Raw genomic sequence first — 71,743 nt, forward strand, 5'->3', positions numbered from 1 at the left:
GCCATTGCTTTGTAGGATGCAACCACTAGGAGAAGCTGGGAGGGCACACAGCCTCTCTACCATCTTTCTGACTTCCTGTGAATCTATAATTATGATAAAACTAAAAAGATAAAAAAGGACAGTAGCGAGTTAGTACAGTACTGAACAGCGAGATCTTCATCATAAACTGCATCATTGGGGAAATGCAGGATGAGATTGAGGAGGGAGTTTCTGCCACGCAGGGAGGTCAGCAGGAGGAGGATGGTGTGGAAGCTGACTGGGTCCAAGAAGGGGGACCAGTGTCCCCTCAGTTCCTCCACCTTCACCAGTCCTGGGAGCAACAAGACGTTGCAAACACCGGGCAGGCTGAGAAAGCACCTGGAAGCCTGCGTGCCTCTTAGAAAAACCCTGTGTTCCATCCAGTGCCAGAACCCATGCCCTGCTCGGAGATGCATCTGAAAATCTGAGTGTTGGGCCTGAGGGTGAATCACAGAGTCCCACACACCTTTGGCAAAACAGCCAGAACCCCCTGAGTCCAGAGCAGGTGTGGAAAGACTGTGTAGATAAGTGGGCCAGAAGCAGCCAGCATCAGGCTGAGACGCCCTCTACACCACAGCCACAGCAGTGACTAGGGACATGAGCAGTAGACACCAGCTCCCCAAAGCCAAGAGACTGGAGGCCCACCCCAGATCAGCAGGTGCCAGGCTGCAGTGCCCAGAGCCAGCTGATGCAATCACCCTCAGGAGAAGCTGCAGGCATCCCAGGGCAACTTACACCTCTCCTGGCCAAGGGGAGAGAAGCAGGGAGGGGCAGCCCATGAGGCTGATAGAATGGTCATGGTCATCCAAGAGGAGACAGTTACAAAGCAACTCTGTCTCATTACAAGTATTAATATTAAGTGCTTTCTGCTGCAAACAAAGTTGCCCTAGTGTTGGGAGGAAAGCTGGGACAGATGTGGGATAGATCTGGGGTCTCTGCCCACAGGACCAGCCTCCACATCCACCAAATGCCCCCGCTGGTGATGCTGGGGTTCAGCCGGCTGCCTAGACCCTGAAGGCAATGGGTCACTCGACAGCTCTTAAGATTTCACAGGCACTTCAAACACAGCCAAAGCCAGGGTCCAGGTGGTTCCCTTGTACTTGTTCTTGTACTTGTTCTGCTCCAAGGTTCCTGACCTCCTGCTCATGATCTGTGCAAGCCAGAAGTTGGGGGCCATCCTTGACATCTTATCTGTTTTCCCCTTACACTCACTCCATCAAAAAGCCTGGCCACTCCTCCTCACAAAACACATCATGGAACAATCCATTTCCCTTGAACTCGCTGATCCCACTCTGATCTACCTCCTGCTAGGATTTTAAGCCTTCTAACTGGAATCTGCATAACCACAGTAAGTTCTCCCTCCTTAAAAAAATGCACAATCATTCCTTGATAGAATCTGAGCATCCAGAGCTCAGTTTCCCATATTGTCTCCAAACTGTCTTACATAATTCATTTGAATCTAGTTCTGAACAAGGTCCACATATAATACAAAGTTGTTATATCTCTTGCCCAGAAAAGTCTCTCCTCACTTGATTTAAAATGCAATGACATAGTGCAGAAACCAGCTCAGTGTCCCACATGCTGCCTCATCTCCTTGCTTCCTCGTGGTGTCCTCTAGATTGTCCTTCTATCCCCTGGATTTTCTGCAAGTGAAAGTTAGCTCTAGGACCACATTGTCCAATACTGTAGCCACTAGCCAAAAAGAGCTATTTAAATTAATTAAAATAAAATGAAATGTAAAATTCAGTTTTAATTTTAATAAAATCCAGTTGTATTAGCCTCCATTAAAGTGCTCAGTAGTCACACATGGCTTGGGCTGCCTTACCACACAATATGGATACAAACATTTTAGAATCATGGAAGTTCTATTGCACACTGCTGCTGTAGAGTTTGGATTAGATTCAAATTTGACTTTCTTGGCAAGAGTCTTCCATTGGTGTTATTGTGTGCTTCATATCACACCTACCAGGAGGTGTGCAGTGTCCAGCCATCCCACTAAGATGGGGATGGTGGACTCAGTGATGACAACCCGATTCCTGCATCATCCATCATAAATCTCTGTTTGCCTTTTAGCTAACAGTTTTAATCATTGATGATCATTATCTGAATCAATCATTTCATCAGAATTTGGAAAATGGTGATTTTTAAAAATCCTTTCATTTCTTCCGTATTTATTACGGACCACAATCTTCCTATAAGAAAAATTTTAGAGAGAGATTTTTAAATTCAAAGCCAATTGCTACTTACCTGCTTACATCCTTCAATAGCTTCCCCAAAATTGTAGGACAGGGCCCATACTTCTTTTTTTTTTTTTTTTTTTTTTTTTTGAGGTGGAGTCTTACTCTGTCGCCCAGGCTAGAGTGCAGTGGCGTGATCTCGGCTCACTGCAACCTCTGCCTCCCTGGTTCAAGTGATTCTCATGTGTCAGCCTCTCGAGTAGCTGGGATTACAGGAGTGCACCAACACACCTGGCTAATTTTTGTATTTTTAGTAGAGGTGGGTTTGTGCCATGTTAGCCAGGCTGGTCTCGAACTCTTGACCTCAGGTGATCTGCCCACCTCATCCTCCCAAAGAGCTAGGATTATAGGCATGAGCCATCGTGCCCAGTGGGCCCATACTTCTAAGGCCCGGTATAACCTGGCTCTGCCTAGCTCTGTAGCCTATAATACATGGCCTTGTCCTCCCTGCTCTAGCACCCGGGGTCCTTCCAGTCTCCGAATCATATGATGCTCCTCCTGGCTCTGTAAAACCTGCTATCTCTGCCTGGAATGTACTTTCTGGTTCCCTTCCTCTCAACCTGGTTAACTCCTACCCAGTCTTCCAGGCTAAAGTCAGAGGTCCCCTCTTTGAAAAAACCTTCTATGCTGCACAGACCAATATGCTTCCCTATAATGCTTCCTTTGAGCACCCTCTTCCTCCTCCACAGCCCTCAGTGTAACATGCAATTAAATATTCTTTGTGTGTTATACTTAATGTCTGTTCTTCCCTCACTAGGCTCAGGTCCCTCTTGGCACTAACCGTGCCTATCTGGTTCATCATGGTGTCCCCAGCACCAATGGCCTGGCACATAGGGGTCCTCTGTTCCTTGTTAAGGGAATTTAGTGAGTGAGCTGGAGATTGGTAAGTGGGAGCAGGGAAAGCTGTGAAAGGAACCTGTGCTTATGAAAACGGCCAGGGCAGCATCCTACACATACACCCCGAGGGACTTCATACATACATACATACACCTGAGAGGGACTTCCCAGGGCAAATGTCCACACTGCTCAGAGCCTGAATAGGACTCTCACTGGGTCACAGAACATGCAAACCACGCCCTCAGTACAGTAGACTGAGGGGGACATGATCACTGTCCTCCAAGGCCACTTTACCTGGAAGGGCTGTGGGTCACAGCTGTACTGGGGAGGGAACTGGAGAGCTGTGAACCCAGACTGGTGCAGCAGAAAGAAGTATAAATATTTATATGAGTGCACTATGTATAGTTCAATGCTAACAGAATTGCAAATCTCAGAGAAATGGAATATTGTAAATAAATTAACCAAAATCGATTCAAGAAGTGAAGGCCTTTGAGCAGACCACAAACATGAGCAAAGCTAAGTCATATCTGAAAAAGCTCTGGGCCCAAATGGTTTTATGGGTTTTTTCCAACGTTCAAATAATGAGTATGTACTAGCCACACCATATAAACCAATGCCATGTTAACTTCCAGGGGTGGCTAGGGCTCTCAAAGTGTGGTTGGTTCTCAAACAAGCAATCTTGGCATCACCAGGGAACTTGCTAGAAATGCAAGCTCTCAGTCTCACCACAGACTTAGAGAATCAGATACTTGGGGGCTGGGCCCAGCCCTCTGTGCTGTAACAAGCCCTCTGATCTAAATAATGTAAAGTCTGAGAACTCCTGAGGCTAACAGAACATCTCTAATCTAGTGGTTTGGATTTCTCATCTCTCCTTACCCAGATATGGCTAATTCTAATTCTGCCTCACACAGCTGTGTGTCCAGATCTTTGTATTTTTATATTAGGCAAGTTATTATTAATCAAAGAATTTTCAGTCCATTTATCTGCAATTTCTCAATTTCATGTTTTGAAAAATAGGGTCCTTACCAAATGACTTATTTTTTAAATTATCAACTAATAGATCCTCATTATTAAAACCAGAAAATGCATATAAGTATAAATAAAAAATTATGATAGCCCATGATTCTATCTCCCAAAGATAATCCATGTCATCATTTTGGTATGCACACTTCCAGACCTTTTCCTTATGCATAGATAACATTTCTTTCCATCACAATAAAATCAATAAGCTTGTATAAACTCCATGGTAACTTGCCTTTTTCATTTCATAATATATCATGGACAATTTTCCTTGTTAATCAATAAACTTTTATTACATTTTTCTCAAAGTCCTTACTGTGTAATTTTCTAAACTAACCTCCTATTGTTAGGATATTTCACATTGATTAAATGAGTTCATACTGGGAAAGTACTGAGGACAGTGCCTGGCATCTGGTAATTGCTATATAAATAATTGGCTTCAAAATGTGTTAGTAAAAAAGCAACAAAAATATAGAAGAAAATGGCAAATCCACATGCTTCACGGGAGATTTTTTAACACACACTTTTGGGAAAACTCCAAATCAAGCACACAAAAAATAGGGAAAGCTATGAGGACTGGACTAGCACAATCAAAAAGCTGAAGGTAGATAGGTGGAGATGGACCCAGGAGAACCTGTCCATGCTTTTGTGTCAGGTGCGTGCGGCACCACAGCAGTGAGAACCTCCACACCCTTCACCCAGGTGTCCACTGTCATGCTGCATTCTCTCCCAGGGTCCTCTCCTGACCAGGGCTCATGGCTAACCCAAGAAACCCTTCAGAGGCTGCTGTCTGCCCTCCCCACATCCTGGCCCTCAGGCTGCAGCAAAGCTCTGCTGCTCTGAAACTCAAACCTGCCTTTTTTTTTTTTTTTTTTTTTTTTTTTGAGACAGAATCTTGCTCTGTCACCCAGGCTGGAGTGTCAAGGCACAATCTTGGCTCACTGCAAGCTCCGCCTCCCAGGTTCACGCCATTCTCCTGCCTCAGCCTCCCGAGTAGCTGGGACTACAGGCGCCCACCACCACGCCCGGCTAAGTTTTTTGTATTTTTAGTAGAGATGGGGTTTCACCATGTTAGCCAGGATGGTCTGGATCTCCTGACCTCGTGATCCGCCGGCCTCGGCCTCCCAAAGTGCTGGGATTACAGGTGTGAGCCACTGCGCCCGGCCAAACCTACTCTTTTAACTAAACCTCCACCATGGCTGCAGTTACTTGGGCCCCCAGGTCCCTGGAGCATGGGACCACCTGACTCAGCCCCGTATCCCCCCTGGCCCCAGCTGCAGCCACAGTGGTCTGTGGGCTCCTGGGAGGGGTCTGCTCCCTCCTCGGGAGGCTTGGTAGCTGGGCTGCCATCTGCCTTTGAGGTCCCTGCCCCACTCCACCTGGCAGGGCTGACTCCCACTCCCTTCAGACCCTCCTCCTGGAGTCATTGTCCCCTGACTTCAGAGAAGTAGGTCAATTACATGCTCTGCCCCTCTCCTGGCCAGTGGGCAACACTTGCGGTGAGTACCTTTGTTGCTGGGATTAAACAGATGGCTGGATTGACCCCACCAGCTTCTCGCCTAAGACAGCCCCGGAGAGGTGGACCTTTGACAGGGAACCTGATCCCCTCGTCTTCCTGAGCCACACCAGGGGCCTGGCCCCACCCCCTCACACGACAGTGTTTGGCTCCACCCCCTCACATAAGGGCACCAAGTGTGGGGCCTCAGAACTGCTTCTTGCTCTGGAGCTGGGAGGAGGAGGCTGGTGCATCAGGGCTGGGGCACAGCGCCCAGCTGACCTTGGACTGCGGTGCTGCCGGGACACCCAAGACTGCAGGCTGCCCTCAGGAGCACTTCAGCACTAAAGAGCCTGCTGGGAGAGTCGGGCATGTGTGTTCGAGATCTCAGGAGAGAGAGCAGCTTTTGTCGGTGGGGGTGAGTCTTCTTTCCTTTTTCTCGGACGGGACATCCTGCCTCCCGGACAAAAGCTGACCTTGTTCATCTACCTCCTTCTTCAGCATCTGGGGTGCCCTAATCAGCCCTTCCTGTCCCAGCACCCGCATGCTCCCTCCCCTCCTGTTGGCTCTCTGTCTTACAAACAAGCCCAGTTCTCATTACAAACACACACACACACACACACACACACACGCACACACCCCTCTTCCCCACCCTTCCCAGCTGCCAGCCTACCTACCCCTTGTCTCCCCCAGAGCCATGTTTCAGAAGAGCATAATTCAGGCTTCCACAATGAGACTCCCCTACCAGGGAGGGAGGCTGGAAGACAAGGGTCAGCTGGTTTGCAGCCTGGGCCTCCACCTATCCCGATCCTGCCTACTGACACCAGCTCCCAAGTGTTTGCCCCTCCTTCACCTAGGATTGCCTTCTGGGGCCTCCCTCCCACCCACAGCTTCCTGTTCCAGATCCATCATACACAATTGAGGGAGAGAAGCAACTTGCAGGGTTGAGGGTGAATTGCCTCTTTTAAGTTTTCATCATTGCCAAATTGACCTCTGAAGAGATTATGTGAATTTTTGCTCCCACCAGGAAGAATTCAGCCAGTTTTCCCATTCAGTACTATCAACCTTTTCCATCTTGGCCAACCTCAGTGAAAACTGAGTGTCCTTTCTTTTTGTTTGGTTCTCATTGGTGTCAATTTCATACATACAATGTAGAATCAAGTAGTATCACAGAACTGATGTGAAAAGGAGATGCCTCCAACCACCCTCCCAACTCTTTCCAGCTAGTTATTTGGGTATCTACTTCCATATCTGCAAATAACATGCTAGCACACAGCTTTTAGTCCTAGGCATTATAGAATTTAGCTCATTGTGGAGTTTAGCTCCTTTACACCACCTCTATATGCTCAGACACACCAGGGATACTACCAATTCCATCCTCCCGAAGCACCCTTCCTAGGAACCTTCTGACCTGCTCCATCCCAGACCAGCCTGGCTCACAGCTGTCACCAGGGCCCCTCACCTCCCTCCTGCATTGAGTCCCTTGCTTTCCTTTATCTGGGTTTACCCCCTCATTTTGATGCTGTATGTCCTATAGTAGTTTTCCCAGAGAGGAAGAGTACATAGGAGATAAACTTGTGATCTTGCCTATTTTAAAATGTATTGATTCTAGCCTCACCCTTAATTTATATTTTGCCTGGGTTCAGAATTCTAAGTTGGAAAGTAACTTTCCTTTAGAATTTTGAAAGCATTATTCCATTTTCTTTCAGCTTCTCAGACAGATGTTGAAGTTCAAAATCATTCCAATTGTGATACCTTTGTATTTGTTTTATTTGAGGAATGTAAGATTTTCTTTGTACCTAGTGTTCTCATATTTCACAATAGTGTACATTGTGTGGGTCTATTTTCATTAATCTACTACACCCTGGGTGGGCTCCATTCACTCTAGAAACATCCTTCAGGTCTGGGAACTTTTCTTGAATCATGTCTTTGATAAACTCCCCTCCATTTTCAGTTTTATTTCTGTAACCCCTGTTATTCAGATGTTAGACATCTAGTGACCCTTTACTTATTTTTCTCCCACTTTTCACTTTTGTAATTTTGTTCTACTTTCTGGGGTATTTCCTCAACTTCATTTTCCAACCCTTGTGTGTTTCTTTTTAGCTATTCTATTGTTCAAAGTGCTTTTTCCCCCATGGTATTCTGTCTTTATTTTAAGGATATAGTCTTACTTTTTTGAGGATACTAATTAGCTTTGAGAATTTTTCCTCTCTACGTGTTCTTTGTCCTCCAAGTTTTACTTTTTAGTTTTATTTTGTTCCCTGTCTTTGAGATAGCAGAGCTATCTGATCTAATAATGGCTCTACATTTGGTCCAGTTTTGTGCTGGTCGTCTCTAACTTGCATGCTGCAGGCTTTCTGAAGAAGTCCAGAGATGCACAGTTTTTGGCTCATCTGCATAAGTGAGGCACTGAAGGGCTAGTCGAGAGTCCTGAACCTGTGATGTGGCTGCAAGATTTGGCTGGGTCTTGTGTTTGGGGAAATGCCAAAGTTACTACCTTTAGATCTTTCCATTGACTGATTGACTGAGACAGCATCTCACTCTGTCACCCAGGCTGGAGTGCAATGGTATGATCATAACTCACTGTGGTCTCCCCCTCCTGGGCTCAAGCAATTCTCCTGCTTTAGCCTCCCTAGTAACTGAGACTACAGATGTGCGCCATCATGCCCAGCTAATTTTTGTATTTTTTGTAGAGACGGGGTGTCACCATGTTGCCCAGTCTGGTCTCAAACTCCTGGGCTCAAGCAATTCTGCCCGCCTTGGCCTCCCAAAGTGCTGGGATTACTTTTAAATCTTAGGTCAAATTTTCCTAAGAAGGCCCTTTTATTTTCCTGCCTGAAGGGAATTGGGCTGGCATGCTGGGAGCTGAGAGGAAGAGAGCTGGGGTCTCAGCAGAACATAAAGATCTTCTCCCACCCCTGCCTCAGTTTTCAGTCCAGAGAAAATTTTAGTCTCTTCTGCTGGAAGAAGGAAGGGGAGGGCACATGGCCATGTTTGGGGGAGGTGTGTCTCCCAGCTGGCAACTTGTCGGATAGTCCTTGAAAGTCTAATTGGTCTTCTGCTTTTAGTCTCGTCTTCATCCCACTTCATATCATCTCCAATCCCACTGCCTGATCCAGGAATTCTACATCTCCTCAGTGGCTCTGCGGTGGAGAACAAGTGGCTTCTCAGCGTCCCCGCTGCTGGCTGAGGTTTCCGTTCCTCAGCGTCCTCCTTCTGCTCAGTCAGTTCCTGCATGGCCATCTGCTTTCTCACCACCCAAATCTCCTTCCTGTTTTCTCTCACATTATAGCTGTTCTTGTGGGCTAATGGCTTGTTCAATTTCCCTTACTGTTATGGTGGGGCTGGGGAGGGGCCCTCATGAGTACATACATGTTGCCTGCCATCTTTACCTAGAAGTTCAGCCCAGTCTTTCAATTTGAATAAGTTTGAACATCTTTTCTCATGTTTATTGACGTCTCATCTCCTGACCCATCTTATGTGGTTTTTTTATTGCCATCATTTGGTCATTTCTCAGTGGAGTTGCTCATCGTCTTGCTACTCAATACCGGTAGTTTTTTTTCCCCCATAACTGAACATAATTTCTAACTGCCCCCATTTTGTTTATTGGGAATTATTTTCTGAGGAAATCTGAACGTATTCAGAGGTTCCCCATCCTCTGTGCAGTGAGGATTTCCACCTCGAACAGAAGGCTGCATCTGTGTGAAAGTGGGTGTGAGGCTCACCAATGGGAAGCATTATGTGGGTTCATCTGCTATGGTGGGGCTGCACCCCTGCTCTCCCTCTCCAGTCTCTGTGGCTTCTGGCATCCAGGTAAGCATCTGAACACCTGCATTTACACCTGGATCCTGTCCACACGCTAAGCTCACACCAGTCACTGCACATCAGGGCCTCCTCAGCTACTTGGGAGGGCAGCTGACTGCTCCTTCCCCTGGAGTGAGGGGATGGCCGCCTGTACCCCTCCCACATCTGTCTTCACAGTCACTGCTCTGGGCAGCAAGGGGGCAGAAATGAGCCCAGCTCCTCTCTTCCCTCAAGCCTGTCCTTCTGGCCTGCCCCTCAGAATGTGTCCTGGAAGGAAGGGGACAGGCCAGAGCACCCCGTTTCTTTATTCCTTCAGGCTTTTTCTTGCTTTAGCCTTAGACTCTGTCTACTCTTAGGAAGCAGACATTTTGGAAAGTGTATCAGTCATCTACTGCAAAATCACACTGCGTAACAACAAGACACCCTTAGAGCATACTGTAAATGCCTATCAGCGTGTACACCTGCAGTTTCTGACCAGGACCAGTCGTAAGTGTGGTCTGGCTCTCAGCTGGGGTCAGGCAGGTGTCAGCAGGCAGCTGCAGGCCATTTGGGCCAGTGCGCCTCAGCAGTAGCAAGATTAGAATCACCTGGAGAAGTTGCCCAGCACTTTGAAGCTCACCCATCTAGGGCTCGCTCACATCTGCAGGTCAAGTGCTGTGGGCTGCCCCGGAGGCCTGGGGTGCCTCAGCTCTGTGCATATGTTTCTCCTACTCTGGCAAGCTGACCTGCCATGTTCTCATGGCAGTCGCAGAGGCACTCATTACTAACGCACCCTTCACCCAGAGCCTGAGTGGGTCATGTGACATGGGGGCGGCTTACATCGAGGGGAAGGATCCAGGCCTCTAATGCAATCAGCTGCCTTAGGAGGTGTTGAGGGACACAGACTCAGATGTGGCCAGTTTCACCCAGACTGTCTTCCCCTAAACCCACGCCTTCCTAGTGCCTTGGTGCATCCGTGTGTCCATCTCACCTGGCACTGTTCTGAGCTGTTTCTTCTCTTTGCCTCCAACACCTGGTCAGGAAGGGTGCTCTAAGTGTTCCCAAAGCTTACCTGCTCCCCTCCCTCCCACTGCTTCCCTGGGTTCTAAGTGCCATCACCTCTTTCCTGACTCCTGTCCGGCCCCTGACTTTGCTGGTCTCTGCCCCCACCCCACTGCAGCCAGAGTGCACTTTGGAAACAGACCTGCCCACTCACTGACATTCTGAGGCAGGTCTCGTGGGGGCCACCCTGCCTGGGAGGAAGGTCAAGTCTCCCTCCATGGGGGTTCCTTCTCACACTCCAAGAGGAGCCCCTTGCCATCAGCTTTCCTTGTTTGTGACTCCAGCAAGGAGGATACAGCTGTTTTGGGATTTTTCTTCCTTTTCTTCCTAACACCACCTCAGTCCCCCACAGAGCTTAGCCATCAGTCCTCTGGGGTGCTTGTGTGCCACATCGAGGTGGGGGCTGGGGACTCATGGGGATGGGAGGGAATGACTCTTAATTTGACCCAAGACATTGCCTCAAAAAAAGACTGCATGCCCCCCAGCCCTCTCTACCACCATGAACTACAGAGGGTGCTGTCTTGACCCTCCTGGACACTCTGGGATGGCCTCACCCCTTCCTGAACCTTTTCTTTTCTGTTTTAACCACTGTCTGCTCCATGGTGGGGGAGCCAGGAGAGCAAGCCCAACATGTGTCACCAGGCTTGGGGAGAGCAGATCCCTTCAACAATGGGACAGCCACCTCCTGGGAACTAGCCACACAGAAAAATCTCTCCCATGTCTCCCAGCCCTGGGAGGAAATCCACATACTCACAGCTGCCTCGGCCTCCAGGCTGGATGTGGGCTCTGCCCGGGGCCTCTGTGCCTGTGTGGGAAACAAATTTCTAACTGACCCGGCCCGCTGGCTGGGCATGCAGACAGCTGTGTCATCCATTCCTGCATGGGTTCCCCCGACAAGCTTACCCAGCCCTGTGGGCTTACCCATGGGTGCACTATGGCAGGTATCTCTGGATGGAGTATCCTACTCCAGCTGCCTTGGTGCCTTCGGTATGGCTGTATTGAAGGGGCACCTCCAGCTTTGATCCCCTCATGGGAAGTCAGTACCTGGCTGTCTTGGCCCCCAGCCTATTTCCTCTCCCACCAACTGCAGGATTCCCACTCACCTACTTCTCAGCTCCTCCCATTCTGGGCAGGGCCATCTCCAGCTACTGTCCCCAGGTGGGATGCCAGACTCCAGCCAGGGCTGCAGTTAGCAGGGGAGCATCCAGAGGAGCTCCGGACTTGAAGACCTGCAAAGCCCCTCCTTCAGAATGGGCCTCCAGGTTCAGTATTTGGGCGCCTTTGCCCGCTGCAGCTCAGAGCTCTGCCCCCTGCCCCTTCCCCATTAAGGATTCTCAGTCGAACCCTGTCTGCCCCCGCTCCTCCTCCTGGTCACCCTGCAGGGCCCACCACTGCTTCTTCGAGTGCCAATTAGCCCTCCAGACCCACCCAACAATCAGAGACAAGTCTGGTGGAGCCCAGCCACCTGTGGACTTTTAGTTTTTGGAAGCGTCTCAGATGTAAGTTCACTGTCCTTAGTACAGAACAGATGCTCATGAGTCCATGCAGGGCTGATCTATTTGGTATTTTTCTACCTTTTTTTTCTTCTTGCCCTCTAACCCTGATACCAGCACCTTTTCTCCTCCCTAGCCCTTTTTCTGGGCCATCACTCTAGTAGATTTGCGATTAAGTCCCCAAATATGCATGCATACAACCTTGTGAAATGAGCTGTGCATGCGTATGTTTTTAAATTACATAAATGATGTGCCATAAAAACTGTTTCTTTGCTCTTTATCGGCAGGCACGATATTTAAGATCATTGCACTGTGCTGTATGCACATTTTGTTTGTGGTTCCAACTGCTCTCAAGGACATCATTCCCCCCGCCTGCTGATGTTGGCTGCCTTCGATTCCCTGCTATAAATATTCCATGGAGAGCCCCAGGGAAAATCCCCAACACCACCTCTTAGGGCTTGTGTGAACATTTTTCTGAGTCATGGGAAGATGGTGCTTGATTTTATTTGGGACGACCAGCAGATCCCTCTCCAGAACAGCTTCTTCCGCTTCCCACATGAGCAGTGCCTGAGCTGCGCCCGCAGACTGTGGCCTCTTGCTGGAAGCCCACTCTGACTGCCTCCGTGTGGATAGGCACAAAGTGGCAAGCTATTGTTTTGGTTTGACTTCCTGTCAGCCCTTTGGCCTCCTCTGTACATTATATAGAATATCTTTCAGTCATTTTCAGGATTGTAAATTCTGGATACGCATTTTCATTCTTAGGCCGTGCAAATGTCTCCTCCATGTCTGTCAACAAATATGACCTTTGCCAGGGGTTCTCAAAGTGCCCCCAAACCCAGCGTCAGCATCACCTGGGAACTTGTGCAAAATGCACATTCTCCAGTCCCACCCTAGATTCTGATTCACAAATTCCAGATATTGGGTTGACAGCCTGTTTTGAGTCCACCAGATGATTCCGATGCACTCTCAAGTTTGAGGACCACTGGTTGCTGCTATTTCTCAATTTTAAAAAATTGTATGTATGCATATAAGTTTTATCTTTGTATTTTAATTCTACGTTATAATATATGATATATAATACAGGTAACTATTAATATATTTATTTAAAAATATATGTGACTTTGTAGTAAGTCCTCCTTTTTTCCCCCTTATTTTCCTTCCTTCCTTCTTGCTTTGCTTTAGAAGGCCCAAACACAACCATGAAAGTCCTTGGTGTCTTCCAGGTTGCACGGATCCCCTCTATTTTTAAATACCCTTACAGTTCTCCCTGGATGTCACCTGGGAGTCCATCCTTATAGATAATGTTACATAGGGACCTGAACTTATTTTTTTCCAGGTCACTGCGAGGTCCAGTGCTATTAAATAAAGCATCTTCCCTATTGATTTGAGGGCTCATCTGTGTATGTGCCAGGCGTTTGTGTGCCCAGGGGTCTGTTCCTGAGCTCTCCAGGCTGTGCCCCGGTCTGTCCCTTCATTCACTCTACTTCTGTTTGTTGCATTTCAATACATGTTGGTATCTGCTAGGCCAACTCCTCCTAGCCACTCTAACCCATTTTTGCTCTACTTTTTCAGACTTGACAGTGATTTATAGTTCTTTTCTTCTATATTAATTTTGAAGTGAATTTATCTAATTCCTTCAAAGGAATCCAAGTAGATTGATTAGGATAAAAACGTATAGATTAAGTTAGAACAAATTGACATCTACCTTGTTAGCTTGCTCTATTCATGAGCATGTTATATTCATTCACTTAAGATCTTCGTGGTGTTTGTTTTCCTTTAAAGCATTTATTTATAGACATTTATATGTTTTCATTTTTAATTAAAAATGTTCAATTGCAATTTATAAGTTCTCAGTTTATTCTGTCGGGTCTTATGAGATAATTATCATACATGAAATAATTCATTCAATAAATGCGCATAGAGCATACGAGGTATGCCAGGCATTGTCACAGGTGCTGGAGATAGAGTAGTCCAGAAAAGCAAGTCCTTACTCATGAAGCCTTCCATCTATCTGAGAAGAGGCGGCAAACAAATAAATAGCGGCTGGTGGTAAGTCCTGTGAAAGAAAGTTAGAGTAAGGAGGACACAGAGTGATGGTGGGTGGGCTCGGGGAAATGCTCACCAAAAAAAGTGACTTGAGCAGAAGCTAGGAGGAAGGGGTGGAGCAGAGGAGAGGGAGGAATACCCTTGCCTTATTCCAGGAACAGCAGGGAGGCCAGTGTGGTTAGAACACAGGCAGGAAGGGTTGGAAACAATGTCAGTCACGGGAGTTGTCTGAGGGTTTGCACAGAGGAGTGAGGAGATCCACCTCAGGCTGATGCTGTGAGACCAGACGGAAGGTAGAGGAGGCAGCACGGAAATGGAGACCAGTCGGAAGGCTGAGAGTCTAGGCGAGGTGAGGATGTTTCTTCCCGGTGGTGGCTGTGAGGGAGGTACAGTGTGGCTGAATTCTGGATATATTCTGATGGTAGAAATGAAACATGCTGCTGTGTCAGGTGTAGGGCTTGCCAGAGAGAGGAGTGAAATGACTCAAGAGCATTCGATCTGAGCTCCTTGAAGCACAGAGCTCCACTTATGGAGATAAGAATGGCTCGTGGGGAAACAGAAGGACCTGGAGCTCTGTTTGGGGCACGTTGATTCTGTGATGCCTTCTCCAGCAAAACAGGGTTGTTGTGTAGGCAACTGGATGTGAGTCTGGAGTTGGGAGGGCTGGGCTGGGTTGATGTGCACGTTTGAGAGTTGTCAGCACAGATGGCTTTCAGGTGTCAGAAGTAGATGAGATTCCTTTGGGTGTATGTGCAGGGCAGGGAGGAAGAGGGACAAAGACTGAGGCTTGGGACCCTCCAACATTTGAGAAGATCGGGAGAAAAAAGTATGGTGAGTGGGATGGGAAACAGGAGAGTGAACGAATTGCAAAAACAGCATTCCTAGCTGTGCCAACTACTGCCAGCAGAGTGATTCAGACCAGGGCTGGCTTCAGGTTGGAGATGGCAGAGGTCATTAGTGACTTTAATGAGAATATTTTTGGTGGATGATGAGAACTTGAGTTCAAAAAAGCATGAGTCGTATTAGATGTTAACACTGGAGTAAGCTGAGTGAGGGATAACAGAAATTCTCTGCACAATTTTTACAATTCTTCTGTAAATCTAAAGGTAGCTCAAAATCAAACTTCTAAAAAATAAGTCACATGAAAAAATAGTAATAATAATTAGAAGAATGGGAGCAGAAGAGGCAGAGATGAGATCACATAAATTTTTTCATAAGGGTTTTGTGTAAAGGGCAGGAGAAACACAGAGTGGACGCTGGAGGGACAGGAGCAGCTGAGGGATGGTGAAGACGGGGCACACAACAGGATGTTTTCATACCCATGTGGAGGCTCCATGGAAAGGAGAAGTGCTGCCAAAGCACAGGAAGGGAATGCTGCAGGCATGAAGTCTGTTGGTCTATAGGAGGAGGTGAAGTCATTGCATAGATGAGCAGCTGGGGAAATGGACCCAGAAAACACAGGAAGTTTAACTTTTTAAGGTTCACAATCACGAGTTGAGGATGAGACCCATCAGTATGGTGGTAGGTCTTTGTTTAGCTGTGTTTACCTCCATGGAGGCAAGTACAGAGTAGATGGAGGGTTGGGTTTGACTGGGGCTAGATCTTGCCAAGTGGGCCAGAAGGAGAAAGAGAGACATGAGGCATGAGGATGATTAAACAGTGTGATGGAACACGGTGTGTCAGGAGGGTGAGGAAGCCCTCCCAGGGCCACGGATGGTGGAGCGAAGGCAGGTTCAGTAAAATGGAGTTTTGAATGACTCAGAGGATCATTAGAGCAGAAGGTACTAGAGAAAGTGAGGTGAGAAGGTAGGGGTAACTGATTGGAAATGCTAAATTCACTTAAAAATGTGTGTAGTTATTGGTAATGACAAGATGCAGGTTTGATCATGAGAGTGGGTGGTAGTTTAGTGGTGAGGCGGTGAAAGTTCCTGGAAAATTATCCATGTGGATATGGAAATTGCAAAGAAGCAGGGCAGGAGAAGCGATGAAGAAAACTGCCTGGCCAGCTGCAAGATCATACGAATTGATGACCATGGTGAGAGGGAGTAGCAGCGGCATAGTCAGAGATGACCCTTGGGGCAGTGGTGTGGAGGTGGTGGTGAGGACCAAGAAGCATCATGGGACACAGAGAGAAAGACGCCGTCACTGAGAGGTCAGCAGGGCGCAGCGTCCCTCTGTTTCAGTAGGTATGCTTCAGGGAGTTCATACTCCTCCCTGGGGATGTCCCAGAACATCTTGGGGCTTTTCTGATTGACATGGTGTTGGAAGAGTGCTGCTGCCTTTTAATGGGCAGGGACTGCAGATGCTAAATGACTTACGTGTGACAGCTGTCCCTCCTCGGGGACGTGCCCTCAGCTTGTGTGTCTTTCAGAGACCCTATTGATACTCACAGAGGTGAGAACCATTTGTAGTTACTGAAGCCTGACAGGTACCTCATTTTACATATAAACACAAAGTGTGTTTGCTGGTTTTAAGGTGCACCAAATGCTCCTGAATGTGACCTCTGTTCTTTCCTTTCCTGTATTTTTTTGTGTATGTGTGGAAATGGCTTGATCTTATTTCTCACATCCAGACTTAATCATAGTAGTAAGGGAGACAGCTGATGACATGTTTTCTAGGGTGTCACACCCACGTATTTCCATGGGGAAATACACATTTTTCTCCTATATAAGACAAGAGTGGATTGGCCCTTTTAAAAAATGCATATGGAAGTTACAATCTGACTTTTTTAAATTTGGAAATTATTATAGATTCACAGGAAGTTGCAAATATAGTGCAAAGAGATCCCGTGTTCCTCTCACTCATTTTCCCCAGTGGTGACATCTTGCCTTGCTAAAGTACAATATTGAGTCAGCAACTGAAATTGGTACAGTGTGTGTGTATACTTCTATGCCCTTGTATCAAATGTGTAGCTTTGTATTATCGCCACCAGAAGACACATCTTATCGTACAACCCCTTTCTGGTCACACTTCCCCTTTCTCCCTGTACCACCACCCCTAACTCCTGGCAACTGCTAACTGTGTTCCATTTCTTTGGCTTTGTCGTTTCACCAATGTTCTATAAATGGGATCATATAGCGGGTGAGACCATTTATATTTAATGTAATTATTCATATGTTGGGGCTTAAATCTATTTTTTTTGTCTTCTATTTGTTCCCTCTGATTTTCATTTCTGTTTTCTTTTGCCTGCCTTCCTATGGATACTTGAACATTTTTTAGAATTCCATTTTTATTGATCTACAGTGTTTTTGAGTGTTCTCTCTCTCTCTATGGATGTTTTAGGGGCTGCTCTAGATCTCACATTCTGTATAGATAAGTTAGTCTCCTGGTGTCAATATTTTACTAGTTTGAGGCACATGTAGAAATCTTACCCTCCCCTGTTTAAAATACAGTTGTCTTAAATATTTTCTCTACACACCTGGAGAACCACATCAGACAATGTTATACTTTTCACTTCAACTGTCAAACACAATTTAGGAAACTCAAGAGGAATAGCAAAGTTTATTGCAGTCACCCTATTTTAGCTGCTTCCTTCCTGAGGTTCCAAGATTCCATCTTTCATCATTTCCTTTCTGTTGAGCCATTCCATTCCTTTCCGTTAGCCATTCTTTGAGGGTGGATCTGCTGGCAACAAATCCTGTTCATTTCCTTTATCTGAGAATGTCTTGATTTCTCCTTCATTTGAGTCGACAGTTCTTTTCTTGCAGCACTTGAAAGATATTGCGCTGTCTCCCTCCAGCTTCCATTGTTGCTGATGAGAATTCCACACCACTCAAATTGTTTTTCTCTTACCGGTGTGGTGTCATTTCTCTCTCATTGCTGTCAAGATTTTTTCTTTATCTTTGGTGTTCAGAACTTTGACTGTGATGTGTCTTGGTGTGGATTTCTTTGGGCTTATCCTGTTTGGCGGGCTCTGCTGCTTCAATCTGTAGGTTTATGTCTTTTATTAAATATGATAAATTTCCAGCCATTATTTCTCTGACCTCTTTTTCAACCACTCCCCACCTTTCTCCTCTCCTTGGACTCCCATAACTGAAATGTTAGATCTTCTGTTACAGACCCACAGGTCCCTAGGCTCTGTTCAATTTTCCCCTTGTTCAGACTGGGTAATTTCTATTGTTCTGTCTTTAAGTTCATTAATTCTTGTTTTCTCCATTTGGCTGTTGAGCCCATCCACTGAGTTTTAAATTTTCAGTTATTATATTTTTCAATTCTAAAATTTCTGTTTGGTTCTCTATTATATTTTCTATTTTTTTGCTGAAATTCTATTTTCATTTGTTTCAGGTATGTTCTTTTCCTTCTGACACAGGGTCTCACTCTGTTACCCAGGCTGGAGTGCAGCGGCACAACCTCAGTTCACTGCAGCCTTGACTTCCCAGGCTTAAGTGATCCTCTAACCTCAGCTTCCCAAGTATCTGGGACTACAGGCATGTGCCACCATGCCCAGCTAATTTTTGTATTTTTTATAGAGATGAGGTTTCACCATGTTGCCCGGGCTGGTCTCAAACTCATGGCTCAAGCTGATCCACCTGCTCAACCTCCCAAAGTGCTGTGATTACAAGTGTGAGCCACTGTGCCCAGCCTCAAGAATGTTCTTAATTGCTCAATGAAACATCTTTCATGTGGTTGATCTACAGGGTCAGATAATTCCAACATTCATATAATCTCAGTGTTGGCATCTGTTGACTGCATCTTGTCATGTAAGTTGAAATTTTTCTAGTTCTTGGCATAATGATTGATTTTTGTGTGTATCCTGACATTTGGGGCATTGTGCTGTGAGTCTCTGGTCTTCTTTAACTGTTTTGGCTGGCTTCCTCTGACACCAGGCCAGTGGAGGAAAAGGGAGACCACCAAGTTCCAGTCAACTGGGACTGGAAGTCCATGCTCTCCACTTGGCCTTCCCTGGCCTCATGGGGAGGCGGGGTGGAAGTCCAGTCTCCCCACTAGGCCTCAACTGATACCAGCTGTTGGGAAGAGGAGGGTACCTCATTACCCCTCCTTGTGCGGCCTCCACTGACACTGCAGGGATGGGGACCTTCTTGCAGCCAGGCAGGAGTACAAGTCCCAGGTCCCTATGCAGGCTTCTCCCATACCCCGGTGAGGTTGGGGTGGGTGGGGGGAGGAAAGGGGGAGGGGTGCCTCCTTACAGCAGGCAAGGGCCAAGGCTATGTCCCCACCTGCCTTTGCTAATGGAGTCAGGCTGTGGTTTTTCCATGGGGTTTGGCTGAGGAAGGGCAGTTAATTGTCCTCATGTTTTCTGATTTACTGGGCTGCCTCTTTCCTGGGGCTTTGGCTAGAATAGGAAGCTTGAGTTCTGTTCTGTCTATTCCTACTGGCACCTCTGGGTTGCTGGCTTTCCCAGCACCCATCCCAGGTTATAGGATGGAAAAGAAAACTTGGGAAATTTACAATCAGGTGCTTCCCAGCCCCTGCCTTCTCCCCTCCATGGTTCTGACTCTTCTCGTGTTTGTTTTATGAATAAGATCCAAGGCTTCTGGCTGTATTTAGCAGGATGAACAGGGAGAAGTGTATCTACTCCAAGTTTGTCTGGAACTGGAAGTATCTCCATGTGTGAATTTTATTCAGAATAATAAAGACGGATGAAAGTGCTATTTAATATTTGGTACAAAAAAAGTAGTGTTGGACCTATTAGGCTTTGGCGATTCATTCTCAAGCAAGAAGGCTAAGGCATCCTTGGAGATGAGATCTGCCAAGAGGTACTTTGTTGAGGACAGACTCTGCGACCTGCAGCACTGCAGGAAGATGAGAATGCTGTGGGGGACTGGGGCAGCCTAGGTTGTGCAAAGCCTGACTGGTGGGTGTCCTAGGACCCTCTAGATTCTGCAGTGCCTTAACAGGAATGTTGGATGGATTCTCTTTATGGACTGGGAAGTTCGGCCATCTTTTAGGATGTGGGGGAAGGAAAGAGCCATGCTTTCTGTTGCGCACATGGGATGTCAAGGTAGGCCAAGGGGAGCCCCTTGGCAGTTCCTCAGTGGGGACTTGCATTACTGAATTAGAACTTTGGTCAGGATCTCCAGGACTAGGTGAGACCTACTTGACCATAATGTGACAAATAAACCTTGCATTTGGTGAGCTAATATGGTACTTCATATTTTCACATCTGTGTTCTTGTCTCATCCATTTCTGACAACCAGAGGGGGGTGGACAGGAAGAAAGAGATGCAAGCATACTCGGCACACCATGGTGGCATGGGGTGGGGCCTGCCGTCACCCTGGGTGTGTGTCCTGATGGGGCTGCATGTTCCAGAGCCTTCCAGAAGCTTCTGTTTGAGGATATTAAATCTCATTGTGTGTCTGGAGGTGGGGGGTGGGGGTTCCTATTCTATTCTTCTTGGTATTTCTCAATTTTTCAAAGCTTCTTTATTTCTGGGAAATCTTGGTTGTTGATTCTTTGAATATTTCTGTCCTTTATTCTGTGACACTCTACGATCCAGGTGCTGAGGCTTTCTCTGCTGTGCCTCTTCATCTTCCTGGTACCTGCTCCATCACTGTCCTTTCCTCATGCCTTCTGAGCAAGTTCCTCCACCTCATCTTCCAGCTCATTAATTCTGTTTTCCCTGCTATGAAGGCCTTCATTGTCTCCATTGTATTTCCATTCCCAGCATTTTCTTAAGGAGTTTCTTTGAACTGCTTCTTCCTGCTTCAGGACATCGCCTGTCCCTGCTACAGGGACTGCTGTGCCGCGGGGTCCTGCTCCAGGCTCTGGGACTTCTGAGCTGCCTGTCACTGTGTCCTGTGGCTGAGTTGGTGCTCCCCTTCGAGCTCTCTGCTTCGGAACGTGCTGGCCCAGGGGCTCGTTGGTGCCATTTCTCATCCTCCTCCGACTGAAGTCTCAGGTTCACCCATACCCTGAGTGCCGCCCCTGGCTTGACACTCCTGCCCCTCCCCAGCGCAGCGCTGCCCCACGGCCACAAGCTCCTCTCCCTGGGCTGTGCTCCTGGCCTGGGGTGCAGAGGCTGGGAGGAACTCACTCTGCTGCTCCTGGAGCCACTTCTATCCCACCTCAGTGGGGCGCTGGCATTTGGGGAGGGCAGCAGCTCCACTGTTTTCCTGGTGCTGTGAGGGAGATGGTGAGTGCCCAGGGCTTTGCCTGGGTGCTGAGAAGTCCCCTCGAGATATCCTTAGCAGGAAGTGAGGTCATGAGGAGGAACCCACAAGAGAGATGGCAGCGTACGTGTGGCACTGTCAGGCTGCCACTGCATCCCGTGGGGGTGGCGGATTCATCCCACACGTCGAAGGCTCATTCCGGACCATCCAGCCTCAGGGGCTGCCCTGCTGCACAGGCTCAACTCAACCTGGGGCTTGTGGGTGCCTCAGAGAGGACAGCATCCTCCAGGCCAGATCCACCAAATTTCAAACCAAAACCTGAATTGAATGTGAAGGGGACAGGCCTGGGGGTGCGGGAGGCATGCATGGAGCTCAGCCGTCCTCCTCTGACCATTCCTCCCCAAAGCTTCTCCCTGCCTCAACCTGATTATTTGTTTATTTTTTACTTTTAGTGGACAAATCATAATTGCCTATATTTATGGGGTACAATGTGATGCTTTGACATATGTATACAAAGTGGAATTATTAAATCAAGCTAATGAACTTAGTCATCACCTCACATACTTATGTTTTATGGTGAGAGCAATGGAAACGTAATCTCTGAGCAATTTTGAAATAGACGTTACTATTGGCCTTTCCTTGCCCATGTTTCCCCCTCTGTGGAATGGGGAGGGTGGTGCTGATTTCAGCGGCACCTGCTTACAGGGTTAGCAGCTCATGGAAAACACTTGCAACTGTGGGTGCCTGGAAAAGTGAGCCACAATCTCATTTTCCCGCCTCCTGCTCCTGACCACCACCAAGGAACCTCAGGGGACAGTCAGACTCAGGAAAGCATGGCACCTTAGCCCTCGTGCTGTCTAGGGGGTGGTTAGTGTCTTCAGTGTTCCCCATCACTCAAGTCAGCGCAGGGCACAGCAGCCACACAAAAAGCTCTGTGGCCCTGAGACATGTGCTGTGACCCATCCAGCCCTGGCAGAACCACCAGGACACCAGAGCACCTGGATAACAGCACCGCAGGGTGAGTGACTTGCCCAAGTCACACAGCAGCTCAGAGCCTGGAGTTAGCTCAGGAGCTTCCCCCAGGGTCCCCACCTCTCCCCACAAGCTCCACTGGGATTCCCCTCCAGTGACCCCGCTGTTCTTTCTGCAGGTAAAGGAGGCGAGGTACTACATGGACACTGGACTGAACTGCCCAGAGCCTGTGGGCCTCCTCAGGGTCTGGCCCAGGGACCTGTGGCTATAAGCAGAGGGCTCTGAGGTAAGGCCAGGGGAGTCTGGGGCTGGTGTGTGGCCCACTCAGGGGGTGCACCCGCAATGGCTGCGCTGTTGTGTGGAGCCTGGGGGACATGACTTCCTTCCCACTGCAGTGGTTGAGCTGCCAGGCAGCTTGACTGGGGCCCCATGCTAGGCTCTGGCCTCCCTTGCTCCCAGGTCACAGCAGGCTTTTGACAACTCCAATCCACAAAGGCTGAGACTCAGCAAGATCTCTGTCTGCCATGGGAGCTCTCAGGATTCCCAAACAGGCCCAGAGTGGTTAGGTGACAAGAATCTTTGTTGGGACTGGGGGTGCAGCCCCCGGGGAGAGTAGTCCTCTTTCCGTCCATCTCGCAGCCCCAAAGCCTAGCTGGCCTCTCCTGCAGGCACAGCCACATGCTTCCTCATGGTGCTTCTGGAGGGAGGGTTGGGTGCAGCACCTCTCAGCTCCTGTGGGGCTGCTCAGTGCCTCAGGGCCTGGAGGACTTGGCACAGTCACCATCAGCCACTTTACATATGTCCAGGTGGACAAGCTTCAAGAGGTCCTCCTTGGCAAGTTAGCAGCAGGTGGGCCTCACAGTCCTGCCTGCACTCCAGCCTCTGGGGCCAACTGATGGACAGGCTAAGCTCTGGTGTTCCCCAGGAGGGAACACCAGCTTGTCAAGTCTCCAGTTGATTCTTGCTCTTGATAAAGCCCAGGGTGCCCCATGCTGGCCAGCATGAGGGTCTCCATGCAGCATGCATATGCCCGCACCCTGCGTCCCCTCAGCCAGGTGCACCCTATGGCCTTCATGTTTCACAGCCCCTCCGCCCCCACCCCAAGCAGTGTGATCCTGCCACACGTCGGGTCCAGATGACATCAGCTACTAAAAGGTTTGTAGTGAGTGCCCGCCTGGTGAGTGCTGTCTCAGCTTCATCAGGGGGATATCCTGAGAGCAAGGTGCAGGCCAGATTCCTCCCTGCATCCTGAAGTGTAGCACACAGATATTCTCCAGCGGGGCTGCACCAAAGGCAGTTCACAGGCCATGGGGAAGCTGGATAAGGTATTGGCCGTCTGGCCTTCTCCTGCATAAAGTCTCGCTCCGGCAGAGGCAGATATTCCAGCATGTCACAGCCAGCATCAGGCCAACACATCCTCCCCACCAAGGCCTGGACAGAGGACGGCTTAGGACACAATATTTTAGCCAATCCACAAACCTCTAGTGGTGATTTCCCAGGGATAGCCCACTCTCAGCATCTGTTATGCAGATTAACAAGCCACCAATTCCACCTTTGAAAACTCATTTCTAACCCTTGTAAAGCAAACTGGCCAAGCCTCTGGGGTGGATGACACAGACAGATGAGGTGCCAGTGGCAGCCACTTTGCAGTGTGACTTTTCTTAGGAAACAATGGCTGCAGGCCAGAGTCTGAATCCTTAACTAGGCCACACTCCTCTGGGGTATTACGCCACACAGCCCATAGGCATGATGTTACAGCTGAAATGTCACAGAGACCTCCGGTCACAGGCATCCTAGGGCCATTCTGGCCTGGGCCTCACAGGAGGGGCTGTGGGTTGTGGTCACTCTGCCCGCTGCTCCCTGACCTCCAGCCCGGGCCTGGCTCCTGAGCATGAGCCCCAGGCCCCACTGCAGCCTGGATTCTCCACCTGCCGTCCAGCTCAGGCTGGATGCCTGACCACCGTCCTGGCAGCCTGCCTGCTTGTGGCTCCCCAGCCCTCACTCCTGCCTGCCAGCAGCGACTGAAGGCAGGGGACTGGCAGGGTGGGCTTCCGCAGCCCTTTCCCTATTCACACAGCCAGAGGGAATGCTGCAGCCCCTACCCTCGCCTGCTGTCACATCTGCATCCTGCCTGCTCACACCCCTCGTGTGGGGACACCAGATCAACTGGGCCATTACCTCCTCCAGAAGCTTCTGCAGTGGCAGGGAAGATGGGCTGGGAACCAGGCAGTCACAGGGGTGGGTGTGCAAGAAGCGTTCACGGGAGCACTGGGGGCTGCATGGGAGCAAGTTGGGGGGCAAGTGGCTTCCCTGGGGTGACAGGGATTTGGCATTTTAGATGCTTTGGCTGAGTGACCCTAAAGCCTCTGGCCTCTGACTCGGTCCTGGCCTGTAAAGTGGCAATGACAATCAAACCTCCTCAAGCTGCTGTGCTGGTGAAGGTGCTCGTAGGCGACAGGCCTCAGCACGTGGCCAGCAGCTGGGGCTCAGTTCTTGTCAGTTGTTGCTGTTCTTCTCATGACCACTATCATTGTTAAGGTAAGTTGGGGAAGGCCGGCTCTGTCTCTTTCTTACAGTGGCAGAGGCCATAACCTCTTCATGTCTCAGTTTCTTCATCTGGAAAATGGGGATGCTAGTGCCACCCATACTACAGGATTAAATGTGTGAACTGGGGTGCAGTGCTTTGCTCCTGCACAGTGTGGGTGCTGGCACCATTGGTCTGCCTGGGAGCTGGGCTCAGGGGCACTTGCACTGGGTACACTGGGGCAGGCAGAGTATCACTGGGGCTCGAGCAAGGGAAGGCCATGGTCAGAAATGTTTCACACGATGCCTCTCCAGAAAGAAAAAGGGCAGCTTCTCCCATGCAGAAGCTGGCCAGGCACTTATAACTGGGTCCACTCTGTTAGACATTAACCATTGCACAGAAGACCAACTGAGGCCAAGGTCACTGAGACATGATGACGTGAGACAAAGCAAGGCCACTTCATGATGTGTCTCTGCCCAGACAAAGTGAGGTCACTCGCTGTGCCACCCACAAAATACCAAGCAACTATTCTTTCAGCCAAAGTGAGTGACCACCGCTTCTGTCCCCCTGACAACCTGTCTATGTGCCCCCCTTCTATAGATAGGATTTAGCCAGAAACCCAGTCGTGGCGTTGACCCACTTTTTGGCAATAGCCAATCTGAGCCAACCCCTGCCCCCCTGCCCTTAGAGTCTCAAAAATCACCCAAACCCAGGGGTAGTTTCCTTCTAGCACCCCACCCAGGGCCTGGACAGTAGCAGGTCTGCTCCGCCCTGCACCTCAGCCCTCTCCAGGCAAGTGTGCCAGCCCTCAGAGGCCCCGTCTGCTTCCCACTGCTGCACTTCCACAGGGCATAGCCTGTCCCTCCAGGGGACAAACCCCTCGAAGTTTTACAAACCAAGTGAATTTAATTCAGAGAATAAGTTCTCTGGGTGATGGAATTTCTGGGAAGCCTGATGGGACAGTGATCAGCTCGGTCAACCACAGCTGGAAGCCACCATCGCTGCAAGGCTGAGGAGACAATGGAGGGAAGTGATGCTGCCAGGACCCTCATGTCAGGGCGTTGAGAGGGAGTCGGGCCAAAGCAGGGGTGGCCCAGGGGAGCCAGAGGCCAAGAAGCAGAAAGAGGAGGGGAAGACACCCTGGCTTCTCCCCTTCCTCTCAGCCTCTCACCAACGCCTGCCAGGAAGCCAGTTGGCAAGGGAGCCTGGGAGCCGTAGGTCTTTGGTGCAGAGCCCAGCAGAAGGACAACAGGGGCAAACTGGTGGATGCCCAGCCCCTAGGCCAAGGGCAAGGTATGTGCACCCCTGTCCCTGGCCCTGGCCCTGCCCTTGCAAGTTAACTCCTTCAACCCTGGGCCATGTGAGCATCTCACAGGAGAGGCTGGGGCAGTCCAGGCCAGTGGTGGAGGTTAGGCGGACAGCTTCCCTAGCTCTGGCCAGCTGACATGTCCAAGAGAGGAGCTGCCCAGGGGCAGAGGGTGCCCCATCGCAGGGTGTCCTGGGGAAGGCCAGTTGGGCTTCAACCCCAGCACGGAGATAGAGTGTGAGTGGGGAAACTGAGTCAGAAGCCTATAAGGAAGGGAGCCAGGGACAGGGTGCTCCTGGTACTTTTCCAGTGCTGGGTTCCACCAACTGGGAAAGGAAGCAGAGATTTCATTTCTTATTTCTGCCCCGTAGCCTGGGCAGGACGGAAACTCCATGTGGGGAACTTGGGGCAGACAGGAGTGGATGTGGCTAAAGCCAAAGATTCTAGGTCTGTCCTCCAGAGCTCAGGCTCTGCAACAAGGGGGAATCAGGGACCCAGTGTGCTTCTTGTGGCCTCTTAGAGCTGAGGGTTCGGCCGTAACACCAACACCTACCAATGTCTCTTTTTAGCAAAGCAAGTCTAGGCTTGAGACTGACACCTTCAGTCAGTCAGAATGTAATCACATTGTTCTGTTTTCACTGTATCTAGTTTTATATTCTACATCTGGTAAGTGATGCTGAAATTTCCTTTAGTGATTAGATTTAACATGTAGTGCATCTATTGAAAAGGCATTACAGCCGTGCACAGTGGCTCATGCCTGTAATCCCAACACTTGGGGAGGCTAAGGCTGGTGGATCACTCGAGCCCAGGAGTTTGAGACCAGCCTGGGAAATAAAAAAGTTAGCCAGGCCTTGTGGCACATGCCTGTAGTCCCAGCCACTCAGGAGGCTGAGGTGGGAGGATCACCTGCCTAGGGAGGTTGAGGTTGCAATGAGCCATGATTGCACCATTGCACTTCAGCTGGGTGTCAGGAAGAGACTCTGTCTCAAAAAAAAAACAAAAAAAAAACAGGATTATATAGAGTAATAAAAGCTAATTTAAAATAAAATGTATCACCTGTGACTCAAGTTTTGAAAAAAATAATATATAAAGTACAAAAACAGGGAGAAGCTCTAACGTGGGCATAGGAATGCCAGGAGTTTAGAAAGGAGTTAACTCTCTAAATATCGCCCTGTGGAAAGGCAAGTGCATGAGCCTGTGGAGGGTGTGAGTGGAGGTGAGGTGGAGGGCATGCAGGCTGGAGATAGGACAGGCCCAGGGCCAGCTTCACCCCTGCTCTGTGCTGTCTCCACTCCTGAGTGGTTTGGCACTCACGCTGGCCCACGTCTGCTTTCCCCTCCTCCCTGGATGTAGCACATGGCTTATCACTCCTGACCCATAGAAACACCAGCCTCTTGTGTTCCTTGGCGGAAGTGGCTCTGGAGGATGGCTGTCAACCTCCAAAATGCCCCACTGGGCTCCAAAGTGAACTTTGAGTTTAAATGGGAGAGTCCTGAAGATGTTCTCCAGCTTTGGCACCAGATGCCTTCAGCAGTGCTGCTGCAGTTAAATGGTTAGACAGTGCACAGTCCCTATGAGGATATCCCGTCATAACCCGGCGCCCTTGTGTCTGTTGAGATGGTACCCAGGGGCATTTGGACTTGCTCAGGGTGTGGCTGGGAGCCCCAGGTCAGCAAGGCGCGTTCATACTGGGGAACTCAGGCAGGGTTTACAACGGCAGTTCGATGAGTACTGGGTGGGCTCCTGTCTTGGCCATTGTGCAGAGCACGTGTGTGGACTTTGTATGGGGGCAGTGATGGGGTTAACAGTCTGAGCAGGGTGAAGAGGCCAAAGAAGAGGAGGATGTGATGCCCAGATGCTAAGTTCTGGGCCCAATGCTATGGCGGCCCTGAGGCTGTCCAGGCAGGAGCTGCACTGTGGGATTCTGCTGCTGATGCCTGAGGCTGGGCTGAGGGAAGCTGGTCCCCACCAGGGACTGAAGCTGTAGGAGCTCCTCAGCCCTGTCCAATAGGCAATAAGGAATATAACACCTGCCAAATTTGTGGGACAAAGCTAAAGAGGTGTGTATTCTGCAGAAAATGTATAGCTTTAGGTTCATCATAAGGCAAAAGGAGAAACAACACTACCCATTCCATTGAAGTTTAAAAAAATAGCAACAGAAAAAATCCATGGAAACAAAATGAAGGGACAAAATACAAAGGCAGAAATCCATGAACACAGAATGACAAAATAATAAGAGTGAAAAAAATGATTTCTTTGAAAAAAACTTTGATAGACAAAACATTGAGAAGACTGAGATGCAAAAAGATGCATTTAAATAAAATATAGAACTATTATATAAAAGAAATATAAAAACTACTAATACAAAAATAAATGTGGTAAGCAAAATGGTAACTCCTTTATTCCTTAAAAGTCCCAGGAGGCTGGGTGTGGTGGCTCATGCCCAGCACTTTGGGAGGTCGAGGCAGATGGATCACCTGAGGTCAGGAGTTCAAGACCAGCCTGAACAACATGGAGAAACCCTGTCTACTAAAAATACAAAAAGAGCCAGGCATGGTGGCACATGCCTGTAATTCTATACTCAGGAGGATGAGGCAGGATAATCACTGGAACCTGGGAGGCGGAGGTTGCAGTGAGTTGAGATTGCACCACTGTACTCCAGCCTGGGCAACAAGAGTGAAACTCCTTAAAAAAAAAAGTCCCAGGAACAGGTGATTATAGGTGATTTTTCAAACTTTCTCATAAATAGACTCCAGAAATTTCTTTTCAGAGGAAAAGCTGTGAAATTTAGTTTTTGAATTAAAAACTGGTAAGGTCAACACAAGAAACATACCTAGATTATTTTTCCCTTATGTAAAATATCCTAAATAACACATCAATAAACCAAATGCAAAATATATTGCAAAATAAAAAATATGGTCAGATTTAGTTTATCTCAACAATTGCAAGGATGATTCAACACAATTCACTACATTATTAGCCTAGAGAAGATAACAAAATGATTAATACAAGATGACAGTAGATATGAGAAAAATATTTTGAGAAAAATACTTTGATAAATTTCAACACTCAACAAACATCTCTAAACAACTGAAAGATCAGGAAACTAAAAATTATAGTTAAAGATATAAAAGATTTAAACAACACAATTAGCAACTTGATCAGAACTCTTCCATATATGAACATATAAAGAACGCTGCAATGAAAATGAACTTAACAAGTTTACAAAATTTACTGGGTTGATAATATCTATAAATTTCAAAGAATTGGTTTGATATTGCATTCTCAAGCAATGGAATCAAGTTACCATCAGTAATAAAAAAACGACCATAGTGAACATATTGGTGTGAGTGTCCACAAGCCTTTGAAGATTTTTTCCTGTTCTGAAAGTTGTCCAAAGTGTGTAAGTCTTCCTTGTGAGTTAGAATCCCATGAGGAAAAAAAATGGAATGATACTTTCAGGAAAATCTGCTGACCTAGGAAAAAGAGTCAGCAAAAATATCCTTTAAAATAGAAGGCACAATTAACATGTTTCCAGACAAACATAAGCTGAAAGAATTCCTCATGATTCAAAGCATGGAAGTAGTTCTTCAGGCTGAAAGAAAATGATTCCAGGCAGAGGCATGGAGATTTTGGCAGGAAAGAAGACTGCTGGAAAGGGAAATATATGAGTACCTGTATAACAGCAATGGCTGTAAGTCTCAAACAATAATGTCTTGTGAAATTTCCAACTTAAATAGAAGGCATTACAACAATAGGCCAAAGCAGAGGGAAGAATGGAGTTAAAACTGCTGGAAGACTCATGCATGATTTGGAAAAGTGGTAAAATACAAATATAAAGTAGGCTGTAATACATCAAGAGTATATATTTTAATCTCTAGGGTAACCACCAAAGAATAATACACTAATATGTAACTAAACAGTAACAGAGGAGGTACAACAGAATAATTTTAAAATTCTTTGAATATTATAAAAGATGGCAGGAAAGGAGAAATAAAGGAACAGGGAGCAGAGGGAATAAAGAGAACACAAATAGTGAGATGGTAAACTCAGGTCAATGATAGCAGTGATTCTGTTAAATATAAATGGTGTAAACAATCCAGTTAAAAGACAGAGACTGTCAGACTGGATTGAAAAAAACAAACCATCAACCTGCTGTGTATGAAACACATAAGAACACGAAGTGATTGAAAGTAAGGCAAACACCAATCAAAAGAAAAGTACACAGGCAGTGGTGTTTACAGCTAATGGATCACAGGCGGTTATAGATTTCTTTGTTCCTTTTCCACCCTTACCACTTCACTCGACTAGCTTGAAAAGGAAAAGTGGAATAAATATATTATCATCACACAAAACAGATGTTAAAGTTAGAAGCACTGAAAGATGTCAAGTGGGACATCTTATAAAAAAGACAAATCATCCTTTGTCCCAGATTTGCTATATATCTAATAACATAACTTAAAAAATATAAAGCAAAAATCAACAGAACTAGAAGGAGAAATAGAATGAGTCACAATCAGAGTTGGAGATTTTAATGCCAACTCTGATGAAACAAGAAGATAAAAAGCAATAATAACACATATTTGAACAAAATAATTATCCAATTTCACCTAGATGACATATATGGAATATTATACCCCCAAATTTCAGAATTTTTAAGTACATGGGGAAATGTACTAAAATAGACCAAAGGCTGTTCCACAAGCCAAGAGTCAACAAATTTCAAAAATTAATTTGAAGTAGATTATAGACCTAAGTATAAAATGTAACATAATAAACCTTCAAGAAAAAAATATGAGACTATGTCCATGTCCTTGGGGTAAGCTATTAAACAGGCTTTCCGAAGCACTATCTAAAAGAGAAAATATTAATCAAAATTGGATATCCACAAAATTTACAACTTCCATTGATCAACAGGTCCCATTTTAAAAGTAAAAATCCACAAAGAAGATATAAGCAATACTTGTATCTGACAAAATATTCATGTGTAGAATAAGTGCACACACACCACATACCCCACAACCAACCCAAGGAAAAAAACATCTGGGACAGTCACTCCACAGAATAGGATATATAGATGGCTATGTGATCTATCCTAGGTTTTTTAAAAAGCTATCAAACACTGTATATTGTTGGAGCAACTGGGAATATTTGAATATGTTCTGAATAATAGACATTAGGGAATTATTAATCTTGTCACGTGTGATAATAAGTGGTAGCGTAGGAGAATGCTCTTATTTTTGAGAGGTGCATGAAGAAGTGTCAGACATCTGTGATTTACTTTCAAATGGTTTAACAGATTGATAGACAGCCCTACAAATGGATAATCTATATGCGTGATACTATGCATAAGTGTATTTGTTTTTATGAATAGAGACCAAGAGATAAAACAAAGGTTGCAAAGTATTAACAATTGTATACAGATGGGGGATATATGGGTATTCCTTCTGTTACTCCTTATAATTAAAATTCTTCAAATAGAAATGTAAAAATGCAATTGCAGTTAGTCCCCCCTTATCTGAGGGGGGTATGTTCCAAGACCCCTAGTGGATGCCTGAAGCCACAAATGGTGCTGAACCCTGTATATGCTGTTTTTCCTATACATACCTATGATAAAGTTTAATTCATAAATTTAGCACAGTAAGATCAATAATAAAACAGGGCAATTATAACTATATGTTGTAATAAAGTTATGTGAATGTGGTCTCCCTGTCTCTCAGCATCTTATTATACTATAGATCTCAGCAACCTCAGCATACTATTTTTTTCATTCCTTATTAAGTGAAGAACTTTCACATTTTCACATAAAGGATGCACTTTATGGCTTCTCTTTGGCCTATGTGAATTGCCAATAGCACTCCTCTAGTGCCTTGGGGCCACCATTAGGTAAAACAAGTGTTCCTTGAACACAAGTGGAGGTACCCCCACTGTGGACCTGATAACCAAGACAGCGGAGTGACTAACAGGCAGGTGATGAAGACAGTGTGGAACTTGAAGACAGCATGGAATTCTGGACAAGGCAGGCTCGATTCCCAGGGCAGGACAGAGATCTCATCACACTATTCAGAATGGTGGCCCCTTTAAAACTTAGAAATTGCTTATTTCTGGGATTTTTAAGTTAGTATTTCCAGACCAAAGTTGACTGTGGGTAACTGAAACCTCAGAAAGCAGAACCGAGGATAAGGAGGGACTGCTGTATACCTCAGGAAAGGTGAGAAGAAAATGTAAAAACAGATTATGAGAGGGAGCCCCACACATCCTCCCAGCTCCCTGCAAGCAGCTCTCTGCAGAGTCCGCCCCAGTTAGCAGATAGCTTTGGGGGCTCTCTGTTGCTTGTTGGGCGTGGGGGAGCTCAGCCTGTGGAAGACTTTGGCAGCACCAAGGGGCCACCCAAGTGTTTTTGGGACACTTGTAGGAAGCAGTGGTCGAGCACCCAACAACCCAGGCTGCCCCCATCCTCCGCAGCCCCTGGGGGCCAGCTGTGTGTGCACCTATCATCAACAGTCTCCTACATTTGCTCAGTCTTTTGCAATCAGCATAAAAAGAGAAAAGCATCTGGCACAAGCCTTGCTGCCCCCATCCAAGAACATGAAGTTCATAAGAAAACCTCAGGCTGTGTAAAAGGTACTTGCAGACACAGAACCATCTTGAGAAACCACCACTCTAGAGAAGGCATCATCCAAAACACAGAGCCAAGAGAAAACTACAGAGCGCTGAAAGGGTGATCTCCAGGCTGGAGGAAGGAATCAATTCCCTGGTGCTAGTCTGAAGAGCTCCTTCTCCCCTCCCCAGCTGAGGGTCTTGGAGACCTGCAGCCCTGTCCCTCCGCACCCGCTCCAGGAGGTTACACAGATGCCTCATCTCAGGCTGGGGTTTCCTAGGTTTCCCTAGGCTATCATGTCCTGGAGACAGAATTGGGTTTCTTCAAGGTTAATTCAACCTTCTAATAGATCAATTATTTCAAATTCCAAAAGTATACCAAGAAACTTGGCAATCTTTCTACTCCCTTCAAAAGGTATTTTTAATGATTTCTCCTTCACCATCAGCATAAGATCAGCAAAAGGTATACAAGCACTGCCACTCAAGAGATTCAAATTTTGCTCAGAGTGCTGTGGATGAAGCTATAGTTTTTTGAGTAGTGCACATATTATTGGTATATGAGTATTGTAAGTGAATAACTTCCATACTAATGCTCTATTAATATCATACAGACATTATTTTAATTCTCATTACTCCATTAAAACAGCAATAATAATTGGAATACTAATTGGAATATTATAGAAAATCTATATGAAACATTTTAAACTACAAACAATTTTGCTTTGTCAGGCTATAAGAAAATAAAATTTATTTTATTTTCCTTAATAGTGATTATTTAAAAAGATATACAAATAAGAATATCATATATCATAACTGTAGGATATATTTTAAAGTGGTATGTTTAGAGGGAATTTTATAGCCTTAAAAAATTGTAATAGAAAAGAATCAAGCCTAAAAATGAACTGGCTGTTGTTATCAATGTTAGGAACTTACAAAACGAACAAGCTCACAACGAGAAGACACTTCAAGACACAGAATCAACGAGTCAAAAATAGATACTAATAAAACAGAAAAATCTATGGGAAAATTTCAATATATACAATGTTTGAAAAGAAAAGTAGGGGTACAGCCATTATAGAAAACAATATAGAAGTCCCTGAAGAAATTAAAAATAGTAGTACCATACGACCCAGCAATGCTTCTTCTGGGTATGTACCCAAAAAAGATGAAATCATCACCTCATAAAGATACCTGCACTCCCATGTTCATGGCAGCATTATTTACAATAGCCAAGATATGGAAACAACCCAAATGCCTATCAATGGATGAATGAAGAAAATATGATTATATCCATATACATAAAAGATATAGAATATTATTTAGCCTTTAAAAAGGAGATCGTCGTCCCTGCGAACATGGCGCTGCGAGTGGTGCGGAGCGTGCGGGACCTGCTCTGCACCCTGAGCGCGGTCCCGTCCCCCGCCGCGCCCTGCCCGCTGAGGCCCTGGCAGTTAGGGGCGGGCGCCGTCCGGACACTGCGCACGCGACCCGCTCTGCTCTGGGTGCGTAAATTCACAGAGAAACATGAATGGTTAACAACAGAAAATGGTATTGGAACAGTGGGAATCAGCAATTTTGCACAGGAAGCATTGGGAGATGTTGTTTACTGTAGTCTACCTGAAGTTGGGACAAAATTGAACAAACAAGATGAGTTTGGTGCTTTGGAAAGTGTGAACGCTGCTAGTGAACTCTATTCTCCTTTATCAGGAGAAGTAACTGAAATTAATGAAGCTCTTGCAGAAAATCCAGGACTTGTAAACAAATCTTGTTATGAAGATGGTTAGCTGATCAAGATGACACTGAGTAACCCTTCAGAACTAGATGAACTTATGAGTGAAGAAGCATATGAGAAATACATCAAATCTATTGAGGAGTGAAAATGGAACCCCTAAATAAACTAGTATGAAATACTGCAACCCAGCAGATTGTCTTAAATTAGTGGTGGATAGAAGACTTAGAATAGCAACTTTTAGCATTACCGATGGGGAAGAAAAAAACTACTGTTAACGCTGCTAATGAAGGAAAATGCCCTTTAACTTTCTAATGATTATAGATTTTAGACTAGGCTCTAGTGTTCAGAATTCATTAAATTATCCATGGTAAAAACTAGTTTTAAAAATTACATAATTCAAAGATAATGTTGTTATTCTTAAGCCTTATATAATATTATAACTTGCATATATCCATACCTGGATTTGGGATGAAATACTTAATGATCTTTCCATTGGAAATAACTGGGAGTGAAGAGGTTTTTGTTGCTTGTACAGTGTCAGATGACACACCGCTATCCTGATTTTGCAATACACTGCATTTGCTGGTGCTATTTTTGTACGGTGAAGCAACAGCTTTGCAGCAAAATAATAAAATACTTCTTCGTTAAAAAAAAAAAAAAAAAGGAGATCGTGCCATTTGCCATAACATGTATGGGACATGATGAAATGTCAGACACAGAAAACAAAAATTGCACAGCTTCCCTTATATGTGGAAGATTAAAACAGAACAAAGAGCTAAAATACAGAGATAGAGAAAGGAGCAGTGGTTCCCACGGGCTGGGAGCAGGGAAACTGGGATATGTAAGCCAAAGGATATTAAATATATGTAGGCTGAGCAAGCCTAGAGCTCTAAGGTACAGCATGAGGAATAAAGCTAATGAAATGGCATTGTACTAGGGGTTTTTGTCAAATAAGTAAATTTCAGCTTCTCTTGTCACCACAAAAAGTAACTGTGAGATGACAGATATTAGTCGGCTTCACTATGGTAACCATTTTACTATCTGTATGTATCCCATAACATCACTTTGTAAACCTCAAACATACACAATAAAATTTTAAAGAAAAATGGAGTACAGCACATAACAATAGCAAGAAATAGTATGGAAAACATGCTAATACACTTGAATATATAAACACAATACACTATACATAGATACAGATATGGCTAGGTCTTTAATTAATGAAAAATTGGAGAAAACATTATTTATAGCACAGTATCGTTTATTTAAAATTTTAAAAAGCATACACCATACATTTTACTGGTGCGTGCGCATTACCCCAGAAGGTGCTGATGGGGTGAGGAGTGAGAAGAGCACACCCGCAAGGACCCAAGGGCGCCAGCGCTCTGAACGAGCTAGCGTTTCCCATTCTGTGTCCACTGGAACAAACAGGTTTTGGCAGCTTCTAGGCAGAGCCCACAGCAAATGCTCACTGGATTCCATGGGTTCCAAAGTGTCTGAGTGTGTGCTTCCCTGAAGGACACACCAATGCTGGAAGAGACAGTGGTAGGCCCCACAGGGTGGCCAGGGATGCAGGGATCCTGCTGAGGGTCTTTGCTGAGGAGGGGCAGAGAGACTCCTGGGCTGGAGGGTGGCACAGGTGCCCAAACACCGAACCTGGAGGCCTGTTCTAACTGAACGCTTCTATCCACCACTAATTTAAGACAATCTGCTGGGTTGCAGTATTTCATACTAGTTTATTTAGGGGTTCCATTTTCACTCCTACAGGGTGGATTGAGCTTAATAAGCTCATTTTACAAGGTTGCATGCATGCATATTGAGGACTTACAGCAAATCTACTAGAGGGCTGGCCCAGGACAGTCTGGGGAGGAGAAAAGGTGCCAGTATCAGGGCTGAAGGGCAAACGGAAAAACAAGAAAGTAAAGAGAAATAGCAAATAGTGGGGCACTTACTGCATGAGTCCAGGAGGTGTACTCTGTACTGAGGAATAGCAAACAACTTACATCTGAGACTCTTAACTAAAAGTCCACAGCTGACTGGGCTCCGCCAGACATGTCTCTGATTGTTGGGTGGGTCTGGAGGGCTGACTAGCACTCAAAGAGGCGGCGGCGGGCCCTGCAGGGTGACCGGGAGCAGGAGCGGGAGCAGCCGGGGTCCAGCTGAGAATCTTCAATGGGGGAAGGGGGCAGAGGGCGGAGCTCTGAGCTGCAGCAGGGCAAAGGCACCCAAATACTGAACCTGGAAGCCCATTCTGAGGGAGGGGCTTTGCTTGTCTTCAAGTAGGGAGCTCCTCTGGATGGCCCCCCTACGACAGCCCTGGGGGCTGAGCTGGCTGGAGTCTGGCATCCCACCTGGGGACAGTGGCTGGAGGTGGCCTCGCCCAGAGTAGGAGAAGCCAAGGAGTAGGTGGGTGGGAATCTCATGGGGAAAGGAAATAGGTTGGGGGCCAAGGCAGCCAGGTATGGACTTCTTATGAGGGGGTCAAAACTGGAGGCACCCCTCCAATATAGCCACACTGAAGGCACCAAGGCAGCTGGAGGGAGATAACCCATCCAGAGATACCCACCATGGAGCACCCACGGGTAAGCCCAGAAGGCTGGGTAAGCTTGTGGGGAAAATCCCATGCAGGAGTAGACAACACAGGAAGTCCCCACAACAGGCCAGAGGGCCAGGTCAGTTACACGCTGGGCTCCCAAGCAGGTACAGGAACCATAGGCAGAGCCCACGGCCACCCAGGGGGTTGTGGTTGCCAGAGTCCCGTGGGCTTCCTCGGAGGCCTGGAAGGCACAGCAGACCTTCTGCTCTGCTTGTTTCTCGGATGCACCTGTGCCCATCTTCGATGAGCCGTACTCTTCAAAGCCCCGAAGTGTCCGGCAAGTGCACTCCTCCGCAAGCTGAGGCCACACGTACCTCAGGGGGCTCCTGGTATCTGTGGGGTGAGCAGACAGACAGTCAGAGGGCAGGGAGACCAAGTCACTCAGGAGGGGACGGGAGGAGGGGGACAGCTGGCGGTGAGGTGATAGAAGTGCCAAGGTCAAGGCGTCTCCAGGGAGGAAGAGGAGCAAGGTGTCCTGGGTAGGAATGAGTGACCCCTGCAGTGGAGGGGTGCACAGCAGCCACGTGAGGCATTTTCTAGGGACATCAAAACAAGTTTCAAATTCGGTTCCTCATGTGTCCCTCTATGCAAGTCACAGAGACTAAAGACTGGAGAGTACGGATGGCCAAGTCTGTTGGAGACCTGCTGGAGGGAGTGTTAAAGATTCAGCAAAACCCCCAAGCTGACTGATGAAGGAACAGCAAAGCCAGAAATCCACAGGGGCCACCCCAGTACGGGGGCTGCTGAAGGGGCAGAGAGGTCCCGGAGCATTTCATCCTTGACAAACACTCGCCCCACAAAGCAGGACCTCCCAAAACATTTCCTGCAAAGGACGCAGTGTCTGAACACAAGGCCTGACTGCCAGGTTTCTCCTGGAGTTCTGAACGGCATATTCAGCACCCACACCTGACACAGTGAGGACATGATGGAAAGGAAGTGAAGAGATCATCAAAGGCCCAGCATCCAGGAGAGGGCACACCAGGTAGCACCAGGTGTTTTTCCCCAAAACGAAGGTCTCTCAGAGGAATCTCCTTGAAATTTGGAGCTGTTTCTGAAATCAGAACTGGTGCCCAGTACATGCTTTGACTGTCTTAGGTGACATAGGTGACAAGGGTGTGGCATAGAGAGATGGTGGAGTGGTCCTGTGGCCAGGAGAGGACACCCCCAGCCCCAGCATCAAGGAGCATAGGCTGGTGTGGTCCTGGGGTCCTGAGGGCTGGGGTCAGGAGCAGCATGAAATGGAAGAGACTGAGACACAGCTGACTGGAAGCACCCCACAATCTCCAGCCAGGTGAACAAGGGGACCCTGTATGAGAAAGGAACCAGCCAGGTGTCTCCAGAGTCCTTTTGGCAGAACCTAGAGGGATGCTGCCTATTGAAGTCAGGAGCTGAGCAGATAAGGACACTGGGAAACCTTTCAGGGTACAAGTGAGGGCAGGGAGGGGCTTCCTGGGGGCAGGGACAAGCAGTCAGATCATGAAGATGCCCCAGAGTGCCTGCCAGGACCCTCAGGGTGGGCACGACAGGGAGCCTTTGAGAAGCTGCTCTACCAGCTTCATGTTTGAGGAGCCTCTCTAGATCAGAGGGTGGACCACAGATGGAAGAAATCTGGCCCAGGAAAGGAAGAGAAATGGATGTAAGGAGGAGAGGAAGGTGCCAGGCAGATGCTCAAGTTTCTGTCTTGAGCGACTGGGGTGTGCCAAGGAGCTGTTCCTGGTTAGGTCTGTGTGGGCTGAATGGGTCTGGTGTATCTCTTCTCTCCTCCACCAAGGTAGAACACAGTCACAGGGGAAACTGGAGATCCGACAGTAGCACTACCCCTCCTCTCTGCCACAGGGGCGGGAGGACAGGTTTAAGGGAAGAGAGCACCAGCGCTCTTTCTTCTGGCTGGGGTCCTCGACCATGGGAGGTGCTCAGGTGTGACCTGATGCTCTGAGATGGAAGTTTGGGCAGGGTCAGGGCAGAGGGCCTGTGTGGTTAAAGCAGCATTCATTTCCTCCCAAATGGGCAGAGGACCTGGGGGGGAGGAGAGGCCAGTAGCCCCAGGGAGGATCTTCTTGAGGGACCTGAAGGACACATAATGACAGCCAGTGACAAGAAAGGACTTTAGTGTTTCATAGATGCCTGCAGGAACAGAAGCTGAGGACCAATGGGAGGAGGCCCAGCTGAGATGCCCACAGGACAGATGTGGACCACTGACCAAATGGGCCACCCAGAAATTTGAGGCAAAACACCCTGGCCCCAGACTACAGGAGCAACTCCTGGAAAAGGGAATGCGCTGAGAAAGTCTCAAGAGCCCAAGGTTACCCATACTGAGGAGGAAATCCCTCTTCCCCAACTGCCCAAAGGTGGCCTCTAGATGGAAAATCAGTTCAGTTCTGGAAAAACACAGGACATTGTATGTACTTCTGGCCTGTGATACGCGTACCCTTGCAAGTTCAGAGCATACTCTAGAGCAAGTTTGTCCAACCTGCGGCCCAGGATGGCTTTGAATGTGGCCCAACACAAATTTGTAAACTTTCTTAAAACAGTACAGAATTCACACCAACATGGCATAAGTATACATATGTAACAAACCTGCACGTTATGCACATGTACCATAGAACTTAAAGTATAATAAAAAATAAAAATAAAAATAAAAGATTTTGCAAAATTTGCTTCTTGTTTAAACAATAAAATATTATTGATGTTTAAAATCTCATATGGAAATAAATTGTTTTATATTAACTTTTTCATTTCTGTTCATAAATGCATCAAATGCTTATTAAGAAAAATTGGAAAATTTAAAAGGTCAAATGATACATAAAAAAAAAAAGTACAGAATTGTTTTACAATTTTTTTTTTTTTTGTAGTTCATCAGCTATCTTTAGTGTCAGTGTATTTTATGTGTGGCCCAAGACAATTCTTCTTCTTCCAATGTGGCCCAGGGAAGCTAAAAGATTAGACAACCCTGCAAGAGTTAACATGCACAAATGCCTAGTCAGTTTCTCAAAAACTTAAGTAATATAGTAGAGAAGACCCTTTGTGCAAGATACCAAGACCAGAAAATATAGGCAGATAAAACTGGCTATTTAAAAACTGAATGTCTGGTTTAAAAAAAAAAAAAAACCCACAAAATTATCATGTTCAAAATCAAAAGACAAACCACAGAATAGAGGAGGATATCTCCAACACGTGGCAGACCAGAGCTAATCATGTGTCAGATACAGACAGTCCTTGCTAGTCCACGGCAGGTAAATAAGACCCCATCAACAATCTTGCTGGAGGGCAACCACAAGCAAGCCACAGAATAAGCTACACAAACCATGTAAAAATGTTCCACTTCACCAAGGTTTAAAAAAAAAAATCAAATTACAAAAATGGAACTTTGATTTTTACAATTAATTTGATAAAGAATAAAGCCCTATACTGGCTTTTCAAAGGATATGGAGAGAAACATGCTGGTTTTGTTGTTTACTCCTTGGGGGTCCAACTTGGCAACAGGTATCAAATTCAAAACCCAATTTCCTTGTCCGAGGAAGCCAGACTGGCTTCATCTGGGTCCCCTAGGGCGCGCCTAGGAGCAAAATGTTCAGGGTGCCTGTCCCCAGGGCAGAACAGAGACCACATTAATCTGGGCCGCTACCCACACCTCGCACCTGCAGCGGGTGGAGGGTTGATTCTGCGAGGGGGCAGGCCGGAGGGTCCTGGGCTTGGCTTTTAGGGGAAGGGCTGAGCCCAAGGCTGAGCGAACAAGTTGGAGAGAGTTGTCTCATAGGGTGGGATGGAAGGCGGACACTTTCAGGCCTGTTGAACTGCGAGAGAAGCAGGGAAGGGGCGGGAAGGAGGAGAGGGGTGATGCCAGGAGTTGGGGGGGAGAAGGCGGAGAGGATGGTGTCAAAGAAGGTCCTCAGGCCCTCGCCCCAGCCCCTCAGCCATCCCATTAGGCTTTGTTCTTTCTCACAACTTACCCACTTGGTCCTTCTAGAACGTTTCTTTCCAGCGAAGTCCCTGAAGTGGTTGAGGTTCTTCCACAGAGTTGAAATGCTCTCGCAAGAGGTCCTGGGGCTCCCTAGGCGTTACTGTCCCCGGTCCAGGTGGCGGCAGGAGTCCACTGGAGGCTCCAGGTTCCAAGGCCCAGGAGCGCCGTCCCCCGGGGTTTTACGGGAATACGCGCAGCCGCGAGGCGGGGCCTGGGATCCTGGCGGTGGTCAGAAGAGGCCCCAGGACTCAATCAGTCTCCGAGGTGTAGACGCCGGTGGGGTTGATTGGGTCAGTGGCTTATCCCAGAAATGAAAGTGGAACTCAGTTGTATTGAGGGCTACACCGAAGAGCGCAGAGGCGTTACCAGGGTGTGAAGACGTTCCCCTCTCGGGGTGGGAGGCAGCGGGGAGGAGTCCTGGAGGCGGTAACTTTCCGTGGAGTCTGCACTCTGGATGGGCCCCAGCCGAGCTGGGGGAGTGGAGCTGACGGGAGAGGGGACAGGAGGCCCACATGGCCAGAGGGGAGGCCAGTGAGGGTGGAGCAGAGTGAACGTTTCAGCGAATGCAGAGTCAGACAGTCGAACGGCTGCGCCTTCCGCCTTCCACGGCCTTGTGGATAGGACAAAAGAAGTTGGTCTCTGTCCCGGGAGCAACGCGAGCCATTGCAGTTTTCATCAGAAGCAGTAGTGTGCTCAGCTGGGGCAGATCCTGCTTTTGCCAGGTCCGAAGCTTAAACAATTGGGCCATCCCACAGGAAGAGAAGTCAGATGTTCTGAATGTGCATGTTCCTTTGAGTGCGGTCTTTGGGGTATGCAGCTCTCAGTACCCCTATACCCTGACGTTTAAGGGGAGCTTCCTCTGTGCTAGGCTCTGTTCTGAGCACCTCGCATGCATTCTCTCATTTCATCCTCACACCGACTTGGGAGACCCACGTTAATGCAATCAATGGGATCCAGAAAATCCAGTTGCTTATAGAGAAGGTCACAAGAAGCCCCAAAGTAGACATCGTAAAATGCATGCAAAGCCACTGATTGTCCCAGATGACCAGCAGCGGTCACTTCTCTGAGAGCCCGGCTGCCTCTGGCTGCTGATAGCATTGCACCTTCCGAGCCGTTCAGCCCAGAATGGTCATGACCCCCTATTGTCCACAGAGACTTTAATATTCCTTCTTGCTTTCCTTACCTTTTCCTAGACCTCTGAAAATAGTGCATGCATTAACATTCAGTGTTCTTCAATTAACCATTTGAATGTTCCACACCGGAACCTGCCCAATACACTTTCCTTGGTTCTTCAAAATGGATCTTGCCTTGAGTCATATTTTGCCTGAGACCACTCTTACCATATATGCTTTTTGTTGAGTTGTTAATATTACTGTCAGTATTCATCTTTTTAAAAATTTGTTTGAGACAGAGTTTCCCTCTGTTGCCCCAGTTGGAGTGCAGTGGAGCGATCATAGTTCACTGGAACTTCAAACTCCTGGGTGCAAGCAATCCTCCCACCTCGGCCTCCCAAAGTGCTGGGATTGCAGACATGAGCCAACGGGCCTGGTCAGTACTTATCTTTCCATAAATAGCTTTACTTAATTCATATTTGTTTTCCTTACATTAGTGAATCAATAGCTATATTCTCCCTCCATGAAAACAATGTTCTTAGCACCATTTAAAAATTATCCTTTCATATTTCCCTTATATTAACACCCTATATTAATGTTGGTGCTAACAGCTTTCACTAATGACTGTGTTCACTGTTGCATTTTGACTTACACAATTTCTTTCTTGATTAATTTCCTTTAAAATTTTGATTCTATAATTTCTATAATATATAATTTATATAATTCCATAATTTATATTCTGTTAGTCACTCTATGAGGAAAGTTTGGAAAGTTTTTATATGCAAAAAATAGTTCATTCTCAATTTTGATTGACAGTTTGGCTGGGTATAGAATTCTAGGTTCAGAGTTACTTGATCTTAGCACTTGGAAAATAATGTTTAATTAACCTCTTGCCTCACTTTTGTTGCTGAGAACTGTGATTTTTATCAGAATCTTTCTTTATAGTTCCTTTTCCCATGTAACTAATATAAATTTTTCTTCATCCTTTCATATTTTGACATGTCCTTGGAATGTAATTATGATTTGTTTTTATTATATGGTGGTTTGTTCTGCTACACACTTGGTATGACCTTTCAATTTGAAGATTAATTTCTTTCTTCAGTTTTAATCACCTCTAACATTCATTAAGTTGATTAATGATTCACTAGTTTCACCAAAGAAAATCTGTTTCTGACACTTATAATGGCCTTAAGCCAGAAATATCCAAGAAATCTTATAGAAGAATAAAGTGGAGGACTTACACTTCCAGATTTTAAGATCTACTATAAAGCTACAACAAATAAGTTAGCAATAGCCAAATAGATTAATGAAACAAAATAAAGAGTCCATGAACAGACCCACACACAATTTTCAACAAAGGGGCCAATGATTCAATATCTAAATGAAGTGCTTCTCAATGAATGTTGCTGGAGCACATGAATATCCATATCAAAAATAAATAGATCTCGTCCCCTCATGCATCACATCATAGGCAAAATTCATTTGATGTGGGTCATAGACTTGATTTTACTTTTAAAATAATAAAAGACAAAATAATAAAGCTTCTAAAAGAAAAATCAGAATATTTTCATTATTTTGATAACTGTACTATCATTCCATGAGATAGTAAAATTAGAGAAAGCTGGATGAAGAGTATACATAAATTCTCTGTATTATTTTTTACAACTTTTCTGTAAATCTAAAATTACTTTTAAATAAAAGGTTTCAAAAAGGCATAACTTTATAACTTTGAGACAGGCAAAGATTACTTAAATAATAAACAAAAAAGGTAACCATAAAGGAAAAGATTGATAAATTTTACTCCATTAAAATTAAAAGCCATTTATAAGAAGACACCATAAAGAGAATGAAAAGACAAGCTACGGACCAGAGGAAGATGTTTGTAATACATGTATCCAACCAAGGATACATGTACAGAATATATTAAAAGCTTCTACAAATCAATGGTCACAGCTCACAAATCAGTGGTCACAGCCACTCAGGAGGCTGAGGTGGGAGTCAAGGCTGTGGTGAGCTGTGGTAGAACCACTGCACTCCAGCCTGGGTGACCGAGTGAGATCCTATCTCTAATTAATTAATTGATTAAATTTTTTAAAACTTAAATTGACATTACTCAGTGCTGAGAAGCATGTGAAGGAACTGGAACCCTCAAAAGTCGATAGTGAGACTTTAAATTGGAATAATACTTTAGAAAACTGGCAGTACCTTATAATCCAAAATTTACACTCCTAGGTGTTATATGTACACACACACATATATATGAAAAAGATAACTGCATGAGTCCACAAAATATATGTACAAGAGTGTTTAGAGCAATTTTATTCATAAAAGGTAAAATTGGGAACAACCGAAATATTCATCAACAAAAGTGTGACATGTTCATACAACAGAATGATACACAGCAATAAAAACAAATGTACTGTTGCTCCATGTCATAAGAGACATGAATCTCACAGACATAATGTTGAGCTAAATAAACCAGACATAAAGGAGTTCGTTCTGTGTAGTTTAAGTTGTATAACATTTTAAAACAGGCAAAAATAATCTATAGCAATAATCTATAATGGTAAATGTTAGAAGTCACCCCCAGGGCCAGAGGGTGGTTTGGATTGGTGGGAAGGGGCCCCTGGGAAGCTTCTGGGGGCTAGGGGTGATTTATATCTTGATAGTTACATATGTTTACATAGATAAAATTACAATAAAAATTCATTGACATATGGGAGTCCTAGAGAGGGAGGAAAGAGAAAAAGGAGCAGAAAGAATATTTTTAAAAATAGTGGCTGAAAACTTCACAAATTGGATGAAAAACAATCCCCACATCCAAGAACTTTAATGAACTCCAAGTAGGATAAACTCAGAGATCCATACCTAGACAGATTATAATCAATAACACATTCCTAAATAGCCAATGGGTCAATGAGAAATCACAAAGAAAATTAGAAAAGACCTTGAGATGAATGAAAACAAATATGCAACATGCTAAGACATGTGGGTTACAGTGAAAGCAGTGCTCAGAGGGAATTTATATCTGTAAATGCCTAGGTTAAAAAAGAAGAAAGCTTAAATCAATACCCTGACCTTCAACCTCAAGAATCTAGAAAAAGAAGAGCAAACCAAACTCAAAGCAAGAACAAGGAAGTAAATAATAAAAACTAAAGTGGAAATAAATGAAATAGAAAGTGGAAAAGCAATAGAGAGAAATCAGTGAAACCAAAACATAGTTATTGGAGAAGACCACAAAACTGACAAATGTTTAAGCCAGATTGACCAAGAATAAAAGAGAGAAGACCCAAATTACTGAAATCAAGAATCAAAGAGGTGACATTACTACCAACCTTACAGAAGTAAAAAGGATTATAAGAAAATACTAAGAACAATGGTAAACCAACCAATTAGACCAGCTAGATAAAAACAGAAACATTTCTAGAAAGACACAAACTACCAAAACTGACTTGTGAAGAAACAGAAAAATCTGAATAGACTTATGGCAATAAAGAGATTAAATCAGTGATCAAAAACTTCTCAACAAAGAAAAGTCCGGGACCAGATAGTTTCACTGGTAAATTCTACCAAGTGTTTAAAGAATTAACACCAAACCTCAAACTCATCCTAAAAATAGAAGAGAAGGGAAGATTTTCCAACTTGTTCTCTGATACCAGCATTACCCTAATACCAAAGCCAGACAAAAACATCACAAGAAAAGTACAAACCAATAACTCTTATGAAAATTCTCAAGAAAATACTAGCAAATCAAGTCCAACAACATATACACACAATTATACAAGACCAAGTGGGATTCACCCCCAAAATGCAAAGTTGCCTCAACGTTCGAAAATCAGTTAATATAATATATTGTATTAGTAGAACACAGGTCAAAAAACCACATGATCATCTCCATAAATATGGAAAAAATCATTTGACAAAAATTCAACACCCTTTCATGATAAAACACCCAACTAGCTAGGAATACAAAGCAACTTTCTCAACTTGATAAAGGACATCTATAAAAACAAACAAACAGCACCCTCACAGCTGACATCATACTTTCTCCCTAAAAGAAAGAACAAGGCAAGAATGTCTACTCTTACCAATTCTATTCAAGGTTGTACTGGAGGTACTAGCCAAAGAAATTAGGCAAGAAGAAATAAAAGACATCCAGATTGGAAAGGAAGTGGTAAAACTATCTCTATTTGCAGGTGACATGATTATGTATATAGAAAATCCTAAGGAATCCACCAAGAAAAAAAAAACCCAAACAAACCCCATGACAGCTCATAAATGAGTTCGGTAAGATTGCAGGACACAGATCAAAATATTAAAAATTCTATTGTATTTCTACCTACTAGCAATAAAAAAAAATCAAAACATGAAATTAAGAAATAATTCCAAGTACAATAGCATCAAAAGGAATGAAATATTTAAGAATAAATTTAACAAAAATGTGTCAGACTTGTAACTGAAAACTACAAAATATCATTGAAAGAAATTAAAGAAGATCAAAATAAATGGAAAGGCATCCCATATTCACAGATTAGAAGACAATATTGTTAAGATGGCAAATACTTTTTAAACCAATCTACAAGTTCAATGTAACTGTCAAAATCCCAGCTGGCTTTTTGCATAAATTGACAAGCTGATCCTAAAATTCATATGGAAATGCAAGAGACCCAGAATATACAAAACCATCTTGAAAAAGAAGAACAAAATTAGAGGATTCATTTTCCAATATCAAAACTTACTACAAAGCTACAGTAATCAAGACTATGTGGTGCTGACCTAGGAGAGACATATGGATCAATGGAACAGAACTGTAAATCTAGAAAGAAATCCATACATTTACGGTCAATCGATTTTCATTGAGGGCGCTGGGACTGTTTGATGGGGGAAAGCACTGTCTTCTCAGCAAATGGTACCAGATTAACTGGATATACACATGCACAAGAATGGAATTGGACCCTACCTCATGCCTACCCAGAAAAATTAATTAAAAATGGATCAATGGCCTACATGGGAAACCTAAAACTATCAGAAGGATTTGTAGATGTAAATCTTCATGACTTGGATTAGGCAACGGTTTCCTAGAAATAACACCTAAAGTACAAGCAGGCAAAGATCAAATCGATAAACTGGACTTTACCAAATTAAATTTTGTTGTGCTTCAAGGGACATTATCAAGAAAATTAAAAGATCTGTAGAATAGAAGGACATACTTGTAAATCATATTTGATACAGGACATGCATCTAGAATTTATTTTTAAAAAGCCTCATACAACTCAACAATGAAAGGCAAGTAACCCAGTTTAATAATGGGCGAAAGATTGAATAAACATTTCTCCAAAGACCATAAACAAATGGCCAATAAACACGTGAAAAGATGCTCAACATTATTAGTCCTTGGGGGACAGCAAATCAAAATCACAATGAGATGCCACTTCACACCCACTTAGGAAGGATATAATAAAAAGACAATTACTAGTGCTGCCAAGGATGTGGAGAAAGTGGAACTTTCATACCTTGCTGGTGGGAATGTATGGCATTTCCTGAAAGAATTAAATAGAGTTACCATATAACCCAGCACTTCTACTCCTAGGTCTATATCCAAAAGAAATGAAAACACATGTCCACACAAAAACCTTGTCCATGAATATTCATAGCAGCATTAGTCATAGTAGCCAAAAAGCAAAACTACCCAAATGTTCATCAGCTGACAAGTGAATAGACAAAATGTGGTCTATCCATACAATGACATATGTCACCATACAAACCAATGAAATCTGAGGCATGCTACAACATAGGCAAAACTTATAAATATTATCCTAAGTGAAGCTGGTGCGGTAGCTCACACCTGTAATCCTAGCACTTTGGGAGGCTGAGGTGGATCAGTCACTTGAGGTCAGGAGTCTGAGACCCGCCTGGTCTACTAAAAATACAAAAATTAGCTGTCTGGGTGTGGTGACACACACCTGTGATCCCGGCTGCTCGGGACACTGAGGCAGGACAATTGCTTGAGCCCAGGAGGCGGAGGTTGCAGTGAGCCAATGTTGTGCCTCTGCACTCCAACCTGGGCCACAGAATGAGACTCCAGCTCAAAAAAAAAAAAAAAATCTAAGTGAAAGAAGTCATGCATTTATATGAAATGTCCAGAAAAGGCAAATTCATAGAGACAGAAAGTAATTAGAGGTTGCCAAAGGCTGGGGGAGGGGGAATGGGGTGTGGCTGCTAATGAGTATGGGATTTTTTTTGGAGTGATGAAAATATTCTGGAATTAGATAATGGTGATGGTTGCACAAATGTGTGAATTTTCTGAAACCACTGAATTGTACACTTTAAAAGGGTAACATCGCTTCTCGGCCTTTTGGCTAAGATCAAGTGTAGTATCTGTTCTTATCAGTTTAATATCTGATACATCCTCTATCCAAGGACAATATATTAAATGGATTTTTGGAGCAGGGAGATGGAATAGGAGCTTGCTCCGTCCACTCCACGCATCGACCTGGTATTGCAGTACCTCCAGGAACGGTGCACCCCCTCCGGGGATTAAAAAAAAAAAGGTAACTTTTGTGGTATGTGAATTATATTTCAATTAAAAAACCATTGTGCTGTACTGTTAAGGTTTATATGCTGTTCTGCAGAAGGAGGTAAAGGGGAATACATTTATATAATCTGAAAGAGGATCAAGAATATATACCTTATTTTTAAATAAAATAGTAAATAGACAAAACAAACAACTATAATGCATCATTATTGATTGATCCTAGTTTTTATAAAGCTGTAAAATATATTCTGAGGACAGTTATGTGAACTTGAATATGGAGTAAATAAGTATCGGGAGATGTCATGGAATTGGTCATTTTTTGCAGCTAAGATAATGCTACATGTGAATGCGAGAGAACATCCTTATTTTTTAGAGCTGTCTCCTGGAGTATTGTAATATGTCTGATTTAGTTTTCAGTGGTTTGACATTGTGCATGGGGGGCGGGGAGCAATATGGTAAAATGTTAATACTTGTGGAATTTGGGCAACGAGTATATGACTGTTCTTTGTACCGTTCTTTCTACGTTTCCTCATGTTTAAGGTTTCTCATTATGCAGATTTTATAAGGAAAGAGAAGTGTGTGCATGAATGTGAGTGTTTAGTTGAATTCTCCACAGCCACCCCCGCTCCACCCTCTGGCTCACCCACCAGGCTGCCATCGCAGTTGTAGGCTGGGTCCCATGCAGAGCACTGGCCCTGCAGAGCTGGTCTTCAGCCTGGCCGCTGGGGAACTGTGGGAAGAGGCAGCTGGGCTGTTCCCTTACGCGAGGCCTGGGAGTCAGGAGTGTGTGCACTGTCAATAGATTTCTGGTGGTATTGTTCAGACAAGGGCAGCTGGGAAGAAGCAGACTCTGAAAGGAAATGCAGTGGCCCCCTCGGGAGAAGTAAAAAGTCTTTATCAAGCCTGAGTCATGTTCAAAAGTAAAATGTCACACTGGAGTCACCCTTAGAGAACAGCACCCTGGAGAAGGAATGGCTGGAAGGCAAAGCTTGACAGAAGCCATGAAGAGCTGTAGAGGACAGGGGGGCCAACAGAGGAGGGGACACCTCCCTGAGTGAGTTGTGAATGACAGATCCAGATGGCGTGGGGTAGGAGGGGATGGCACTGCAAGGACTAGCACCCAGTGGCTCCACAGCAGTCCTTCCCCACGGAGCCCGGCCTGCTGCAGCCCCAGCAGGACGCCCCACCAACGTGTCAGTTTTCACTCCAAAAAAGAGCTGTCCTCTTCCCCTGCTCTCAGACTCCTGCCACCCCCTCCACCTGTGGATCTGAGGGGCCATTGCGGGGGGACTCCCTGCTGCTGCATCCTCCGTAGGAAGAGCCTAAGGACCCACCTGCACGGGCCGGCCATCCCCCTTCTCACCCTAAAAACAGAGGTGAGTTCCTGCACTGGGATTCAGACTTCAGGATCCAGAAGCACACTTGGAGACGCGGAGCTGTCGCTCATTATCAATTTAAGAAGCCGCCTGAGAGAGGGGCTAAGTTGGGAGGACCAAGGAGTACAGGACTGGGAGTCCCACAGGGTAAGCAAAGACCTTGGAGGCCAAGGTGGCTGGGTGCTGATTTCCCACAAGGGACTCAAAGCTGGAGGACCTCAAGCTGAAGGTGCCGAGGCAGATGGAGGGGGATGCCCATAAGGAGATAATGGCCAAAGGGGGGCTGCAGATCAGCCTAGGGGGCTGGACCGGTGTGTGGCAGGAGCCCTCACCGGTGATCAGTGACACAGGAGACTACCGTGACAAGGGAGGTACCCAGGCAGAGAGTGAGTCCACAGGCAAGTCCACCATGGGGGCCAGGCAGGTGGGTGATGTGGGGTCTCCTTGTCACTGACAAAGAAAATGAAGGTTTAAGCCAGGTGTAGTAGCACATCTGTAGTCTCATCATTCAGGAGGCTGAGGTGGGAGGATCATCTGAGTCCGGGAATGTTGAGGCTGCAGTGAGCAGAGGTCATGCCACTGCACTCTAGCCTGGGTGACAGAGTGAGACCCTGTCTTGAAAGTGAAGGGAAGGAGAGGGGAAGTGGATGAGGGAGAGGGGGAGGGGGAGGGTTCAAAAAAAGAATGAAAGGTTGGCTTTAATCTCTGAGTCTGGTAAAGTAGAAAAACCTGATATACCTGGCATTTCACTGGATATGCAGATCAACACGTTCTGATGCATTGTCAGGGCACACGAAAGGGATCCCAGAGACCACCCTGACATATTGACCCCAGGGTCCATAGACCAAATGGTGGGCTGGGGCAGTGGTGAGGGGACAGCCAGGGCAGCGTAACCGAGCTGAGGACAGGCTGCAGGGCTAAAGGCCATAGCAGGGAGGGCCTGTGCTCCTCTGTCCAGGGCAGGTTGACCCTGTCACCCTGTGCCAAGCAGGATCCCCACCCCGACTCCCCTGATGAAATCTGCTGGTCACCCTCAAAGGCCTGATGTTCCTGGCATGTCCCTCCTCGGTGCTGTGCCCAGAAGGCAGCCTTTCATGGTCCAGGACAGCAAGGGCCACCGGGGCTGCTGTGGGCTCCAAGCAGTGATTGCCTCCACCCACACTGACTCCTCCCCTAGAGATGAAGGGGCCCAGATTTACCACCCAGAGGCAGGCAGGGGCTGGGGAAGCAGACACAGTAGGGGAGGGAGGGGCTTTGACCAGGTGTGACTCAGGGAGACAGGGGATCAAGTTCCCTATCAAAGGTTCACCTCTCCAGTGCTGTCTTAGGCGAGAAGCTGGTGGGATCGATCCAGCCATCTGTTTAATCTCAGAAACAAAGGTACTCACTGCACTGTGTTGCCCGCTGGCCAGGAGAGGGGCAGGGTGTGTAATTGTCCTACTTGTCAGAAGTCAGGGAACAATGACCCCAGCAGGAGGGTTTGAAGGGAGTGGGAGTCAGCTGGGTGGAGGGAGTTGGGGACCTCAAGGGCAGGGGCAGCCCAGCTACCAAGGTCCCAGGGGAGGGAGCAGACCCCTCCCAGGAGCCCAGAAGCCACTGTGGCTGCAGCTGGGGTAAGGGGAGCTAGACCTGGCCCTGGATCCGCCTCAACCCTTGCTGTCCGGGTGGGGCCTGGCAGAGACCAGGAGCCAGTCACCCTGGCCCTGGGTCTGGGGTTGGCACCAGGGCTATCTCCAGTGGGGTTCCTGTCCCCACTTTAGAGAGGGAGTTACACCCTTAAGCCCTGACTTCCCTCTGAGCAGCGAGTTCCGTGCATGTGCAAAGACCGATGCGCCCTCAGGGCTTTGCTGTGCTCTTCCGACCCTTTTGTCTTTCCTCCCCTGTTTCTCTGAGCAGTCAGTTGCTTTCTGAGCCGCATGTTATTAAACCTTCTGTGTTTCTGGTTGGCTTTCATGCACACATTTGGAAGCTACTTCTTTAGGCCAGTAGAGCAGATCTATTCTTAGTGGAAGGTGCCTTTTATCAAAATTAACTATGTTTCTTCGTCCTTTTATACTTTTACCTTCAATTGTATTTTCCCACAGAACTTTGTTACACCTTTCTTTGTGTCAGCATTTGTTTGGTGTATCTTTTATATTATTGTCATTTTCCTGCTTCACTTTTATTGCATTTTGGGTATGCCCCTTGTAAACTATAGCTGGATTTCATGTTTTAATCCAATTTGAGAATCTTTTAATAATCTGTTCAGTCATTTCTCTTTATTTTTCCCATTTATTATGCTTGTCACTACTTTTTCTCCCATCCTGACATTCACTGGATTACTTCATTCCTTTTGTTCCATTTCCCCTTCTACTTCTTTAAAAATTATATCTTTTAGTTTTGTTCTTCTAGTCATTACTTTTATTCTTTTTTTTTTTTTTTTTTTTTTTTTTTTTTGAGACGGAGTCTCGCTTTGTCGCCCAGGCTGGAGTGCAGTGGCTGGATCTCAGCTCACTGCAAGCTCCGCCTCCCGGGTTCACGCCATTCTCCTGCCTCAGCCTCCCGAGTAGCTGGGACTACAGGTGCCCGCCACCTCGCCCGGCTAGTTTTTTGTACTTTTTAGTAGAGACGGGGTTTCACCGTGTTAGCCAGGATGGTCTCGATCTCCTGACCTCGTGATCCGCCCGTCTCGCCCTCCCAAAGTGCTGGGATTACAGGCTTGAGCCACCGCGCCCAGCCTTTATTTCTTATTTGTTTTTCAGCCAGAGTCCCGCTCTGTCATCCAGGCTGGAGTGCAATGGCACAATCTCGCCTCACAGCAACCTCCACCTCCCGGGTTCAAGCAATTCTCCTGCCTGATCCTCCCAAGTAACTGGGATACAGACACCTGCCATCATCCCCGGCTAATTTTTGTATTTTTTGTAGAGACGGGTTTCACCATGTTCACCAGGCTGGTCTTGAACCCCTGACCTCAGGTGATCCACCCGCCTCAGCCTCCCAAATGCTGGGATTACAGGCAGGAGCCACCATGCCCGGCCTCAGGTCATTACCTTTAAATTGTTAACACGTGCATATTCTTAAAATTCTAATGTTAACTGACACCTGTATTCTTTTTCCCCAAAGAAAGAATTTCTCTCAGAATCCTTTCATTGGCTGAGTGACTGCAGGCCTCCCACTTCCCTGCCCCTACAGACCAGCTCCAGTGTTATCAGGGGAAAGCCTGAATTCCATCTAGTTGGTAATATCCTGCTTTACTATTTTAATTGGTACTGATTAGATTATATCACAGAGATTTCTGCTGTTCTCACTGTTCCTGTGTGATCTACTTGTGAACGTGTGATGTAGATTACTGTTTCTCCTTGTAGTGCTATCTTTTGTGCTTTGGGTATTTTCAAGTTTGTCGTTGCATACACTGAGGGTTATGCTTGTTATATTTTCTTCATGATCATTCCTTTCACCAGGATGGGATGCACCCCTCAGCAATGACCCCTTACTTGCCCCTACAGGCCTACCTTTCTGCCCTGCTTGGAGCCCCACCAGCTCCCTTAGTAGATTGCATCTGCCACACCCCTGCCTGCTCTGGCTTTCAGGAAATCAGAGAGCAGGGATAGAGGGTGGGCTCAGGTTCTTGATTCCATCACCCACTTCCTCCCTGCAGGCCTGTGGGCTAGTGGCAACTGTATTCCTAATCAACTGCCCCTCTCCTAAAGCTACAAGTGTCCCTGGGTCCTGGGACACCTCCCACTCTCTCTGCCTCCTCTGCAGACCTCAGCAGGGCCCTGGGGACCTCATCATCTCTTGTTGGTTCCTTCAGCCCTGCCAATGTGAGCAGTGGCAAATCCATATGGGTCTGCAGCAACTCAATTCTTGCCTCCTCGATGGAAAGAATTCATCTGAGGGGCATAAGGCAGAGTGAGAGACCAAGGTGAGTTTTTAAGCAGGACTGAGAGTTATTTAAAAAATTTTAGAGCAGGACCAAAAAAGTAGAGTACACTTGGAAGAGGGCCAAGCAGGCAACTTGAGATTCAGGTGCCTCATCCGACCTTTGCTATGGGGTTTTATACCTTGTCATGATTTGGGGGTTTGTGTTTCTTCTCGCCTGATTCTTCTCTTGGGGTGGGCTTAGAGAGGCCCACTTGGGAGGGGTTGCACGTGTGTTTACCGAAGTTATGCACATGCTCATCTGAGGCGTTTTTCCCTTACCAGTAGAGTGTTCCTAGAGGAAGGTCATGTACCAGTTAAACTCCATTTTGCCTCTTAGTGCACATGCTTGAGCCCACTCACCCAACTCCTGAGATCTTATCGGGAAGCTGCTGATTACCAGCTCCAGGTGTTTTCTATCTACTGGGAGCCTGCCTTTCCCTGGTGCAACCAATTATTATTTTAGAGAGACAGTTTAACACCACCTGACCATCACCTGATGGTCACCTGACATTCCCCCTGGGGGAGCCCTCTCCTGCTCTGTTCATGTCTGCCTAGCTACCAACTCTAACACCAGTATCCCTGCAAATAGGACTTTCATTCATTGCTCTTCTCTTAATCCTTCAAGTGTTTCCTTCTGAACCGTGATTGATCCATTGTTTTTGACTCTTTAAAATGATTTTCGCCTTAAATTTTATTTTAGACTATGCGACTACTACTATATCCTCCTTCTTTTGTTAATAATCTTTTGTCAGTCTCTGTCTTTCCACAGATGTATTTAATCAGTTTGCATTTACTGCCCTTTACTGAGTGAATCCATGCCATTCTTCCACAGCAGAGGCCAGTTTCTTGGCATCTTCTTACCCTCTCTGCCCTTCTCACCTATCCCAGGCTACTTTTAATCAGTATGCCCGCAATCTTAAATGACTTTCATGTGTGTCTCTGCCCACCACTGCTTCTTGGCTTCCACAGCTTCCTACTGGATTTTTGTAATTACTGTATAACTTTCTTTATTAACTTTTTTTTTGGTGAAGAACTGTGAGGGTGATAAACTGATAAAAATACCTTAATATTCCAATACTTCATCTTATTATCGGTCCTCATTGACAGTGTGGCTGGGTATAGAATTCCAACTCCAGAGTTATTTTGCCTCAGCACTTTGAAGATGCTGTTTTATTGTCTTCTTGCTTTCATTTTGCTGATTTCATCTGACTATTCCTTTATTTATGGCCCACATTCTTTATTGGTAACTCTTAGGGTTGATTCTTTATCCTTGGTGTAATGGAATGTGATCACAGTGCAGCCAGTTTTTTGTCTTATGGTGATTTGCTCAGTGTGTGCCTTCGATTTGAAGATTAATTTATTTTTTAGTTCTAGAGGTTCTGTTTTACTTTTTGAAAATATTTCTTCTTATTTAATCCATTCTGGAATTCCAACTATAGATATTGAAACGTCCCTGAAACCTCAATGTCCCATTTTTCCATACTCTCCAGCTATTTATTCCTTTGTGCTGCATTGTTCTGCAATGTGTACAATCTATTAATCTTTTACATGGAATGTTATATATTTCATTTCCACCATCTCTATTTGGTTCTGTTTTATAACCCCCGTCTTTGTTTTATGGATGAAGTAGTAGTCTTTATCTTTCTGAATGTAATTGTGTAGTATTTATTTTTTTTAATGACACCCTTGAGAAATTCCTGAAGATTCATGTGTTAACTGTCTCTGGAGGGGTTCCTCCCTTTGTTGAAGCCAGCATGAGCATCTCTAGACATTTGCTGATTTGACATTTGCAGACATTACTTCGTCCAGCCAGCAGTTTTTTTCTTCCGTATAATTCCATCTATTCTGTGCGTTTTGGGGGACTCCTCTCAGTTTCAAGTCTACCAAGAAGTCCCTTCTTATTTGCAAATGGGATGGTTACTTTTCTGTTAAATTGTTGATTGTTTTCCTTATTGGTATGGATTTAGTGCAGAGAGGGGTATGTCACAGGCCAGGGTTTAGCACAGGTCAAGGATCTCCAGAGAAACAGAACCAACAGGATGGATAGATAGATAGATAAATGATAGATAGATAGATAGATTTACTCTGAGAATTGGCTCACACAATTATAGGGGTTCAGAGGTTCATGATATGCCACGTGCAAGCTGGAGAACCAGGGAAGACATGGTATAATTTAGTCTGAGTCCAAGGTCTGACAACCTGGAGTTACATTGCTTGAGGGCAGAAAGAGATGGATTTCTCTGCTCAAGGAGAGACAGAGAGAGAGAGTAATCTGCCTTTCCTTTGTCTTTTTGTTATCCAGGTCCTCAAAGGATGGGATGGTACCTGCCAGCATTGTTGAGGGTAGATCTTCCTTTCTCAGTTCACTGATTCAAATGCTTATGTCTTCTGGAAACACCCTCACAGATCTACCCAAAAATAAGATATAATACTTTACCAGATACCTTGGTATCCCTAATGCCAGTCATGTTGACACCAAAAATTAATCATCACAGGGCAACTGTAGCATTTGATGGTCTATTGACTTGAAGCCTTGAAGCAGGACTCTCTGCCCTGGTTTTAATTTTCTTTGTGAAATCCATTTAGGATTTTATTCTTAGCTGTTTTATACTTTCTGTTGCTATTGTTAAGGGGACATTTTTCCTATAGCATTATTATTCTATGTTGGGTTCTCCAGGCAGCTGACTCTTGGAATTTATTCTATGGGAGAGAGAAGAAAGAAGCAGGACTGGACAGAGAGAGGTCAAGGTCAAGAGAGTTCATGGGCCATGCAGGCCTAATGACCTTAGTTAACCCCATGAGGATTCCAGAAACTAAAACAGCCTGTTGGAGGTGTCCAGTTGGGCTTTCATCCTTGCCTCCCTCAGTCGCTGGATGTGTACAGCCTTGGGAAGGCCACCTTTGGGAAGGTCAGGGTGGCCATCTCCCGCTGGGGCTGTCCCTGAAAAGACTGACATCTGAAGGCTGTCTGCTGACCACATTCCCAGCAGGTGGAGCAAGAAGTCCTTCTATGGAAGGGGCTTTGAGCGGCACATCTCTGTGCCTGTCACAGTTTTTAACTGGCTGCTGTATTTATAGGAAAGCTATTTACTTGCATATATTTATCTTATATTCAGTCACCTACAGAAGTCCCTTTACTGTAATTAGTTTTCTATTTTTTAGGGGAATGTAAGTGTACTAAAACTAAGATAAACATGGCTGTTTACAAGAGTTCTACCTCCCATTTCAGTTTCTTGTGTTACTGCGTTTGCCAGAATTTACCCACAAATTAAATGTTCATAAAAACAGCCATAACTGAGAGTGCTGTTCTGCTCTTGATTGCCCATAAGAATCTCGAGTGAAGTCAGCTATTGCCCTGTGATGTGGTTTGGCTCTGTCCCCACCCAAATCTCATCATGAACTGTAGTTCCCATAATCTCCATGTGTCATGGGAGGGACCCAGTGGGAGGTAATTGAATAGTGGAGGTGGTTTCCCCATCCTATTTTCGTGATAGTGAGTGAGTTCTCAAAGCTCTGATGTTTTTATAAGGGGCTTTTCCTGCCTTCACTCTGCACTTCTCCTTGCTGCCACCATGTGAAGAAGGGTATGTTTGCTTCCCCTTCTGCCATCGTATGTTTCCAGAGGCCTCCCCAGCCCTGCAGAACTGTGAGTCAATTAAACCTCTTTCCCTTATAAATTACCCAGTCTCAGATATGTCTTTATTAGCAGCATGATAACAGACTAATACGCCCTGAAATGTCTCTTCTCTTTGCATTGAAGAAAACTCCTTTAAACCTCATAAAAGTGCAATAAGTGGAGGCAGATAGCAACCAGGGTAGATATGTAGTGGATGGCATTGTTTCATCCTCCTCGTGTTTATCTGATCACCATCTACTTATGGCACGTGATATTGGTCTTCCATCAAATGTTTCTTAGAGGGCCCCTGTCAACTCCTGATGGTTGGCTCTTTTGGCTTCAAACCGTGCATGTAACTGTTTATTCTAGGATTTTTCATGGGGCTGGTATCCTTAGGCTCGCAGGGCTGCAGCCCCTCCAATCTACCTCTTGTCTTTCTCCATCCTAGAAGGACCTTCTGATGCTCCTTGGAAATATTGAGAGAGCCACTGGTGCTGGTGGGGGCAGTAGTTTCTGTGGACATGATCTGAGGGTCAGAAGCTCTGGAGTCAGGCAGTTCTCTTATCCCCTCAGACTCCATTTCCATGACCCTGAATAGTTCCACTGGGGGAGACAGAGAATCCCAGCAAGAGCAGACCTTGAAGGTCATCTGCACTCAGTTACCAAGGAGATCCCACCCTCGAGGTGGCAGAAGGACACAGATGCTTTGGGGGGGTCTGCCCTGACTCTCACCCCTTCCTGCTTTTCCCCCAGCATACTCTCCCTTTCAGAAGGACCTTCTCCTGGATGCAGTGCCTTACACCTATAATTCCAGTGACTCAGGAGGCTGAGGGAGGAAGATTGCTTGAGGCCAGGAATTCAAGACCAGCCTGAGCAACAGAGTGAGACCCCATCACTAAAATACTTTTTAATTAACTAGGCATGGTTGCACATACCAATAGTCCTAGGTACTCAGGGGGCTGAGGTGGGAGGATTGCTTGAGCCCCAGAGGTAGAGGCTGCAGCGAGCTGTAATCATGCCACTGCACCCCAGCTTGGGTGACAGAGCCAGGCCCTAACTCTATAAACAATAGCAAAAAAAATCTTGTATCTTCATTTATCGTCCATGGATCAAACCCTGTCTGCCCCAGTAACCCAATATCTGATGATATTTTCCTGCTCATAGGCTCTGCATGGGCTGCACATTTGCCCTGCATTAAATCAGGCCTCATGTCATCAGTGTGCTGAGTCCTGTCCAATGCTCTTCCCAGCCTGCTCACTCCAGCACTCAGAAAGTCTCTGCTTGTTCTAGCCTGTCTTTCACACCTCTCCAACATGTGTGAATCTCCCTTTTGAATAGAGAGCAAGCTGGCATCGGGCCAGAGCCTTGGCAGGCAGAATTGCAAACTAGCTTGCTAGCTGTTTCAGGCGCTCATTGTGCTTGTGTTCACAGGTACCTTCCTCCGATGGCAAGTGGTACCGCCTTTCCGCTTTCTTGTTGGGATCCACAGATACATTTGTTTAGGTTTATAAAAGGGAACTGAATTGAAAGTGTGTATGAAGTAAACAATAGCGTAGGTGGTATGACACCCTGACAAAACACACAGATGGTGGAAGTGTGGGGACACCATTTGACAGAATGAAGCCAAAATGCAGCCCACCATCCATCCGGTCGCTCCCACCCTAACCTACTCCGTCAAGGTGCCTTCCCACTGGCCCTCCATAGCCCTGTGTGCTGGGGATGGTATACAGCCCTGCCTTGGTCTTCTCCTCCTGCAGACCTTCTTCCTGGACTGCTCTTCCCCTGAATTTTCTCATGACAAAGCCATGCCATCTGTCAGGCCAGCTCGAAGCCAAACTTTCCCTGGTTGACCCCCAGTGACTGCTGCTGGACCCACAGAGCACCTCACCCTCCCTCTCTGGGGCTCTCTCTCCCATGCTACCGCACACTAGAGGTTTCTGGGCTGGCCCTGGTGGGCAGGCTGCAGTTGGAGGTTCCGCAGCATGTGCTGACAGCATGGAGCCTCACTTGCTTCTCTTGCACCTGTGCAGGCCAGCAGGATGGTGAGCCAGGCTGGGCATGAGTGGACACACATTTATTCAGCACCTGCTCCATGAAGAGCACCAGAGTAGGCACTCTATGTGCTCCTGGGTGGGGCGACATCACTGGGTTTGTGTGGGATGCCCTCAGCTCTAAGAAACAGAAGACCCCAATTCACAGAGGCTTTGGCCTGTTGTGGTCATGCGGCGTGCAGTGAGGGATCTGGAGGCAGGCAGGGGCTGCCTCTAGCTCTGCTCTCAGCAGGCTGGCTCTGGTTGCCAAATTGAAGGCTGCGAGTGGAGAAAGAGGATCCAGTGCCAGGCTTGACTTCCCAGAGCCCCCAGAATATCCCATGGATATTCCATTGGCTTGGTGGATTCCTAGGGGAGTTCCAGGCTGCACCCAGTTGCAAGGAAGACTGGAAAAGGGATTCTTCTCACCTATGCTGAGACAACTACTGCTCCTCCAGCAAAACAATGTCTGTTACTAAGGACGAAGGGAGGAATGGATACTGAGCAGGCAGCAGAGGTGCAGTGCAGCACCCAACTTGCAGATGGGAATGCTGAGATTGAGAGATGGGAAGGACATCATACAAAGGAACTGGAATTTTGACTGGATCCGCCTGATGCCAGGATGGCAATTTTCTAGCACATCATCCACCTTCATCTTATTCTCTGGGGCCCGGAAGAGTTAAATAAGGAATTATTCATATCATCTATTCACCCGGGAAACCTGCTGACTTGCACTTATGTGAGGGCTTGTGCTGGGCACCAGAGACATGGGGGGCAAGTAGACCCAGGCCGATTCCTCAGACCTCCTGGTGCAGGAGGTGAGCTAGCAGAGCTGCCCAGCATCCAGCCCCATGTGTCCCAGAGGTCCCTGGAGGCATAAGCACAGGGTCCACTGGGGCTGACTGTCGAAGGACTGGCAGCAGAGACAGGGAAGTTTCGGAGGAGGCATTTCAGCAGTGAGTGCAGAGATGCTGTCCACAGCCTGGCCTCTGTCCCCAGTGCTCTGTGCACCTTATACTAGTCCAATCCTTCTATGTGTAGCTGGAGAAACTGAGGCAGCAAGAGAGAGAGAGACTCAGAACTGGGCCAAAGTTACATCGCTGAGTAGCCTGATCACAGGCAGACTGACCCTAGAGGCACACCTGACCACTCTGCCGTCCCGTCCAGGGCAGCAGAGGAACAGAGGAGTGAGCTGCAACTCACCAGCAGCATACAAGCAGAGGGGCCTCCACTGGGGATGCCGAATCCTGGGCGGGGAAATGGACAGAAGGACTCCTCAGTGGCCCCACAGTGGGTGGATGTCTGGGTCTGGGAGGCACTGAGTTGCCTGTGGGGCTGCCATGGCCCTGGGTGTCTGGCCCCTCTGGCAGACACAAAGGGTGATGTTTTATGTCTTAATTAAACGGAGAGGAGTTTAATTGATGAGTGGCCTGCCGGACGATGCAGCTTCCTGGCTTCCCACCCCGATGACTCATGCATGCGGCGGCCCCAGATGCCGAGCACGGCTAATAGATTTGCAACGCTGATCACTGCTCCAGATCCACTTAGTGAGGCTCCGGGAAGACTCTTACCACCCTGGGATTGAATTGAATTGCTTTTCATTTCGAGCAGCGTCCATAAATCCCTCACACATCAGCCCTCCCTTCAGAGGCGCTTCCAAGCTCAGGCCTCCCCCACTCCAGCAGGGCTGTTAGAAGGACAACCTTGACACATGGAAGAGCCACTCAGAACCAGGTATCTGTGTGTCGGTGGCATGGAACAGGGGCCCACAGGTGTCTGGCCCCAAGCAGGGCATCTCCATGGATGTTTCTTGGCCACTCCTCACACATCCCACGTTGGGGCCCAGAGAGGGTGATGGCCTGTGCAAGGCCACTCAGCGAGGAAGCAGGAAACCAACTCAGGAGCAGCCACAGCCTCTTGCCCGTGGAGTCACCATGGATGGGTGACTCTCTTTCCACCCGTGCCTCCTCTCTGAAAATCAAGTGTGGTGATACAATGCCCCACTCCCACGGGTAAGAATTTAAAGGCACCTGGATTCAGTCATTTGACAAATTTCTTTCAAGCATCTGCTATGTGCTAGGTGTGCTGTAGGAGCTGGGCTACAGTCATGAACAAGGTAGACAAAGTCACCTTGGAGGTGACAAACCTGTTGGGAGAGGAGGTAGTAAGCAAAAACACTACCAAGACACTTGGAGGTCGTGGCTAGTGTGACAAAGAAAACCAGGCAGGGCCATGCACAGCAGAGGGCAACACACAACAGACAGCTTGGGTTGGGGCTGAGATGAGGGGACCCTGGGGCTGAAACCTGAAGGATGAGCAGGAGCTGCATGGGGAAAGTGTTCCGTCCAGGGAAGAGCAGTGTGGAGGCACTGAGCAGTCCCAGAGAGAGAGGCCCATGTATCGAGGGCAAAAGGGCTGGGGCATCCAGGGAGAGTGGGAGGCCAGGGGGGTGGCTGGCTCATGAGAGGAGCTCCGCTTTTATTCTATGCACCCAGCCCACAGTGGGCATGAACAGGAACAGTCTCCCCAAATTCCTCTGGAGCATTCCAGAGCACTCTCCACCTTCTGAGTGCCCTATGTCCGACTTCTCCCTCTGTTCTCCCTCCCTATACCCCGCGTCCACCTTCTGCTCGCACAGCCCTCCTTTCTCATGGTCCTGCTTCATGCCTCCTCTCTCCAAATTTCCCCATCATCCACAGCCAAGCCCTCTGTCCAAGACTCCAGGAGACTTCCTTGGGCCCCAATGTCTCCCCCAAAATCCCTCCACGTGGGCACACGGCTTAAGATCTCATCTCCCATTGGCAGACATCGAGTGCGCAGAGCCCCTTCTCCCAGAGCATGGCCTCTGCCTCCCTGGCACAGCCCCAGGGCCGTCCCTCCATGCCCTGTCCTGGGGATACCTCAGTGTGGCCACCAGCATCTCCCCTGCATAAGATTGGGGCTATGAGACTTGGTACTAGGAGGTGAAGCTTAGGGAGGGGGTGATGTCCTCCCTGGGCTTGACATGCTGCTGCTTCTCTGCCTGCATGAGGTGACTCTGAAGCCAACACACCCCCAGCCCTCATCAGCACCCAAGGGGAGGCTGAGGACTCCAGAAGGCCATGCAGTGAGTGAGACACGGCTCTAAGGGGTAGGTAGCTCATGCTCACTCCAGGAGGGAGCCTGCTGGGAGGAAGGGGTTAACCGAGAGCCCCCAGCTCCTGTGTCTTCAAGGTCCATGGCAGCTTTACACAGAGGCTGAGGACCAAGCACGGCCAGTGGGTGCTGGGGCATTGAACAAATAAATTAAAAGATGAATCCTGGAGAAAGGAACTCCTCCCTGGGCAGTCTGAGTTCTGAGGCCTTCGGTGGAGTGTGACCAAGGCTCTCTCAGAGCCGTACTGCAGCCTGGGGCTCTTCCTGCGCCCTCCTCCCTTTCTCAGGTCCCTGAGTCCTGATCTGAGGCTCCCCCACCTGCCCCAGCCCCTTTCCCTATGTTCCCCAATGGTGTTTCCCTCAATAATTTCTTGCACACCTCATTCCATCTCAGTGTCTGCTTCATGGAGGACCAGAACTGACATGCTACATAGTCCTGGCTGGACAAGCTTGCCTCTCTGGCTCAGGTTCATGACACTCCCACCTGTGCCCTGTGGCCCCACCCCTGCTGTCCGGGAGGGACATCCAGCCCATGCCACCCCCACCCCGTGGCCAGCCACGCTAACTGCCACACACCAGAGGGCCTCCTTGGCAGAATTCCTGGTGCTCCCAGGCCTGTGAGCCGGAAGGTGATCTCATCCCCAGGCAGTAACCATGGAAACAGAGCTGTGAGCCACTATGGCTCGCACGGGGGTGAGGTGCCTCGATGCCCCTCACCCAAGCCAGACCCAGACCCTCAGCTCTGCAGGCTGGCAGGGACCCCTCATCGGAGCATCCCCAGGATTTGCCAAGAGGGATGACAACGAATCTCACCCTGGAGAAGATGTCCCACCTCCCCCCAAACCCACCTGAGTTGCAGGCTTTGTTACCTTCAGGGACAGTTTTAAAATTCTGAAGTGCAGGTATTTATGGAGCACCTGTTAGGGCAGGCATTTCACCTGGTTGACAAGTCACATGATTGCTGTGAGCCTCAGAGAGACTAAGGGACTTGCCCAAATGCATGCAGCTCATGGAAAAACTGGAATTGAGACCTGAGTTTCCTTCCTCCAGGTCCAGAGCCTTGGGGGAAGCGTGGGAAGGTATGAGGATTGTGTTGGAGTCTGAGGCAACTGAGCTCAGACTCCAGGATGGCCAGGTGTCAGGGCACACTCTAAAGTAACAGTGACTAAAGCAACATGTGGTGCTGCCACAGAGACAGACATGAGGCTGGAGAAGAGAATTCAGAGCCTTGAGATAGAGTCCTGTCGGATACATGAGGAGTTATTCACAAACACTCAAGACTAAATAATGGTGAAGGGGAAAATAATTTACAAAATGATGCTGAGATAGCTGAAGATCAATTTTGAAAAGAAAAAAGAAGATGTATACTTTGCATCGTAGACTCATTTAAACTTAGATAAATTAAAGATTTGACTATAAGAAATCCAAACATAGAAAACACAGTTGATGCTTTGGCAGATATATGGAAGTATTAACACCTACCTGTCTTGGAATTGAAGAAATTAAAGAAGAGACAGGGTTAATAATGTAAACATAAAAACTTTCTGGACAATAGAAACTAAAATGATGTGAAACATTTGCATCAAAAGGGCAGAGGGTCCATGTCATCCACAGCTGTCTTATTCTATTTGCATTGCTGTAAAGGAATACCTGAGGCTGGGTAATTGATAAGAGGTTTGTTTGGCTCATGGTTCTGCACACTGTACAGGAAGCATGGTGCCAGCATCTGCTTCTGGTGAGGCCTCGGGCTGCTTCCACTCATGGCGGAAGGCGAAAGGCAGCCAGCATGTATAGAAATCACGTGGCAAGAGAGGAGGAAAGACAGAAAGAAGGAGAGGTGGCAGGCTCTTTTTAACAACCAGGTCTTGTGTGAACTAATAGAGTAAGAACTCACTCATTACCAAAGGGAGGGCACCAAGCCATCCAGGAGGGATCCACCCCCATGACCCAAACAATCCCCTCCAGGCCCCGCCTCCAACACTGGAGATCACACTTCAACATGAGATTTGGAAGAGACAAGCACCTAAACTATATCAGTAGGTTACAAATATTTCTGCAAACAAAAATTCTCTTAGTCAAATGTGGGTAGGGCTAGGGGAGAAATGCAGCTAGTGGCCAACCGGGGCAAACATTTCACCCACTCTTGTAATCAAAGACCTGGAAATGAAATAATGAAAACAATGGCAATTTTCCACCTACTGAATTAGTGAAAGTTGAAAACTGAAATAAGTGCCAGCAAGGCTGCCCAGCAACGGTTGGTTCCAGGGTCCCCATGCGCACAGCAGCATAAATCCACCCTGTCCTATGGAAGAGCAACTTGACAGCACATGCAGAGCCAGGAAAAACACACTGAAGCCCCTGCCTCCAGTAATCCCACCCCTGGGAATTCATCCTCAGGAAACAATGTAATAGAAGGAACAAAAAAAGTCAGAAACGAGAATATATTGGTTGAAGCACTTTCTAGTATTTTATTATGGAAAATGTCAAATCTACACAAAAGTAGAGCAAATAGGATAATGAACCATGTGCCAACCCCCAGCTTCAGCAGTTAAAAGCTCACAGCCAATATTATTAGTGTTTTAAAGCAAATCCCAGACATCATCGTATCATTTTATCCATAAATACTTCCATTTGTGTCTCTAGAAGATAAGGACTTTAAAAATCTAATCACAATATCATTGCACCCAACACATTCATAATTCTTTAATATCTTTTAATTCTCAGCCCATGTTCAAATCTCCTCAGATGCCTTTAGCTCTATTTTTAGAGCTGGTTTGTTGGAATCGGAAAGCAAACAGATCGAGGTATTACATTCGGTTGCTGTATGTCTTCTCGTTCTCCTTTATTCTGTAACAGCTTCCCCTTCCTCTCTTCTTTATTAATTTAAACATCTTAAAATAATGCCCTCAAAATGGAAAGCTATCTACATGCCCAGTGCCAGAGATGCTTAGGCAGTGTATGATGCATGGGCCTGGGGTGCCCCGGTCCCCCTGCTGTCCCCGGCAGCACAGGCTAAATATAACTTAGAGCAGCTGGCCCCGGGCTGACCTGGAAGGGCTCCTGCATCCTGGTGTACACTCACCAGCTCGGCCACTGCAGTGACTTGGCTTCTAGACTTGGCTGCGCCCTCGGCCTCCCTCCCCCGGCTCTGGCAGCCTGGACATAGCCATTTGTTCACTCATGGCATGTTGGACCTGGCCTTATTTCTGGACTTCCCTCTCATGGCTGTGGCCAACCTATTGCACTCAACAGCTGCAGGGGAGCCCACCCCACTTCTTTCATGACAGCATTCAGCGAGACAAACCGCCAGCCAGGAGACCACTGGCAACATAGGAAACGTGCCAGTGGGGTGTCAGGTTGAAAGACCACTACCCAACTCTGCCCACGGCCAGCGCTTGCATCTGGCCAGTGTGGTGGGGGAACGTGGAAATGTCCATTGAGCAAATAAATGAAAAGGTGAATCCTGGAGAAAGGACAATAGTCATTGTGTTAGAGATGGGGGAATGTGGGATATGTACAATTTCTCATGATATGCTTTCTGATTTAGATGTAACTACAGGAACATATCTTCTTTTTAATTAAGAAAAATAACCCATTCATACCTTCTCCATCCTTTGAGTGTCAGCTGTCCCACCTGTTCAAGAAGGGAGTTGACTATCGTCACTCACTTGGTTGACCTAGGAACTCCCCCACCAGGGAAATGGCCAGGGGCAGGTAGGAGGGGGAGGGCTCAGCCCCACAGCATGGGTTCTCTCTGCACTGTCCCTTCCAGCTCACAGAGCCACAGAAAGCAGTTGGTTGGTCAAGAGAGGAGGCTGCCTCTCCAGACATACTTACCCATGGTGTTTTGATCTCACTGACTATCTCAAAAGGTAGGTATTTTATTATGTAGGTATGGTAAGGCCAATAGATCAGGAGATGACTGCCATTGAAAATATAGTTTGTTACTCACAGTCCTCAAAAAGGAGAGCGTGCCATGCTATGAGGGCTGCACAGGGAAGCATGGCTTCTATGGGAAGGAACAGGTGAGGCAGGGCATGTAGGCTTAGGGTGATCTAGTTGAATCATTTCAGCGGGCTCTCGTGTAGAGGGTCTGTCCCCTGTTGTTGGTCTCTGGCCCTGGTGATCAGGGCAGACGGGCCATGTGAGCACCTAGTAGAGGAGGCAGTTGGCAGAGTGGGCTCTGAGTTAGGTAGTTTGCATGGGAGATAGGAGAGGTATGCCCCTGGGTGGATTATTTGCTATCTCTAGGAACTGGATAACCCTGGGAAGGGTAGTCCCTCCAGAGTCACTAAGGCTCCAGATGTCAAAGTATCAGAAAATAAAAGGCATGGTTGATACAGTAACTCAAGCCAGAACCTCGGGAGTCTTTTTTAACTTGTTTCCCTCCCTCTTTACCATCTATTAAATTACCAAATCCTGTTGGCACTGCTTCCCATATCTCCAATACATCGTCTTCTCATTTCCATGGGTGCCAGCCTGTACCCAGCATCCCCACTCTCCCCCAAATAATTCCACCCTGTGCCTACCCCTTCACTCCCACACTTCCATCGTTCATCACCTGGGTGGAGCAGACCACCATTTCCAAAGTGGCTGAGACACCACCTCCTATTCCACATGCTTCTCTGCAGCACCCTCACCCCATCCATGAAGAGTGAAGTCTTTTTTTCCACCTCTCTGAATCCACTAGGCCCTGTGACTGTTCTGACAGATAGAATATGACAGAGGAGATGCTGTGCCAGTTCTGAACATAGCTCTCAACTGGACTGACCACTTCCATTGTTGCTGTGTAAGAAGTGAGACTCCCCTGAGCCCACCAGGCTTCATGCAGCTCATGCCACATGGAGAAGTCATGGAGAATGAGACACGCCCTGGAGGAGAGCATGGCCAAGGAGCACCAGATACATGATGAAGAAGCTTCTCAGAGGCAGCTCTTCCAGCTCCAGCTCCCCCATGGACATCATGTGGAGTCAAGAAGAACCATCCTGCTGAGCCCTCTCCAAGTTACTGACCCACAAAATTGTGACCAAACTAAAACAGCTAATTGAAGTCCCTATGTTTTAGAGCACTTTGTTATACAGCAGTGGATAACTGCAACACAACCCAACAGCCAGCGAAATCTTTCAAAAATGGAAACCAAACAATGCCACTCCTCAACTTCAAGCTCTCCAGTGGCTTCTTATTACAAAATCTGGACTTTTCATCATGGTCTGCAGGGCTCTGGACAGTCTGGCGCCTGTCCCCATTGCCACTCCCTTCCTCCCTGGGCTCCATCCACACTGGCCTCCACCCTCCAGCACAGCAAGTGCCTGCTCACATTCCTTCTTCCTGAGACACTCCGCATCTCTTCTCATCTCCTGATATCTGCTAAGATGACATCTCCTCCACTTTACACCCATCTGGGTGCCTGTAATCAAGAAAACAGAAAATAGCAATGGTTGATGAAGATGTGGAGAAATTGAAATCCTGGTACATTTTATATAGTACGTGCACTATAAAATGATACATTCTATAGTAAGATGGCACTGTTCTGCTGTGGAAAACAGTATGGTGGTTTCTAAAAAAATTAAACAGAATTACCGTATGACCTGGCAATTTCTCTTCTGGGTAAATACTCAAAAGAATTGAAACCAGAATCTCACAGAGATAATTGTATGCCCATATTTGGAGCAGTATTATTCACAGGAGCTAAGGGGTGGGAACAACCCAAGTGTCCATAACAGATGAATGGATGAGCACATGTGGTCTATCCACACATGGGTGGATTACTCAGCCTTCAAAAGGAAGACAATTCTGTACACACTACAACTTGGATGAACCTTAAGGACATTATGCTGAGTGATATAATCCAGTCACAAAAGGAAAATACTGTATGACCCCACCTATATGAGGCACTAGTATAGTCACATTCCTAGAGACACAAAGAAGAATGGTGGGTGCCAGAGGAGGAGGGAATGGAGAGTTAGTGTTTAATGGGGACAGAGTTTCAGGTTTGCAAGATGAAAAGGGATAGAGACACATGGTGGTGATGGCTGCACAACGATGTAAATGTGCTTAATGCCACTGAACTTAAAAATGGTTAAGATGATAAATTTTGTGTTATGTATATTTTACCACAATAAAAAATACAAAAAGAAAAACCACCCAGTCTCTTTCTCAGAGAGCCCTTCCACACTATGTAGGTTGTGTCCTTCTTTCCAGACCTTCAATCATGATTTACTAAGCATCAGTTCCACACCATTCACTGCATTAAGTGGGGAGATGGAATGCACCAGGCCCTGGCCTTGGCTCTGGCGTTGTCATGGGGAAGACAGGCATCAGGCAGGCGACCGAGACAGTCATCAACTTCGGCAAATGCTATGAGACAATGAGGCCAGTGTGCTGGCGACTTTCAGGTCCAGACGAGCCCCTTTCCCCACTTTACACAACCTGTGTGGCCATGAGCAAGTTGCTGAGTCTCCCTGTGCCTCAGTTTCCCCAGCCATAAAATGAGATGATACTCTCTTCTCACAGCATTAATGGGAGAGAGAAAGGAGACAATACCTCTTCCTGACTTCTCAGTTGAATGAGTAATTTTAACAAGCCACATTAAACTCACTGGAGAAATGCCAGGGAATTGGCCTTGTCACCTCCCTCCTGTGGACTTTGAAACAAAATGAGATGAGCCCCTGTGTCATATGACTGATGAGGGACTAAGCCTGACCCCTCTTCTCACATTTGTGCCATAGGGTCGAGCCACACCATCATTCCTGCATTGTTTCCCAAACCACAGGACTGAAGGACCCTGGGTGGGAGGTGAGGCAGGATTGCTGAGGCTGTCAGGCTGGGTTGTGGAGGGCAGGAGGGGAGCAGGGAACCCTGGCACAGGGTCATGGGTGGTCTCACACTGATGAGTGCTGGTGTGAGGGCTCTACAAGCAGAGGTGAGGCTCTGACCCAGGAAATCTGGGGTTTTGGGGGTGCACATAACTGAGACCCAGGAGAACAATGAGTCCCCTCCTGTTCCTCATTTGTGCTTCTGCAACTGGAAACAAAGCAGAAGCTATAAAGATTAGTATCTATAGGTGTTAGCCTATAGTTGATGAAGCAGGAAGTAAGATCAGAATATGCTCCTCAGGGTGAGAAAGCAAACAAGAGAGGAAACACGAGAGCCACTGCCCTGCCAGGTGGATGAGGCTGCCGGGTGGATAAGGGAGCTGGAGGGTGGGGAGAGACCGAGTCCACCTCTGCCACAGCACAAGAGCCCAGCCAGGAATAGTGTGGATCTGCAGAGGACGTTCCTGCAGCCGAAAGGGGCCAGAGACTCCCCTGAGGAGGGAGAGTGGTGTCCAAGTGGAGACTGTTTGCCCCTAAATCCTCCAATAATGTTAATTTTTAACTGCTTTACTTGGACAAAAATGTGGAAGGTCATTTAAAAATACCTTAGTAAATCGTAATAAAGGCAGTTTGGAAGAATTCATTTTGAGGTTTACCTTTATGGAGCTCTGCCTGCACCTGCACCTCACTTTTTTTTTTTTTTTTTTTTTGAGATGGAGTATCACTCTGTTGCCCAGGCTGAAGTGCAGTGGTGTGGTCTTGGCTCACTGCAACCTCTGCCTCCTGGGTTCAAGCGATTCTCCTGCCTCAGCCTCCTGGGTTGCTAGGACTACAGGCATGTGCCACTATTCCCAGTTAATTTTTGTATTTTTAGTAGAGACAAGGTTTTGCATGTTGGCCAAGCTAGTGTCGAACTCCTGACCTTAAGTGATCCACCCACCTCGGCCTCCCAAAGTGCTGGGATTACAGGTGTGAGCCATTGTGCCCAGCCACACTTCACCTTTTATCTCACTCATCCCTGACAAAGCAGGGTCTGAAGGAGACCCATAGTCCAGGGTGAGAGGGAGGTGAGAGGGGGGCTCTGAGCACTGGAGTGATTTATGAGCAGCCACAGAGCTGGGACAAGACAGAGCCGGGGTTTGAGCCCAGAGCCTATTTCTGGGGCCCAGTGCTCCCCTTACAGCCCAAGAATGCCCAGGCAAGAAGGAAGGCAATCCTTACCCTGAAACAGGGTCTGGAATTCCCCTGTGACATCAACCCCAGGGAGAGAGCCCCATGTCTCTCCCCCACCATCCCCAGCACTGAGCAGTGTGTGAACATCTAACAAAAGTGAGTTGCATAGTGGAGGGATACTCATCTGAATCCCACTGTGGTCAAGCCTGTCTGGTCCTCCCAAAACACCAATGTGCTGACCCTGCCAAACTGCCGCGAGCTTCCTGACCTCCACCCTCTCCCATACCTGCTATCAGGACTCACAATTTACTGCTCTAATTACAGGCTGTCTTCCCAAGGTTTAGTTTGCGAAAGACTTGCCTTCCCCAGGGAGAGGGAGACGTCTTCAGGATGGGATGTCTCCCCTCTTCTGCTCGTGTGCCTGCCACAGGGCATGGGATCAGAGCTGGGAACTGACTTGTTGGCAGGGCAAGGGAATTCTTGAAGGCTCCGGGACCACTCAACAAGTCAGGGGCTGAGGCTGCAGCCTTAGCATGCCCTGAAGTCCCCTTGTCGAGCTGCAGGATTGGGCCCTTGGGTCCTGTTTTCAGCACCGTGGAGTGGACAGCTCCTCAGCGGCTGCCTCCAGCTCTGGGCCCAAGTTGGGTCATTGGCTCATTAGGGAGAGAGAGCCAGGCACTCCAGCAAGGGAAACAGACTCTATATAGATATAAATACAGATATAGGTGTAGGTATACACATAGGTGAAGGTGTAGGTATAGATGTAGGTGAAGGTGTAGGTGTAGATGTACATATAGATGTAGATGTAGGTATAGATTTATGTGTAGGTGAAGGTGTAGGTGTAGATGCAGGTGTAGGTGTAGGTGAAGGTGTAGGTATAGATGTAGGTATAAATGTAGATGTAGGTGTAGGTATAGACATAGGTGTAGGTCTAGGTATAGACATAGGAAAAGATGCAGGTGTGGATGGAGGTGTAGATATAGGTGTAGGTGTAAATGTAGCTGAAGGTGTAGATGTAGATGTAGGTGCAGATATGGGTGTAGGTGTAGACGTAGGTGTAGGTGTAGATATAGGTGTAGGTGAAGTTGTTGGTGTAGATGAAGATGTAGGTGTAAGTGTAGGTATAGATGTAGGTGTAGACATAGGTGAAAGTGTAGGTGTAGATGTACGTGTAGATATAGGTGTAAGTGTAGATGTAGGTGAAGGTGTAGATGTAGATGGGGTAGGTATAGATGTAGATGTAGGTGTATATGTAGGTGAGGACATAGATGTAGATGTAGGTATAGACATAGGTGA

General features: G+C 46.7%; 2 protein-coding genes, 1 non-coding gene and 1 pseudogene across 3 annotated transcripts; 3 read left to right on the forward strand and 1 right to left on the reverse strand.

The window, feature by feature from the left end:
* The first annotated feature begins 9,363 nt into the window (after nt 1-9,363).
* On the forward strand, nt 9,364-11,931 carry LOC117078192 (annotated as a pseudogene).
* Nucleotides 11,932-33,811: 21,880 nt separating this feature from the next.
* Nucleotides 33,812-34,378, forward strand: LOC117083360 (glycine cleavage system H protein, mitochondrial-like). The gene has a single exon (XM_033210914.1). The coding sequence runs from the start codon at nt 33,819-33,821 to the stop codon at nt 34,245-34,247; it is 429 nt and encodes a 142-aa protein (XP_033066805.1). The 5' UTR covers nt 33,812-33,818; the 3' UTR covers nt 34,248-34,378.
* Nucleotides 34,379-36,282: 1,904 nt separating this feature from the next.
* CUNH3orf56 (chromosome unknown C3orf56 homolog) lies at nt 36,283-37,029 on the reverse strand. Its single transcript, XM_033210913.1, has one exon. The coding sequence runs from the start codon at nt 37,027-37,029 to the stop codon at nt 36,283-36,285; it is 747 nt and encodes a 248-aa protein (XP_033066804.1).
* An 11,174-nt stretch (nt 37,030-48,203) lies between these two features.
* Nucleotides 48,204-48,394, forward strand: LOC117084760. The gene has a single exon (XR_004437657.1). It is a non-coding gene; the product is annotated as a U2 spliceosomal RNA (small nuclear RNA).
* Nucleotides 48,395-71,743: the final 23,349 nt, after the last annotated feature.

This window comes from Trachypithecus francoisi, unplaced genomic scaffold (genome assembly GCF_009764315.1).
Source record: "Trachypithecus francoisi isolate TF-2019V2 unplaced genomic scaffold, Tfra_2.0 Lachesis_group0, whole genome shotgun sequence".
NCBI classification, from domain to species: Eukaryota; Metazoa; Chordata; class Mammalia; order Primates; family Cercopithecidae; genus Trachypithecus; species Trachypithecus francoisi.

Excerpts from the sequence above, each read along its gene's own strand:
- CUNH3orf56 (XM_033210913.1), bottom strand. The coding sequence starts at position 37,029 with ATGGGCACAGGTGCATCCGAGAAACAAGCAGAGCAGAAGGTCTGCTGT.
- LOC117083360 (XM_033210914.1), top strand. The coding sequence starts at position 33,819 with ATGGCGCTGCGAGTGGTGCGGAGCGTGCGGGACCTGCTCTGCACCCTG.